Here is a 69,951-nt window from a genome sequence, read left to right on the forward strand (position 1 = left end):
ACGGGCAGGTGGGCAGGGTTCCTCTGCTGAGTGGTCAGTGTGCCTCTCCCCCTTACAGATGGTCACCCTCCTGTCCAACCTGGGTAGCCAGTGGAGCCTGTGGTTCGGCTCCTCCGTGCTGTCTGTGGTGGAGATGGCCGAGCTCATCTTTGACCTCCTGGCCATCACATTCCTCATGCTGCTCCGGAGGTTCCAAAGTCAATACTGGTCTCCAGGCCGAGGGGGCAGGGGTGCCCAGGAGGTGGCCTCCACTCCACCTTCCTCCCTCCCCTCCCGTTTCTGCCCCCACCCCGCGTCTCCACCCGCATCCCTGGCGGACCCTGCCACCTCCCTGGCCTTGTCAGCCCCTCCACCTGCCTATGCCACCCTGGGCCCCCGCCTGGCTCCATCGGGCTCCATGGAGGCCAGCTCGTCTGCCCACACTCCGGGGGAGCCCTGAGAGGGAAGGGCGGTGTCCCCTCCCCACGGCAGGCACTTCCCTCGGTGGGCGGGGACCAGCCTTGGCAGGATTAGAGAATGTTTGGGGCTGCCTCTCAGAGCTGCCCAGCTGCCTGTGCTGTGGGGCAGGGAAGCAGGCTGGATAGGGGGCTGAGGAAATTGTCTGGAGAACCATGGCCAGCATGGCCTCGGTTCCTGCCCTGTACCCGCTGGTCCTGCCTCAAGAACACTCCGGTTTCCCCACCCGAGTGCAGACAAGTCCTCTTTTCCCTTGGATCAGCCAAGCCAAACTTGGATCTTTGACAAAGAACTTTCCTTGGAAACAACTGACCACCAGAACAAAACACAAACAAGGGCACACAAAGCCATGCACGGTTTCCTCCTCAAAGATGACTGGATTCAGCCCCAGAATGGCCCTCCACGCTGCTTTCCAGGGACACAGACATTTGCTCCTCTTCTTGAACTTGGGTGGGGAACCCCACCCAAAAGCCCCCTTGGTTGGTTGCTAGGCAATTCCCTTTCCCTGACTCTCAGGGCAGGGGCTGGAACAGCTCAGTATAATAAAGACTTGGCCATTCCCAGTCGGAGTCCCAGGACTCTTCCAGCCTCACGACCCCATGCCCCCACGGAGCCACACCCCAGCGCCTCTGCCCTGCATCCCTGTCCTTTGGAACTCTGTGTCTCTGCTCAAGCTATTTCCTTAGCCTGGAAGCTTCTCCCACCATCTGCTGGAGAACTCCTATGCAACCTTTAAACTCCAGCTCAGATACCATTACTTCTGTGCAGGCTTCTGCCCCGTCTTGTCTTGCCCAGGCGTGACCACTTCCCTATCCTGTGGACTCCCATAGCACACCAGAACATCCATGGAACTGCAGATGTTGCATTTTACTTTCCTGTTTGTTTGTGTCTGCGTCCCCAGCTAGGCTGAGCTCGTTGTGGTCGGGATTGAGTCTTGTTCATTTATGGATCCTCAGGGTCTAGCCCAGTATCCTGCTTGGAGCAAGTAGGCAGGTACTTAATAAATGTTGCTGCATAAAGAATGTCTGGAGTGCTGGATGGGGGCACCATGAAAGGGTCAGGGAGTGGATGCAAGTCCTGGGTCACTGTCCAAGCACCTGGGAGGTCCCGGCTTGGGGGGAAGGGACAGTCTCCCGTACCCCTGGCTGCACTACGGAAATGACCATTCTTCGGGGGCCTTAGGAGAGACAAACTATCTTGTTAGTTCCTCCATGGGCATTGCTGAGCATCTGCTATGTGCCCATCACCATGTTCAGGTGGGAGGTGAAGACAGGTGCCCTTCCGTCAGGAGACCTGCTGTGCGGTTCCTGGGATGATGTGCCCCTGTCCGCGGCCTGAACCTCCTTTCCTTCCCAGCCTTGGTTACCACCACGTGTAACCCTCTGCATTCGCTGAGTACCACTCACCACGCAGCTGCAGCGTCTCCGCCCTCATCTGCCTTGTCTGCAGCATCCTCACCTGCCTGCCTCCCCAACAGCTGCCCGCTCGTGGTGGAGGAGTATGAGAAACAGGCCAGGCTCCTAGGAACCTCAAAGCCTGTACATTCTCACTCACGTCATCACAGAGAGAGCAGCATTGGGAATCTCTCCAGCTTTTATTTATTTTTATTATTATTATTTTTTTTTTGCGGTACGCGGGCCTCTCACTGTTGTGGCCTCTCCCATTGCGGAGCACAGGCTCCGGACGCGCAGGCCCAGCGGCCATGGCTCACGGGCCCAGCCGCTCCGCGGCACGCGGGATCTTCCCGGACCGGGGCACGAACCCGTGTCCCCTGCATCGGCAGGCGGACTCTCAACCACTGCGCCACCAGGGAAGCCCCAGCTTTTATTTTAACAAAGGACAATTGAGGGATGTCTGAATCGAACCCGGGTTTCCAGACCCCCCGGTTCCTTCCCCCATTCCAGCATCAGACCTGGAACTCAGAAGTCAGCCTTCCTCATCCTCTTTGGGACCACTTCCCCTGCTGCCTTGGTCTTACTCCCCTCAATTGTAATCTCCCCGTCCTGAGGAGCCACGTGAATCTTGGGAAAGCTGGGGGATGGTGGAGGGAGCGGGAAGGTAGGAAAGGTCGTGACGAGGAAGTGGTGTGACGACTCCTGACTTCCCTTTCGTAGACACAAGACGATGAGGGGAAAATGCTGGTGTCACAACAGTTTCCTCTCAGAGCCCTCAGGTTCAGCCTGCTCTTGTGCTCTCTGGCCACAGCCTATCGTCAGTCCTGCCCCAGCCCTCCCTGGCTCCGTCTCCCCTGGCTGCGTGGGCAGGACCTGCGGGGCAAAGCCGGAGCTATTGCGGATGACAGCAATCAGCCACGCTCCCCCTCCTTCCCCTTCTCCCCCAGCCTGCGCTGGAGTTTCTCCTGCCAAAGGCATGTCCACCTTGAGCTGTTTCCTCCTCTCCTCCATCCCTCATCTTTGTGTTACTCCTGGACACTAGGGTAGTTTGTTTGTTTTTTTTACCTTTAAAAATAGTTTATTTCCTTCTTCACCAACACACAAAGACACGCACCTTCTGACCATTATTCAAGGCATCACAAATTCCATAAAAACTTCTATTAATGTATTTGTCTTACATGATTCAAGATAAAGTGGATTTTAAAAGCAAACGGATGCCGGTTACGGGGGCCGGGAGGGGACTAGGGCAGGTACCAGTAATGCAGGGCATGCGTTTTTCTAGAGTGTTTATTGAAATCGCCAGTAACTTGCACACTTGCATCGTATGAGTAGTTATCCAAAATTAGCACATCCAGGAGAGGTGCTCCTAGTTTCTCTGTCCCAGGTTGATCAGACTGGTAGAGAAGAGAGTTGCAGTTGCCTCGCTTTCCTTACTGAGCTTATCAGGTGAAGTGACTTGCCCAAGTTCATGATTCTTACAGAACCAGCTTGGAAGCCAGGTCTTCTGTGACTCAGCCTGTTTTCCTGTGACACATGGAGCTGGGATGTCAGGGGCTGGAACCCACGTCACCCCGACTGAGAGAGAGCTCAGTGCCCTTTTGATGACTCTGCTACTGTGGGGCCCGTGTGTGTGTCTGTGTGTGTGTGACACGTGATGGAGAGATAGGGCTCTGTTATCTAAAGCTCTTTATACTCTTTATCCTTTGCTTCATGAGCCCTAACAGCCAATCCTAGTTTGCCCCTGTCCTATTTCTCCAGCTCTCCCATTGTCTCCCTCGCCATGATTTCTTCTTCCCCTGGAGGGATTATGCTCATATACCCTCACCTCCTCCAAGAGACTGGTTAGCTGTTCATATCCCTAGATCCATGCACCTCTCACCATCTTTTGTTTTGTTTTGTTTTGTTGCGGTACGCGGGCCTCTCACCGCTGCGCCCCCCCCCCCCCCCCACTGCGGAGCACAGGCTCCGGACGCGCAGGCTCAGCGGCCATGGCTCACGGGCCCAGCCACTCCGCGGCATGCGGGATCTTCCCGTACCGGGGCACGAACCCGTGTCCCCTGCATCGGCAGGCGGACTCTCAACCACTGCGCCACCAGGGAAGCCCCTCACCATCTTTTCTTTTAAACAGAATTTTATTGAACAGTTGAATACCACGTGTCTCAAGACTTTAAACCTGCTGAGTGAATAGGCATTTATCCTAAACAATGAAAGAAATTCTCCTTTTGTGCCGGGCTATGTGTAATGGCATTGACGGTTGGCACAGACTACTAAAAATTCCTTGTAACATTAAAAATAGGACATTGACACCTGAAACTAACACAACACTGTAAATCAACTATATTTCAATAAAAATTAAACAAAAAATAGGACACTGAAGTTATTATTGTGAATACAAATGATTACCGTTGCTACCACTGACTGAATGCTTAGTATACGGCAAAGCCTTGCTAAACACTTTACAGGCGTTTGCTCATCAACGCGTGCTTCCCAGTTCTTACATGAGGAGCCTGTGGCTCTTCTGGCGTCTTTACACTGGAAACTGGGCAATTGACTCTTGCACTTTATTTCAGTGACTCTGCTTCTATAAGAGCTCTGCTTCGGGTCCATGCGTACTGTACCTGGAGCCTCCCTGTGTGTTGGTGGAGGCGACCTCCTTCCTCTGTGAGTCCAGCTTCAACCCTCTGGTTCCTCTGAAGCTGGAGGATGGGGTGGAGTGAAGTCAGCCAGAAGTGGGGGCGTCCAAGCTCCGTTCACATCCACAGCTCTGTTCCTGGGATCACAGAGGGGCACCAGGAAAGGGCCAGGGAGGATGGATAGCAGCGTGGGGAGTCAGCTGGTGGATCAAGCGGCAAAGGGGTGAGTAGCTCTGATTCCAAGTCACAAAGCCCTAGGACCTCACTCCTGTCTGGTCTCCCTGCATTTCCAGCAACGTCAGCGGCTGGAGGACCCGGGGCCTGGACTGGGTCTAGGGAAGGTCATTGTGGCCAGAGAATATTTGGGTGAATGTTGTACCCTTGTTGTGGGATTCATTTGGGAGATGTCCTGCACAGATAAGCATGGCATAAAATACCCAAAGAGGGACTTCCCTGATGGTCCAGTGGTTAAGAATCCGCCTTCCAATGCAGGGGACGTGGGTTCCATCCCTGGTTGGGGAACTAGGCCCACCTGCTGCAACTACTGAACCCCCACGTCTCAACTAGAGAGCCCGCATGCTGCAACTACAGAGCCCACATGCTCTGGAGCCTGTGCGCCACAACTAGAGAGAAGCCCATGCGCTCCAACGAAAGATCCCGCGTGCTGCAACTAAGACCCGACGCAGCCAAAAATAAATAAATATTAAAAAAAAAATACCAAAGAATCGGGGTGGGCGGTCTGACTCAGAAGGACTGATGGAAAGCGGTAATTATGTGTCGTAGCAAAATGGGCCCTTAGTCTGAAGTCAGGAGTCTGGGGGCTGGGCTGGCTCTGCAGGGCACATGACCTGCGTGTCTCTGGCCCTCAGTTTTCTCGATTATAAAACAACGGGGCTGCGGTAGATTATCTCCGAGCGCAATTCGGATTGATGTATCGTAATATTTGGGAAAGGGGCACTGGGAACGTATTAGTAATACCTGATGGAGAGAGCTGTAATTCCACAGCGTTGTCACGGATGTGATCTCATTAGGACTCATGACATCATCTTCCCCACGAAGGTAGGCCAGGCACTGTCGCTCTCATTTCAAAACCGAGGTCTTTTGAGAGGTCCCACCACCGTTTGGAGGCAGAGCCAGGATCCGCTGTAGGGAGCATCGCCCAGCAAAGACTGGATGAGAACTGGGGCGGAGGGGGTGGGGCAGGGAGGTGCGGGGCGGCAGGGCCCCAAGTCAGGGTTAGGCTTTACTCTGAGGTTTGGGCTGGAGGCGTAAATTCCTAAGAAAGTGAGAGATTACGGTGTCAGTGGAGAACTCCGGGGAAAGGGGAAGGGGTTCTAAGGAACACTGAGGACGTGTCTGGCATCAGACGCTTACCTGCCGGTGTCAATAAATCCTGCCGGCAACGTCACGAGACAGCGGCTCTCCATTTTGCAAACTGGAACACAGCACCCGAGTTTGTCCAACACCACCCACGTAAAAAGTAGAGAATCCTGAGCTGGAACCCAGCGAATCTGACTCCAAAGCCCCGAGTCCTTCTACTGTGGTTCATTTGGGAAAGGCCGGGCGATGGGGGGAGGGGGCAGGGGGCCGGCGCTCCTGGGTGTCTGGGTGGGAGTGGTCAGACCCGCGCACGTGGCAGGGCAGCTGGATCCGGGCGCCCGCGCTCGCACTGGGTACAAAAGGTTAAGGCACCTTGGCCCCCTCCTCCCCCCTCCTCCCCCCTCCTCCCGCCTCCTCCCGCCTCCTCCCGCCCCCACCCGCCCCCACCCGCCTCCACCCCGGCTCTTCCTGTCCTGAAGTTGCAACACCTCCCTCTCCCTTCCCCTCCCACCTCCTCTCTGCTTGACTTCTCTCGGAGTTCTCCGAACTCAGGCTGCAGTGCCGGCCTTCCGGGTTTGAGGTCCCCGGGACCCGGCTGTGATCCGCGCCCCAGTCTCAACCCTCCACTCCCCTGCCCGACGCCCGGGCTCCACCCCGGACCCTGCTCATCCTGGGACTGTGTCGCTGCCACTGTCGCCTGTGTCCATCACTGCCTGAGCCCGGATGGGGGAGTGAAAGGCCACAGCTGGCCGGACATGGGCCTCCCCACCGTGCCTGGCCTGCTGCTGCCACTGGTGAGACGGGGGACGGAGGGCGGAGTGGGCCGATGGGCCAGCGGCGCCTGGGGCGGGAGAGAGCCGAGGGCCGGGCCCCAGCCTCAGGCCTGCGCGGCCTGACCTCAAACACTGCCCCATTCATTCGCTGCCCTGAGTCGGGAGCAAGGGAGAAGTTTGAAAGGCAGGGAGGGAAAGGGGTTCCCAGGCTGCCAGGAAGACGGGGGCAGGTGCCCACGGCGGGGGCGGGGGAGTTTGTTAGGAAACCCAAAGGAGTGGGAGACAGAAGGTCTGTCCTCTCAGAGTCCGGATGGTTCTGCATTGTGTCCGGCAGGTCAGCGGTCTTGGGCCGTGGACAGGCGAGGCTGCCGGTGAGCCCGGCTGAGCACACCCTGCTGGAGGGCAGGGACTGGACGCCAGCGAAGTGGGGAAACTGAGTCTGGGAGAGGCCCTGGCTTGGGGCGGGTAGGCTTGGGATGCTGTGTGTTGGAGGCATTTGGGAGGGGGATCGGTAGCCGGATAGGCCTCCCCAGGCCCAGGCCTCCCACCCGGGGGGCACTCTTCACCCTGGATCTGTGGCCACTGTCTGTGGGCCTGACCCTCCTGCCCCGCCTCAGAGCCCTGGACCTGCCCCCCAAGCCCTTCCCACGGACCCAGACAACAGAGCACTTGCTTTCTTCTTCCACAGCTCAGTTTGGGGAAGTTGGTAGACAGTTGTTTTCGTCACTGGAAAATGTCCCTTTCTCTTGCTTCAGCCCTGTTTCAATGTATCCCTGACCCCTCCACGTCCTGCAGTCGTCCTGCGCAGAAACCCAGCCCCTCGCCTCCACCTAGCTGGGGGCACTGCGTTGGTCACTTTCTTCAGGGTTCCTGCTCTTCCCTGGCCCAACCGCCACTCCCCACCTCTCCTCCCCCCACCACTCCTCCCCCACCTCTCTTCCCCCCACCTCTTCTTCCCCCAGGGTCTTGTACTGTGTCGCCAAATCATCCCTTTCTTTTCTGTCCCATCTCCTCAGACTTCTCGAGTCTCCTTTCTGAACCTTTCTCTCCAGTTCCTCCCGCTCCCTCTGCTTTAGTCCACGTTTCTAGACCCTAGTTCCCTGGCAGCACCCCGCCACCTCCTGTGGCCCCTGGCCCACCTTTCCCTCCTGTGCAGGCTGTCCTCCCCAGGGGCTCTCCCTGCTCCCCATCCAGCTGCCCTGCCTTCTCTTGTCTCCTGGCAGTAAATCCCCCCGTCCTGTCCTGACTCCCTCAGGGACTAGCTGCCTGGACTTGAGCAGGTTGACATAACCCTTCATGCCTTGCTTCTTTCTCTCTAAGGTGGACAGAATCGTCACTACCTCATAATGTCGTTGAAGATGAAATAGATAAATATATATTAAGTATTCCATTCATTTCTGCCTGCTCGGCACTAGATACTCTTTTAGGTGCTGGACTTACAACAGTGAACAAAAGTCTCCGCCTTCATGGAGTCTCTATTCTAGTACAGGAACAGGGTATAGCAAACAGAAAGCACTCAATAAACGTTAGCTTTCCTATTGTTAATAGTATCAGTAGTGGTTGTAATTACTCAGTGGCTTCTGCGTTTGGAAAACAGAGGTACGGGGGAGCCTGAACAGATGAAGGAATGTGCCTGGGGCTGCAGCTGATCCAGCCCGGGTTGGGGTGTGACAGCTAAGGGACCAAGCTCAGCCTGGAGCTGGAGGGGAAACAGGAGGTGTGCGGTGCTGGGTGAGGCTGTCCACGGGCTTTCCAACTGCCCGCCACTCAATGGGCAATGCAGGGAACTGTGATTGTGTGGCGGCGGGGGGGTGGGGGGGGGTGGGGGTGGGGCGGGCGTGGAGGTGGGGGAAAAATGCGGGAGAGACTGTAACAGAGCACATAAGATCTTGCTGCTCTCAACGAGCGGACAGTCTTGGAGCCAAGACAGCTTACAGCAAAAACTGATTTTAGAGCACTCCGGGGAGAAATGCCCACAAAAGCATTGCGATGTGGTGCCCTGGAACACCCATGGGAGGCAGAACCGGGAGGGTTGTGAGCGCCGTCCTGCTGCCTTTTCTGCTCAGTGGACCTCAGCTCCAGCGCCCGCGCTCCCTGCAGAGACGCAGAGTCCACAGTCGCCCGTCTCTGACCCAACTGAGAGCTCAAGCCGTGTATTCACCTGGGCATCCCTGCGGGACCTGCGCCTCTACCGTGCTCCGTAACTGTTTGTTGAATGAATAAAGGATGGAATGAGGGACGAAATGCCTCATAGAAGAGTGGTTTTGGAGCTGAGCTTTAAAGCCACTCACTGGCAGTAGGCTGGAAAGAAAGGGGACTGGTTTGAGGTAGAGCGGAGGAATGGAGAGATGGGATTTTGTGTTGGGGGCTGGTGGTGGCAGGAAGCTGAGCACCTTGGCTGCCGGGGAAGGACCCTGTTGAGGAACAAGAAGAAGTGAGAAAGAGAAAATTGGAGGAAGTGGGGGAAGGGATGGAGAGAGAGTCCTGACTGTGGTCCCAGGTAGAGGAATTCATTCATTCATTCATAAATGGTTCTCTCAGGGCCGCTGCACCTGGGCATGTGTCCAGTATAGCAGTGAGGTACCTCTGCAAGTTCTCATTCAGGGAAAGAGTGACCCATGGAAATGATGTTTGAGGTCCGGCCCCAGAAAGGAAGATTCCCACACCTGTGGGTGCAAGTTGAAGCTTAAGTGCAGATAGGAAAGCGTGTAGGATGGATTGGAGCAGGAAAAAGGCGGGAAGACGGTTGCAGTGATCCGGGTGTGAGGCAACCCCTGGACTTGGAAAGGATTGAGAGGTGACATGGGACGTCTGGCAAGATGGACTACAGACCGGATGGTAGCACAGGAGGGATGGGGGCTTTGAGGAGAGAAGGGTGGCAAAGAGAACTTGATGGTGTGACATTTGTCCAGGTCAGGAGGTCGATGGATTTCCTTTGGGGCATGTTGAGGGTCTGGAGAATAGCCAAGTGAAGTGGGCATCTAACAGGCTAGAGCAGAGGTTCTCAGACTCATATCTGCCTTTGTGTCGTTCGTAAGTGACACAAAACCTTCACTCACCAGGGATGCTCAAAAGGAGAGGAAGGCTTGTCAGCATCTCCTGTGAGGGTGTTTGCGGTTGTGCGTGTGTGTGGGAAGGAGAGGGGAACCCTCCCCTGGAGATAAATATATGCCTACAGGGAGGCACTGACTCCCATCTTCCCACTTTGGTTTTCACTGGCCTTGACTGGAGTGGAAGACAGATAGTCATGAAATCACCCAGTCAAACCATATTTATTGCCCTCTTCCATTTCTGGGTGCGGAGGACTGGACATTATCTCTGACCAAAACACTTTCTCATCTCTCATCGCATAGTTTATGGTCTGTTTGGGGAGACCGTATCTACTCACCCTAGGTAGTTATGGTAAGAGCCCAAAATAGGTATAATTTACTCATATTTTTAAAGTTCACAGAGTGGTTGTGTATCTCATGAGCTGGAGTGGGGGGAAACCTCATTAACGGGGGCTTTCGGGGAGGGAGGCCGGGCCTCAACTGGGCCTTGGAGGAGAAGCTGTCGTGAGCTCCCCAAAGATTTTGACATCAAATGAACACAAGACATTTTAAGTTAATGAACAGATGAATGCAGGACGGGACAGTGAGGTTGCTGGGTGGGAGCTAGACCACAGGGTCGCTCTGCTGTCCACCCCTCTGCCCCCAAGCTACAGCCTCAGCACAGGAAGTCACACTTAAAAGCCTCCCTAGGCGGAAGTTATGGGGGAGCTGGAGGGGTGCTGGGCCACCCCTTCAACTGTCTCTCCACAGGCACCCCGGCTTCCTGCGCTTCCCCTGCTCCAGGCCACAGGCACTCAGGCTGCCTGGGGTCTGGGCGCTCAGAGTTCACCCCCTATCTCCGCTGTTTTTCTGCAAGATGCAGCGGCCAAGCACTGGAGCCAGCCAGTGCCAAGGAATGGTGCCTGCTGGCTCCTGGGGTCGGAGTGGGCTGGCCCCGGGGGCTGCTGGGGACTGGGGGGGACCCGGGGAAATGGTGCTGCTTGTCTTACATCCCGTCTTGCTCGCTCCCTCCCGGAACTGGGTGCTCAGGGCTCTGGAGTTTTGCCTGTGCTGTGGGAGGGGCGTGTGGAGCCTCAGAACCACCGCATTTCCTAAGGATTGTTTGAGGACCCCAGGGAGGTGCCCAAGCCCAACCCAGCTGGCCAGAACCAGTCAGGCTGTGGGAAGGCAGTGAACCCGGGTGGGAGGGCAGCCTTGGTTTGCTCCCTTCTGGAACTGGGAAGTGTCGGGGGCGGGGTGGGGCTCACGTGAGAAGCCAGGGAAAGGACAAACCCGCAGAGAGACTGGCTGAACCCGGAGGAGGAGCCTGGACGGGGCTGGGTCTGAAGGAAGGATGCTGAGGGGTGGGAAGGAGCTGAGTGGCCCTCAGGGAGGGGCGGGTAGTGACCTGATGGGAGGAAGCAGGGGGTCGGCCGAGACTTCCCTTTGGGATGGAATGGGATAGGGAGCCGTTTCCCGAAAAAGTGGGCCAAGGGGGACTGAGGCCCATTGCCTGGCTCCTGGGAGGAGAAGGGGAGGAAAGGGGCCTCTGAGTGGGGATTGGAGGGAGAGACTGGCCCACAGGATCGGGTCCCAATTGCAGGCTGGTCCCTTCAGCCTTTTTGCTGACTCATGACCCTTGAGGAGCTGGGGAAGCTGCTGGTTCCCTCTCCCTCCCCTAGATTCCCTCCCTCCCTCTGGCCTGAGTCACCGGGCAGAGCTTCTGGGAAGAGATTTCCCTTTCCCGGATCTGACTTAACCCCCAAAGTGCTGGAGATCGCGGTGGGAGGCACGTGGACTGAGAAGGTGCCTCTCCCTCCTCCCTGGGAAGGACCCCCACCCCACCCCAACCCGCCGCCGTTCTTTTTCCTGATGCTGTCTCTGCCGGTTGGCTCTGCTCCCAGCCTCCAGGATGGAATTCCAAGTGCCAGTGACCTTAGGTGCTGTGAGCCCTTCTTCGGGGAAAGGAACCACACTCTCAGGACTGGGAAGTCCTTCCCATAAACACTCCAAACTTTTCCTGTTGCTCTGGAAGCCTCAGCCCTGTTCTCAGGGGAGGTGGCACAGCGCTGGAGTGGCCAGGGAAGGGTGCTGCCTCTGGGTGGGGAGGGCGCCCTACACCCCTGGGGGGTGGCAGCTGGGTTTCTGAATGTGGCTTCCCCTGTGTGGGGCTGGGGCGGGGGCTTGGGCTTCAGGGCCGCTGCAGCGACACCTAGCGGGGGACTTGGGTGTGACCTGCCTACAGCCTTGGGCTCCCAGGCCCTCCTGTCCTGGGCTGGGGTTTCTGGGATCTGATTAGCCTTTTGCTCCCAAAGTTTAACATCCTTGGAGGACATCCTCTTATCTTCATATAAGGCGGGCTTTATAGCAGAGAAAACAAAATCAAGGGCCAGGGAAAGCCAGGAAGAGGCTGGTAGGAGGTGAAACAGCAAAGTCTGGGTTGGAGCTCAACACAGCCTCCTGGCTGTGCCGTCCCAGCTCTAAAGCCAGGGCTGGGCGAGTGATTCCGGGACGGGGGGCCCGGCCTGGGGCCGGAAAACAGGCTCCCCGGACACCCCGATGTGCAGAGGGCAGAGGGACTCCCTGGCACGCCCTCAGCTCCTGGCTCGGTGGTCTTTGAGCCAGACCCCCAGCCTCCAGCCGGCTACGATTACATGTAACCTCCATGCCTGTGCCCACTCCCGCCCCACCTATACCTCATCACCTTTCTACCCCCATCCCTGACCCTGAACTTGCCCTTTTTCTCCACTCCCCATTTGCCCTGGCCAACCTGGGGTATTGGTGCAGGTTTACTGGGGGAAGGGGATGCAGCACGGAGTCCGAGGGCAGGCTCCTGAGTGAGGTTTTGGTACAGATTTACAAAGAAACTCTTCCTGTGGCTTCTGCCCGCTGTCCAGGAATGGCCCCCACGGGGACATCACTCACCTCCACTCCAATCTGATGTTACAAAAAACCTTTTTAATGGCATAACATAGTTCAGGAAAGTGCACAGATCCTAACTGTTCCCCTCCGTGAATGTGCACAAAGTGGATGCACTGTGAACGCAGCACCCAGATGGAGAAATGCCACCCCAATCTTTGGGGCTACTCGTCGGAAGGAAGGGCCTGTTCCCAACCCAGAAAACTCCTTGAACATCTGCCCTGTGTCCAGCAGTAACAGCTGCTTTAGGGAGATAAGGATACAATACAGCCCGTGCCTGGAGTTTACCAACCTTGAGTTGGAAGGACAGAAACGCACGCACAGGACAACCAGAGAACAACTAGATGGCACTGTACCGGCAGCCTAGGCTTAGAGGAGAACGTGGCGTGTGAGCGGGAGTGGCCTGGGGAGAATGTTCCGCTGAGAAGAGACTTGAGCTGGGAAGGCTTTAGACTCGCTCCCTCTGAGACCCCACCCCTCCCTCTCCTGATGGGGTCTTCTCCATCTGACTCTTCCCCAGGTGCTCCGGGCTCTGTTGGTGGATGTGTACCCCGCGGGGATTCATGGGCTGGTCCCTCACCCCGGGGACCGGGAGAAGAGAGAGAGTTCATGTCCCCAAGGGAAATATAGCCACCCTCAAAATAATTCCATTTGCTGCACGAAGTGCCACAAAGGTAGGAGGAGGGGGTAACCGTGGGGCTCCTCAGGGGGCCCTGCTTCTCCCTTTGCTCTTTCCTGATGTTCCGGGACGTGGGGGCCCTGACTTGGCTGCCTCTCCAGGGCTGGGAGTTTCTCCCTCCTTTCCTCTCCCGGGGACTTCGGGGAGGTACCCGGGCCGTCCTGGGGCTGGGGCTCCTGGCTGCAGCCTAACCCCGACCCCCCAATCACAGGTACCTATCTGTACAATGATTGTCCGGGCCCGGGGCTGGACACGGACTGCAGGGTGTGTGCCCGCGGCACCTTTACCGCTTCGGAGAACCACCTCAGACAATGTCTGAGCTGCTCCAAGTGCCGGAAAGGTAAGTCTCAGCAGGGGGGCGGGGCTCTAAGCCGACTGGGTCAGGTGGGTGTGCGCGTCTTGTCTCCAGGGGAAGGTACGAAGCTGTGCTGCTGCGGGCGGGCAGGGATGCATGTGCGCAAGTGAACGAACGCATGGGTGTGAGCGTGCGTTACCCAGAGAGACACACCCGCTGGGGACAGCGGGAGCTCATACCCCACCTACTCCCCGCACCAGAAATGTTCCAGGTGGAGATTGCTCCTTGCGCAGTGGACCAGGATACCGTGTGTGGCTGCAGGAAGAACCAGTATCGGAAGTATTGGAGTGAAACTCTGTTCCAGTGTCTGAACTGCAGCCTCTGCCCCAACGGCACGGTGCACCACTCCTGTGAGCATGGCCCTCCCGACCCAGCTGGTCACCCCGTCTCCGGAGGGCGGTCTCCAGCTTGCTGTACCCCTGCCCCCGCTGGTTCTCCCTCCGGCCCTCAGGGTGCTGGGCCATCCTCCTTCAGCTGTGCCGCATCTCTCCCTACAGGCAAGGAGAGACAGGACACCGTCTGCCACTGCCATGTGGGGTTCTTTCTAAGAGAAGCTGAGTGCGTCTCCTGTGCTCAGTGAGTACTTCTGCTGGCTGCTGGGCACCAGATCGGCATGGGAGAGGGAGACTGTGGGAGGTGCTCTGGCTCCTCCAGGCTGTTTGGATGGGAGACACTTCATGTCAAGATACCAGACAGTCCTCCCTGCCCCCAACTTGTTCCTAAAATCTCATGAAGTCTCTGTGGATAGAGGCGCATACCGCAAGGACTTGAAGTTCTTTTTAGACATTCAGATGTTTTTTGGAAGACGTTCAGATTCTTGGGCAACAGACCCTACTATGGATTCTAGGAATACACTTTTACATCTCTGAAATCATACTACATCTTACAACAGCTGACGGTGTATCATGGTTCAGTTGGCACCTGTGCATGTGTGTGTGTGTGTGTGTGTGTGTGTGTGTAGGATGTAAATCGTAATGTCTCTGATTATTGATCTTAGGTTTAATGCAGTATGCACTTTCCTCCCCAGTCCCTTTGACCACACCTCCTCACTCTTTCTGGCTCTGCAGAGGCTGTTCTTGCACACTTGCTTGCAAAGAGGAAGCTGAGGGTTCTAAAGTTGAATTGCCCTGGGTTTAACATCTCAGGCTGTGTGAGCTTGGGCAAGTGACTTAACATCTCTGAGCCTTAGTTGTTTTTACCTTTAAAGTAAGGATAATGACACCAGGTTGGCAAAGCTGTAAGAACCACAAAAAATAGCCACAAAGTGTCTGACAAGAAACTGTGTTCTTTTTCCCACGAGTCTCTTCCCCTTAAAAGCACTTCTACACCCCTTCCATGTGGTTCTCACCAGGAGCTTGTGAGGTGGGCAAAATAACCTCTCCCTGCTTTCAGATTCCTGCTGAGAACTCACCTCGTCAAGTTCCTTCTAGGACCCCTGATGTAGTTCTCATTAGTCCATGCTGCCCAGTGCCAGCTCCAAAACGGGAAGGTGCGCTTGTTCTAGAGTGTTCTCTGGCTGCCCCCAGCAAGATGTGTTTTTTAGTTGTTCACATGCGTGCTAGACCCCTCTCTCGAAGTTAGGTGCTGTCATCAGCAGTGTCATCTAGAGAAAAAGCTCTTTAACCTTTTTTTCACTGGATTCTCATCAGTAAAACAGTGATAAAATAACAATTCAATGACAGTCAGCATTTATTGAGGGCTTACTATATGTCAGGCATAATTATCTCACTTAATCCTCAATCTCGACAGTGGGTAGGACCCCTGTTTTACTGATGAGGAAACTGAGGCTCACAGGTGAAGTGATTTGCCTGGAGTCACACTGCTAGCCAATGAATGGGGCTGGAATTCATACCTGACTCTGACTGCTTTTAACTCTTTTTCTACATAGCGTCTTCTTTTTCTTTTTCTTTTTCTTTTTTGCGGTACGCGGGCCTCTCACTGTTGTGGCCTCTCCCGTTGTGGAGCACAGGCTCCGGACGCGCAGGCTCAGCGGCCATGGCTCACGGGCCCAGCTGCTCCGCGGCATGTGGGATCCTCCCAGAGCTGGGCACGAACCTCTGTCCCCTGCATCGGCAGGCGGACTCTCAACCACTGCGCCACCAGGGAAGCCCTCTACATAGCTTCTTCAAGATCAAATCCAGCTCTAAAATGAAATGATTTGGGGATTAACTAATGTTTCTTTCCTCCGCATCAATTCCCAAGATAGGATTAATTTCCATTATATCAAGAGATAGCTAAAATATTTGTAAAGCCAAGACTTTCCAACAATCTGTGTGGTTTTTTTCTTTTTCTTTTTTTCCTGTATTCCTCTTACGGTGGGCCCCTACTCACCAGCACTCTCTCTTCTTTTAGCTGTAAGAACACGGAGTGCGAGAAGTTATGTCCAGCTCTACCTGTGACTAGTAACAACGCTCAGGACCCAGGTGAGGAGAATTATCCTGGTGCCCATGCCCATGGACCCTTTCCTAGTCATGCCCCTCCCCATCCGTCCTGCCCTGCTACCTCCAGAGCCCCTCTCCTCTGACCACAATCCGCTCTGTTTCCAGGCACTACAGTACTGTTACCCCTGGTGATCATATTTGGTCTTTGCCTGGCATCCTTCCTCCTCATTGTTTTAGCATGCCGATACCAGCGGTGGAAGCCCAAGCTCTACTCCATCAGTGAGTGGGGCCTTTGGGAAGGGAAAGGGTGCTGGTAGGAATGCAGGAGGAGGCTTCAGAGGAGGCGGGAGGGAGGGGTGCACAGGCATGGAGGGAGATGAGTGTCCCCTTAGTTTGCTGGCGAGGACCCCACTGGCACGAGGTGGTCTTGGACGGCTGGTGAGAGCTCATACTGCATCAGTAGCTCTCTCGTCCCTGGGGCCACATAGGCCCTGAAGCATGTCACCACAAGTACCCACCGCCAGCCCCATGATGGGCGCCAGGGTTGAGAGAGGAAGTGAAATCTGTGACGCTTTGTCTCTCTTTTCTCAGTTTGTGGGCAGTCGGCTCCTGTAAAGGAGGTAAGGTGAAACCGGGGAACTACCCGCAGTCTTCCCTGACTGTCCGTTGCCATCTTGTAACACCCAAATCACCCGGAATCACCCTTCGTCCTGGGGCTCCCCTGATTCCCTCTAGCCCCAACTCCCGTCCGGAACCCAGAAGGAGGGCTGGGGCTGTATTTCCTCTTCCCCGCTAATGCTGTGCCTTCTCTCTCTCTCAGGGGGAGCCAGAGCCCCTGGCCCCGGCCCCAAGCTTCAGTCCCATCCCGAGCTTCAGTCCTGCCTCCAGTCCCCCCTTCACCCCCTGTGACCCGCCGTGGTCCAACTTCAGAGTCACATCACTCCCCAGAGAGATGGCCCCGCCCCACCAAGGGGCTGGCCCCATCCTCCCTGCGCCTCCAGCCTCCACCCCCGTCCCCACCCCTGTGCAGAAGTGGGAGGCCAGCGCCCACGGCGCCCCCAGCGCCCCCGCTCCGCTCGCAGATGGTGAGTTCCTCATTCATCCTCGCAGGGAACCCCGGCCGGGGAGGCGGGTGGGCGTGGGCCGGGCGGGGAGGGCCGCCGCTCCGGGCTCACCGCGCCGCCTCCCGGCAGCTGACCCCGCGACACTGTACGCTGTGGTGGACGGCGTGCCCCCGTTGCGCTGGAAGGAGTTCGTGCGGCGGCTGGGGCTGAGTGATCACGAAATCGAGCGGCTGGAGCTGCAGAACTTGCGCTGCCTGCGCGAGGCGCAGTACAGCATGCTGGCGGCCTGGCGGCGGCGCACCCCGCGGCGCGAGGCCACGCTGGAGCTGCTGGGCCGCGTGCTCCGCGACATGGACCTGCTCGGCTGCCTGGAGGACATCGAGGAAGCGCTGGGCGGCTCCGCCCCGCTCGCGCCCGAGCCCCGCCTTCCCCGATGAGGCCACGCCCCGGCCCCTGCGGGCAGCCCTGAGACGGCTGCTTCCTGCCCCAGGCAGCCTGGAAGGACCTGCGAGATGCCCTCTGGATCCCCGTTTTTCTGGAGGGGAAGGGTCTTGGCGGAGCAGGCATGATCCGGCAGCCACTTGACCTGGTGCTACTCCCTCAGTGTATATCTCAGCTGCCTGAGCATTGCCAGCGGGTGAGCTGTGTGTAGTGTGTGTGTCAGAGTGTGTGTGTCTGTGTGATGTGGAGTGTGTGTTACTCGTGAGAGAGGCTGAGTGTGCCAGGAGCCCAGGCGGTGGCTGCGGGGATGAGGGGCGCCTCTTTGCCCATTTTGGACTCGGAGAACCCAGCAAGGCTGCTTGGGGGCCCCTGGTTGGTCCCTGAGCCCGTTTCACAGTAGATAAGCAATCTTTGTTTCCATTATGTACACTAATAGAACCTTTGTCCCCCTGCCTGGACAAGCACAGAGTAAGCCGAAGTGTCCCAAGGCAGGGGAGGCACAGAACAAAGGGCCCTCCCGCTGGAGCTGTGGACTTTTGTAAATACACTAAAAGCCCGGAATTAAAGCTCTGCTCCTGGAGGGAGTGGCCTTTCTGCGTGGTGCGTGTGGGAGGGGGGCCAGAGCCGTGATCCTGGCGGAGTAGGGGGCGGGGGGATACCTCACCCTCGTGCAGCCAGTAACAGAGGAGTCACCTGTGCTCAGCCTGTGACTCCTCACCCGCCAGGTTCTCTTTGCCCCGCCCTCATCTAGTGCTGGTTGGACGGCCATCTTTATGCACAACTTTATGTGGGACTCGTGTGTCTGTGGCACATCGGTGTACAGCTCTTGATCCCCAAAGTCCTCAGAGCAGGAAGGGCAGGGTGCCTGGGGAAGTGTCCTTGAGGTAGAATCCAGGGGTGGAGGTGGTGACCAGCACTCTTAGGGAGGTATTCCCTCACGCCTCTCTGCAAAGGCAAGAGGCAGGTGTCAGGTAGGCAGACATGGGGTGAAGAGTGAGGCTAAAGGCCCCTCCCCGCCATGACCCCCCTCTGGTCCTGCCCTCCTGTGTTGTCCCGCCACCCCCACCCCTGCCCCGGCATCCCCTCTGGCTCCATACTGGCCTTCCCCTCCGCTCCATCCCACGCCAGCTTCCCTTCTGCACTTACGATGTGGACAGGGGCGTGTCCAGGTGTATGACGTGAAGCCCCCGCATCCTCTGCAGTTGGACCCGAGTCAGCTTCCGAGGTCTGCTGTCCCCAGGCTCGGGGACTCTCTCAATCCTTTGGCTGGCCAGTTCCTCCCGGATCTCTTGGAGCATGTCCTCGGCCCGGAGCGGGTGAGGGGAGGGGCTGTAGCCGGGTCCCAGGAAGGGCCCCTCTTCCTCATCCCATGAGGATTCCCAGGGGCTTTCCCCAGAAGAGTCAGTGTGGGTCAGGGAGGGGGAGAGCTGCCCCCGAAGTCGGGCCCTATGTAAGGTTTCCACTACCACATTCTCTCCAACCGAGGTCCCGCCTTCTTCCTCAGACCAGGTCGGTGGGTCTCCCCTGGGAAGGCTGCCTCCTTTCTGGACACTTGCCTCTGGCAGTTCAGGGGTGCTTCGGCGTTGGGGAGCTTGGGGGTCAGGAGGGTGGAGATGCAAAGGAACATCTCGGAGGTCCAGGGTGGAGAAGGTGCGGCGAGGGTCCTGCCGAAGGACCTTGGAGCGTAGACGGCTTGGCAGAAAGTGGGACGCCTTGGGGGAGCCTGGGATCAGAGTGCCATAGCCAGAGTCCGAGGTATCATCTGGTACCAAGGGAGCACCTTCATCTGTGTCTTCTGTCACCACCAGCTGGGGGATGACGGTCGAGGACTCAGGAGTCCTACAGTTACTAGCAAATGGTCAGAGTCAGATGCTGAGGGGTCAAGTTCCAAGTCCAGGGAGTCTACCTTGATCCCTCCATCCAGAAATGGGCCCTCCTCCAGACTTATTTTGGTATCACTCTTACACCGCACTGATTGTTTTTCTCATCTCACTGGCTAGACTATAAGCTCCTTTAAGGCATTTTAGCCCCTGCACTCAGTCCAGAAACTTGTTATCAAGTATTTGCTGAGTGCTTCCCGAGCTCCCCTGAGGTTATCCCCCAGTGATGGAGTCTTTTTTTCTCTATAACCCTGCTGCTCAACAGCTGTGTTATTTTGGGTGAAACTCTCACGCTCTCTGGGGATTTGAACTAGCCGGGTCCCTGCAGTTCTGACATTCCGCAAACCCATACTGGCCTTCACTCTCCATCCCCGGCCTGGGGAACCTGATTCTCTCAGGGAATTTGTGCCTCTCGTGCCTGTTTCCTTCACCCTGTGCCAGCCGTAGGCTGGCTAACCCCATAGGCTGTCTCATGTGGCCTTTCGCACGGCTGGTGTCAACCTGTAGCCTGGGTTCCTCAGTCTGGTCCCAGTCCCCCCAAAAGCTGTAATACCATTTCCCAACCTTGTGGGCTCCTCTGCCCTCCCTCCCTGCCTGCAGCCCCCCTCCTCTGGGAGGCCTTGTACGCCCTGTAGGTCTTACCTTCCCTCTGTGCTGCTCTCAGAGCCTTCCACCGAAGGCATGGAGGGCCTGGGGCCTGGGGACTCCCCGTCCCGGTCCTGATAGAGGGCCAGGAGCTCCCTCTTCTGTTGGATGTACTCCTCTGCCTTCAGCTTTTGCAGGGTGACCTGGGGTGGGGATACTTTCGTTAAGAGCTCTCATTTATAGAGCACCTGCTGTACGCCAGGCACCATGCTAAGTGCTTTACATACATTATCTTGCTCTCTCTTCACCACCGCCGCCCTATGAGGCAGATGTTTTTGCTCCTACTTTACTCCTGAGAAACAGAGACTCTGAGGTTAAGTAACTGCCACGGTCATGCCGCGGGAAAGTAGGACGGAGCCAGTGTTTGAACTCTTGAGCTGGTCCTAGGATGTGTGGGGTAAACATAAGGCCCCTTTTCCTACTTGTACGTTCTTCCTGCCTCTCACATCCCCTTGGCAAGCCAAGGTCTGGTCTGTTTCTTCCTTCAGGAAGTCCTCCCTGATTGGTGGTGATGGTGGCATAATTGCTCTGAATGATGCTGGGCCCTCAGGTTACTCTTTCTCCTACCACCAGGGTGGGCAGGGGCAGGCTTTGTCCTGGGTTGAGGACTTTGTTGTCCTTCAGAGTTGACAACAAGACCACCCCAAGAGGAATGGAGAGAGGATACATTATATTTTGTCTTCCTCAGCATTTTCATACAGGCGCCACCGGAATAAAATAGTAATATCTGAGAAGTGGTTTATGAAGCACCTCTACATGCAGGCGGTCATTTGACACACACCATCACCCTGCAGTGTATTAGCCAATTTTACAGATGGGAAAACAAGACTTAGAAAGATGAGTGGACTTGATCCAGGGCGCACAGGTAGAGAGAAGCAGAATTGGGGCTGGGTCTTTCTCTGTGAGTCCTAGTTCAGTAACTGCACTATTTTTCAAGGGCAGCCTTAGAAAGGGTCAGGAATTACCAAAGGACAACTTTCTCTTGGGGGAGGGGAGGGATGGCAAGGGAACCCTTGGAGAGGCCAAAGGCGGAGGCTTGGCAAAAAGAGGTGGTGGAGGCTACTGGGGGCGGTGCTGATACCAGCACCGGCTGGAATGGCCTTATCATTGTGCACATATTGAAGTACTTTCATGCTGGTGAGCAAAGGGCTACTGCCCAAGCCTCCCACCTTCCTTCACCAGGACTACCCTGCCCTCCAAGATCCAGCAAAGGAGGGATAACATCTGGCACAGCAGGGGGCCTCTAGGATCATCACCACCACCACCCACCCACCCTATCCCCGCCTCCCCAAGCTCTACTCTGATTGGTTGATGCCCGTTCCATTCTGGTTATTAAAGTAATTTGAATATGCCCCTCCCCTCACCCCCTTCAGGTATATGAACAGCAATTCTTAGGCAACTCTGGACCTTCCCAAAGCCTCTCCAGAAACACAACGGGGTGGGGGGTAGCTGGGTCTGTACAAGAGACATGTTGGAGAAAAGGATGAACAGGGACAGGAAAATGACCTCAGCCTTGTATTTCCAATTTTCCTGCCCTGGCTTCCCAGCCACGGTCTCATGCAAGGATTCTCAGCAGTCTCACAAGACTTGCACTGTCGGCCAGAGCCAGGGATGATGGTGTCTGGGGGCAGGAGACCAGCACACCAGGCCAGGTCCTGTGACCTTTTCCGCATCTCCCAGCCGTGCAGAGTAACGAGGGTGGGAGGAGCCGCTCTTGGGGTCAGGGTGAGGCTGGGGCAGCCTGCTGAGATGCCCTTTGGCCCCATATGACTCAAGTTCAAGTTTATCTTTGGGATGTCCAGGATAGAGATGGTGTGTGGAGGAAAAGAACTGGGAGGAAGGCAGCTGGGGGGTGGTCTGGAAGGAACGTCTGTCCCATACAAGCATCTCCACTAAACTCTCCCGTGGGCCCACCTGGGAAGAAGCAGGGAGGCAAGGGGTGGGGTGGGGATGGAGGACCCGACACCTCAGGTGCCAGGGACCGGGCTGTTTGAAGGGCCCCCGGCCACCCCAAAGGCTCTCTAGCAACCCTGGGAGGATTTTCACAGCTTGGGTAGGAGGAGAGACGTGTTGGGGGCAGGGTGGGAAAGGAAGAGGAAACTGGTACCTGGGCCTGAATGTGACAGCCCCACAAAGCCGGGAAAAGGGAGGGCTCCCCCGACGCCAGGGTTCTTCTTCATTGCCCTGGTGGGGAACTGAAGCCTTGGGAAGAAATGCCTCCTCTCCCTGCTGCCCCTGGAGCGGCTCCCAAATTCACCCGCTGCCCTCCCCAAGTCTCCCATCACGGACGAAAACCATCTCTTGAAGGTGCCCTCGGCCGGGCACCCCTGGCCTTTAGAAGATGTTGGCACTTCTAAAGTTGACAACAAACATGTATGGGACCCCCATGAAGTGCCGGGCGCGTGTCAAGTAGCTTACAAACATAACTCTCCCGTCTGTCCTGCAAGGTGGGTCCCATCATCCCTGCAGTTCCCAGGTGGGGCCGGAGCTGAGAGAATTGACGCAGATAATGAGTGAGAGCTGGGCTGCGGGCCCTCCGAGCCCACCTCTTTCCTCCGTTCACGTCTTGGCCTCGTCTCTGATAGCTCCTTGTTCCCAGCACTGGTTCATTTTCCTCTTCCCAGCCCCTAAATATGGGCATTTCCCAAGATTCAGTGTCTCTCCTCTTGAGAAGCTCATTTTCTCTAAAAGCTGAAGCCACACAGACAGACCCGCTAGGAATAAATCTACATATGTACGATTCTGTAAGGCGGAGAAAAAACACCCTGACCCCTAGGATCAGTAGGTATTCTACGGTCCTCTTCAGTTTACAAGGACTGGTGGTAACTGCGAAAAGGATTTTCCCTAAGACTTTGGTGTGAGGCAGTAGGAGGACAAACTCATTTCAAAGTTTCAGGGTTCTTGGTTTTGCAAGGGGACGTGGGGAGCTTGTGCGCTGCTCGGTTAGGTATTGGAAATGCCTTCTCTACCTCAGTTAGCGTGGAGTAAAACTCCTGGGGGCTAAATTAGTTTGTGTAATAAAATACCAGCAATCTTTAGTGGTTCCCCTGGGGGTTCTAAGGAGAAGGTGGGGGGGGTCTCTTCTTGGGCTGGGGGGCGGTGGTGTAGAGAGGAGGCCCCACTGCAAAGAGAGAGGGGACTCTGATCCGGCCTGGAGCAGGGGTCAGGGCAGATGACCCACACCCTGTCCCCTACCTCTGGCTTCCTGGACGCTGTCACCATCGTGTTTAGGTATCCAAGGAAATGACAGCCCCGAAGGGCTGGAGGACACAAGATCTTGAGGTTCAAGATCTTTCATCCTTTTTTCTTTTATTTTTTTAATGGCATAAACCTCCTATTTATTTTTTACTCTCATAATTCCGAATCTTTAAGTACAGTGTTTAAACAGAGACTAAGCTCTGGTTTTCCTTTTCTCGAATAAGCTCTCCACATCTTGATACGATGCCATAGGTAAGACTGTGGGAAGAATGCTTAAAATTGTTTAAAGGACAAGACTGTTTTTACGCATCCTCCAAAGTTTCAAAGCCCTAATTACCCGATGTGCAAACGGCAAATCATTATAATCTGCTCATTAAAGCAAGTCCTATGAGTAGCACTACTTTGATTTAAACTCTTTAAAAATAGTGCGGTTGCATTCTTTAGAAATCGTCTACACTATGATTTCTTGTTCAAAATGCCTCTTCTTTTTATAAAAAATTGAGGTGTAATTGACATATTAGTTTCACGTGTACAACATAATGATTCCACATTTGTGTACATATGAAGTGATCCACACGACGTCTAGTGAACATTCGTCACCGTTGTTACAGTTTTTTCCTTGCGAAAAGAACTTTTAGGATCTGCTCTCTTAGCAATTTTCATAGTTCACCCTCATTTCTCGCCTGAACTCTAGTCTGTGTTTCCACAAACCCCTGAAAGGTCTCCACTTGGCTGTCTCCCATTACCTCATTTCCAAAGTGCTTCTGATTAAAAGTAAACCTTGCTACCCATGCCCCACGCCACCCAGGAAGCAACAACTAGACAAACAGGTTTCCCTTTCTAATGATCCCAGTTGTCATTGCCAAAGCAGCCTTTCACACAGGAACCTCGGAAGCAAGTCATCCTTTGTCCTTGTGGTCCTGAGTTACCAAGGCACCAAGTTGCCTACTTAATCTGAATGGTTTCTTTGAATCTTCCCTATGAGACAAGGACTGTTATTATTTATATCCATTTTGCAGGTGAAGAAACGGAAGACTAGGGAGGCCACATAACTCACCAAGGGTCACCCAGCTAGTAAGGGGCAGAGCTGGGGTCTGAACCATGGGCTCGGTAGAGGCTTCTATCGGTCTCCCTAAGGCTCACCTGTCTCTTCTTTCTTCTTCAGCTCCTTTCTTCTTCTTTTCTTCTTTTTTTGCACCATGTCCCTAAGGCCGTGGCACTCAACCTCTATGTTTCATCCGCAAACTAGTACGGGAAATCTCCTGCCACCAATCTCTCCTGCCCCCAGCCCACCTGTCACATTGCCACCTGACAGTTCAAGACAAAACACACGGATTTCACCATGGCCTTCCCTTGCTCAAAGAATCTATGGTGGCTCTGGTGTCAACTTGGCAACCCAATTCAATTCAGTCTCGTCCAGCCCACCCTCTTCTACAGGCGCTGGGGTCCCCTAGAACTTGGCGTCTCATCACTGGCTCCACACAAAACCCTTCCCTCCAGACTCAGACAGACATGCTGGTTGTCCCCCAAATAAATCCAGCCCAATTTCTCCCTTGAGTCTTCTGCTCAGGGTCTTCCCCATCCTTAAAGTCCAACTCAAATCTTCCCTCTTCTTTGGCAATCCTGCTCCTGTAGTGGGTTGAATAGTGGCCCCAGAAAGATGGGTCTAGGTCCTGACCCCCAGAATCTGTGAATGTGAGTGGCCTTGTTTCGAAAAAGGGTCTTTGCAGATGTGCATAGACCCTCAGTGCAGGATCTCAAGAAGAGGTCATCCTGGATTTTGGGTTAATGACCAGTGTCTTTCCAAGAGACAGTAAAGGGAGATTGGGACACAGAGACACATGGAGAGGAAGACCACGTGAAGATAGAGGCAGAGAGTGGAGTGATGCTGCCATAGGCTAAGGAACACCTGGAGCCCCCAGGAGCCAGAAGAGGCCGGGAAGGATGCTCCCCTAGAGCTATGGAGAGGAAGCATTGCCCGGCTGACATGTTGATTTTCAACTTCCCGCCTCCAGAACTGCGAGAGAATGTTTCTGTTGCTTTAAGGCACCAAGCTGTAACCAATATGGCTCCATCCGGGTCTCCCTCCTTTTGAACTCCTTCGGCTTTTGTTGCATAAATCTGTCCCCACTGCATCACTCCACTCCACTAGTTAACATTTTTACTGCCTCTGTGTCACTTGCAGGACAAAGTTCAAGTTCCCCGGCACGGCATCCAGGGATGGGCATGACCTGGTGGCACCTCCCTCCTGGCCTCTCTGCCGTTGTGCCGCCCTTGTGCTTGGTGCCCTGGTAACGCCAACCACTCAGCTGATGGTGAACTCAACACACACAACTGCTTCCGATTTCCGACCCTCGCACACTCTGCTCTCCATCTGGAATGCCTTTCCTGCCCACCTTGTTCCCCTGACGTGCTCCTAGATATCCGCCCGCGGTGCTCAGAAAGTAGCTCCTCTGCGAAGCCTCCTCTGTCCTCTGAAGCACCTGTCCTCTGCACTGTCCCTCTCCCAACCAACCCACCAGGCAGAGCGAACCACTCGCTTCCCTGTCCTAACTCCGTTCCGTCCGCACGTTTCTGTTATTTGCGTACTTGTTTGTCTAGCTAGGCTGCAGCGTGTATTCTGTGAGGGAAGAAATGGCATTGTATTCTTTTCTGATTCCCCAGCACCCAGCCTGTGCGCACCCAGCAGGTGCCCCGTTCATGTCTGCCGAACGGAAGCTCAAGTTCAGCAGTTAATTGTTTCACAGCCCCGGAACCTTCAGGGGAGGCTATCTCGGCTCTCCCAGGGACTGGTACCCTAGCTGGCCAAAGGCTTTCTTCTGTGCTCTTTTTTTTTATACTTTTTTTTTTTTTGGCCACACCATGCAGCTTGCAGGATCTTAGTTCCCTGACCAGGGATTGAACCTGCACCCTCGGCAGTGAAAGCGTGGAGTCCTAGCCACTGGACCGTCAGGGAAGTCCCTCTTCCATCCTCTTAAGGTTGGTCAAGGCTGTGTCTCCATCTCGAGGGTGCACCGGAGGGGCAGGAGGTCCAGTCTGAAGCTGTGTGCACCCCACCCTCTCTCTCCCCTTCCTCCACTCTTGTGCACCGGATCTGAGCTCCGGGGCCCCGCCATCCCCCTGCTCCCACACCTGGCTTCACATACCTGGGCCTGCTGGGTCCTCTCCAGCCACAGGGCACGGTCTGTAGCGCTGGGACAGTGCACAGTGAGGGCGCTGGAGACACACTGGAATTCGGTGAGGTGGATAAGCAGGAAGCTGCCTGGGTGGAGGAGAAGGTCTGCTTCCAGGGCTGGACTTTATCTGATCCCCTTCCCAACCTCTCCTTCTCCAGCTGATGGGAAGGGAGAAGGAAAAGTTTCCCCCAGGAAAGACATACTCGCATCTCGGAGCGGTCGGCACACAAGCTTCTCCAGCATGAGGGGCGGGCGGATAACCTTGGCTTTGTCTGCCCTGCGAAGGGGCTTGGTCACCAAGAGGACATCAGAGAAGAGGAACAGGTACACATCCAGCTGGGGGCAAGCGAAGAGAGAGACGAGGGTCAGCTGGAGCAGGGAGCAGGCGGGACAGGGGTCAGGGCTCACGCATGGGTGTGTGGGCGGGTGCAGAGCTGTGGGATAAGACAGCTGGGAGCCGTGCTGCTTTGGGCCCATCTCTCACTTTACAGGTAGGAAAGTGGCTGACTCAGGGCCATGCCAGCAAGCAGAGCAAAGCCAGAACCACGTCCTCTTCCCAACACACACAGAAACACACACAAAGACACACACAGACACACATAGACACAGACACACACACAGACACACACAGAGACACACACAGACACACACAGACACAGACACACACATACAAAGGCACAGACACACATACACACACACATACACACATAGATACGCACATAGACACACACAGACACACACACAGATACACATACAGACACCCACAGACACACATAAATACACACAGAGACACATAGACACACAGAGACACATATAGACACACACATAGATACACACATAGACACACACACAGGGACACACACACATAGACACATACAGACACACATAGATACAGACACACACACAGACACACACATAGACACATACAGACACACACATAGACATACGGACACCCACAGACACACATAGATACACACAGAGACACATAGATACAGACACACACACAGACACACACATAGATACACACATAGACACATACAGACACACACATAGATATACACACAGATACACACAGACACACATAGACACATACATACACACATAGACACATACAGACACACACATAGACATACGGACACCCACAGACACACATAGATACACACAGAAACAGACAGACACACACAGATACACCCACAGACACACATAGATACACATAGACACAGACACACACAGACACACATAGATACACACATAGACACATACAGACACACATAGATACAGACACACACACAGACACACACATAGATACACACATAGACACATACAGACACACACATAGATATACACACAGATACACACACACACAGACACATACAGACACACACATAGATATACACACAGACACACATAGACACAGACACATACATACACACACAGACACATACAGACACACACATAGACATACGGACACCCACAGACACACACAGAGACACATAGACACACACAGACACACACACACATACACACACACACACACACACCCCTCTTCTCCCATTCCCAGCCTTCTGACGCATCCCGTGTCCCACCGTCTCTCCCTTCTTTCTCTTAGCTCTCTCCCATCTTCTTCGCTCCTCCCACAGCCCCCTCACCTTCCCTTCTCGTCCCTCCTTTATGCGTGCAGGCCCCTCAAGCAGCAGCTGCCTGGTGTGCTCAGAAGCAACCCCCAGCATGGGGGCCATCAGGTCCAGCGTGGAGAACGGACGCAGGTTCTGAGGGGTGCAGAGAGCACAGGAGCGGGGCACTGGGCATCCTGCCTCTTGGAGGACAGGAAGCATCCCAGTGCCTTCGTTTCACTCCTTTGCACCTGGCCCCTGGGACCCTCACCCTCGGGAAGGAAGGATGGGCACACACAGCCCACGGCACCTCTGCCTCTCCCGCTGCAGGCCTCGGCTTCATCCGTTTTCCTGGGGGCCTTGCTTTTTTGGACGCCCCCTTCCCTCCGCCTCTCTCACCTTCTCCACCTCCTCGCTGGATGGCTCCAGGACCTCGTAGGGCCCGATGCGCTGGGCTGCAGCCGCCAAGCTCTCCTGCTCTTCACCCTGGCGCACCTGCTTGTTGATGTGTCGGAGGAATGACTCCACCGCCGCGATCTAGGTGAGGGTGGGGTGTGGAGGGAGGACAGCTCAGCTCCTCGTCTGTACATCCCACCCAGACAACGACACCAGTGCCACGCCGGCACACACACGTAAGGAAAGAGACCTCAAGAGTCCCTGGAGATGCGTCCCCACTCACCAGCCCCCAACTCCCAAGGGTCCAGCCCCAGTGGCCCCTACCATGGCGGTCAGGGCCTCCCGGGCGCGGGCCTCGGGACTCCTCTCGAGCACAGCCTGGAGCAGCAGTGGGTACTTGGTGATGCGCTGGTGGGGCTTGATGAGGAGGTCCCCCAGCGTCTGCCTCCCCGAGCGCTTGTGCTTCTCACACCACTGCCAGGGAAGGTGGGCAGGGGTCAGGGGGCTGCAAGCCACCCTCCTGCCCCGCCCCGGGGATACCCTCAGCCTTGGAGCAAGGTCCGCCGCATCCCCCTTCCCCAGCAGCCCCTCTCCCACCTGCACGAAGGTGTGGAAGAGAGGGTTGTTGTCCTGCTGCTTCCAGGCGTAGGCCATGGTCTGCTTCACTCGCAGGCAGTACAGGACGTAGGGCTGGAAGCGCTGGCTGAACTGGAGGGACAGGTGTGGGGCGGGGAGCGGGCAGGGGAAGGAGCCTGGCCTAGATCCTTAGTCCAGCTCCCGCCAATCCCAACCCCCCCCCACTTCCAGCCCCCCTCTCTGGATTCCAAGGAGGAGTTGAGGTTCCGAGGGGCCGACCCGCTGCTGCCCTCTGAGCTCCATCCTCAGCCCCCGCCACGCCCCACCGCTCTGGACCTCACCCGCCATCAATAATTTAGCTGGACCGTTTTCAGGGCACTGCGGATCCCATTTCAGCCCGGCCACGGGGTGGTGACCTGAGGCTTGCCCAGAGCCCTGCTCCTGGGGAAGAGGGCCACAAAGGGCCCCCAGGAGACTGTCCCCCTGCCTCTCTACCCCAATCCAACTCTGCAAGGCCACGTTTCCCTGGCCAGTGAACTGGGAGGAAGTCAGATCCTGGGCCTCTTGCTTTCTCTTATCACCCTTCACGCTCTGGGTACCCTGTGGCCTTTCACATCCCCTCCCCCTAGGCCCCTGAGGGGCAAGTCGCTTAGGCCCCTGCTGCTTGTTGTCGATGGGTCTCTGTCCCGGACATAAGATTTCATGGTCGGTGAGAGCTTAGGTGTAGCCCTTCCCTGAGATAGCTGCCCTCCCTCTGGGGGCTCCAGAAGCCCAAAGAACCTTCGGGACAGAGGTCACACTGGTGGAATGAAGGTAAGAGGTGAGGTGGTATTTAGGGGTAGGGGTCGTGCCCTTGGACCCCCTCGATCACAGCAGGGTGCCAGTGGTATGAGCATTCCAGCGGACAGGACCCCTTGGGGCTCTCCCAGTCGTGCCCCATCCAGATGGGGCCCTTCTCCCCGCCTCACCGACAGGAAGCCGTTTTGCAGGCTGACAGGGTCCAGAGGCTGGCCCGAGGCTCGCGTCTCCTCCAGGGTGGGCCCCAGCACCTCTTCCCAAAAGCTCTGGTGGGCTCGGATCAGGCTAGGGACATTTCCAAACAGGGTCTCAGCTGACACCTGGAGGAGGGAGCGGAACATGCCTCGGCAGGTGACCTGCGGGCAGCACGGGCGGTGGGCAGGCAGGGACGGCTAAGCCCGAGTGGCAGGGGCTGGGTGGGACCTGCAGCCTGCTTGGGGTCTAGAGCAAGGAGGGGAGTGGGGAGGGCAGGGTAAATGGGGGTTGCAATTCCGCTCTGTGACCCCGCCCCCACTCCCTGGGTCCCACACCCCGAGTGCCCACTCACTTCTGTCAGCAGCCCCACTCGTTGCAAGTTCAGCAAACCGGCGGCTAGGAGCTGGATGCAGGGAGGGCTTTCAGCGTCTGACCTCCTCCTCTCAGACCCCGGCCTAGCCAGCCCTTCACAGCATCCCCACCCCCACCTTCATACCGCGAGCCTCTCTCCCAAGACACCGGGCGGGTCTCAGGTCAGGGGGATCTTGATGTCCTGCCCCTTCTCCCCAACAGCCGTGCCCCTTCCGGTCTGGAGAACCGGGTGGGGGGAGTGATTCGAGGGACACGGTAAAGGTCCAAGGATGGGGCCCGGGGGCGGGGCTGCCGGGGATGTGGCGGGGGTAGGGCGGCTCACATCCGTCATGATCTTGAGCTTCCGCACGTAGATGAGCTCGGTGGTCAGTAGCTCCCACAGCGCTTCCTGCTGGTGGCAGAGCTCCCGGCTCATCTCCTGGGTGGGGATAGGGCTGGTTCAGCTGGGGAATGATGGCAAGACCAGCAGCTGCCATCTGCTGAATGCTACCAGATCTACTGCACAGAAACCTTTAACCCTCCACCAATCCTCCAGTGTGTAGGGGGTGTTATCCCCAGGTCACAGAGGAGGCGACCGAGATGCAGAGAGGTTTGCTGTCTTGACGGAGGTCTCGCTAGTATGTGGCAGGGCCGGGATCTGAAGCTACAGCAAGATGCCTCCAAGTGCTGTCCCTGCAGACCCCACTTCCCAAGGCCTTTCCCTCCTCCGGGGCAGAGGTGAGGGGTGTGTGTGTGTGTGTGTGTGTGTGTGTGTGTGTGTGTGTGTGTGTCTAGGACCCCCACGGGGTCAGACACTGTGTCCCGGGCCCACCTTGTGTCCAGGCACCAGCTCCTTCCAGGACTTCTCAATGGCCAGGCTGCTGTCACCGTCCTCTCCGATCTCCCAGTGCCGCCGGTCCTCTGGGGGCAGGCGGGGCATCCCAAACATGCTGAACGTGTGCAGCCTCACCTCCAGCTTGTGGGCTCTGGTGACTTCCTGGGGGCACCGAGAGGGGATTAGTCCTGGCCGCTTCCTGGCCCGGGAACGGCTGCGTGTGTGTGTGTGTGTGTGTGTGTGTGTGTGTGTGTGTGTGTGTGCTGGCAAGTTGCCCTGAGCTTGCGTGAGGACATGCAGGCCCGAGGGACAAGGATCAATCCTGGCTGGGATTACAGGGTACAGGGTGCTGCCGGAACACACATGGAGAGGCAGAAAGGTCTGCAGAAAGGTCCCTGGACAGAGGGGTCTGACCTGGGCTCCCTGACCAGAAAGATAGCTTCCAGGGCTCTCCTGAGACAGAACCCTTCAGAGGGACCTTCAGGTGGAGACCAGAACGGGACTTAGGGAACCAGTGGTCTCAGGAACATTTTGACACTTGCCCATCAAACGGACATCTTTATGAGGCAGCCTGGCTTAGAGATGCTCCCCTGAGAGGTCTCTAGACAGAGCCGCACCCTGCTTCTTGGAGGGGCTCCCATGTTCTCAGCTCTGATGGTCTTTGGAGGACGTCGCAGCTCAGGCTGTGAGCTTGGGGATGGGAGGAGAGGGACCCCTTACCTTGAGTTTGGGGAAGTGAGGTGTCCCAACCCCAAAGGGGCCTCCATGCCTCTTCTCAGGCTCTGGTTCTCGCAGCCTCAGGGGAGACAGGCCTCGGGCCGGGCCAGAACCCTTGGTAAAGCGGACATAGCCTTGGAGGTGTCGGCCACTGGGATCCTGGAGGAGGAGTGGGGGAGTTCTGGGGGTGTCCTCTCCCCACAGAAGTCCCAGACAATCAGTGGGGCCTGGCTTGGCTCCGGACAGCATCCCCTACACCAGCAAGTTGGGCCGGCTCACCTCTCCCCTCAAACCAGTTTGGTGAGAGCCACTGTGGCCCTGAGTCACAGCAGCCACTTCCAGGGAGGCCACTGAGCCAGGCAGGGGCCCGCCGGGCCCAGGTCCCCAGGGGGCCTCGTGCAGAACAGCAGCTCTGGCACGCACATGCCCAGGCTCTGCGTGTGTCCCAGTGTCCCCCTCCAGTCCCACTCCCGTGTGTGCTCCCTGCACCACGGCCGTGCCTGCACGGCGCCCGGTGCACACGCATTCTGGGGCCCTCACAGCCTCCTGCGCACGTGGGGATGGGGGCACTCACACGTGCGGCCTCCTCCCCGGGGCATGTCCCATCCAGCTGGGAGTGGCTGCCCTTCCGTGTGCGAAGCTGAGGCCTGGCCCAGAAGTCTCCTCCTGGGCAGGCCTGGTCACATTCCTTGATCTGCCCATGGCCTGATTTACCCCACAGACATCCTAGTCTCCCTTCCCACCCTCAGCTGCCTCCCAGGGCCAAACCCTCCTCCAGTCAGGCAGGGGGTACCCTCGGCCGGAAGCAGAACTGACCTCAAGGTGGAGGGAGAGCCTAGAGACTGAGAGAAAGACTGCTGCACCTCCACGCCCATTTCTTTGGTTAGCACTGGAGGCCGACAGGAGGGTGGAGCTGGGGTGGAGGTGGGCAAGCCCTCACACCCCTCCCCACCTGTAGAGCAGGAACACCTTGAACCTTTGTTCTTCTTCCAGGCCTGACTCAGAGGCAGGCAGGTTTCAAGGAGCCCACCAGCTCCTCCCAAGTAGAGGTGGGAGTCTGGGAGGTGCCAAACCCTGGGTTTGGTGACCTTCCCCACCAGCTCTGTGCCTGTGACCAGTCTAACAGCACTGAGGGCCTGGCCCCTCCTGGCTCTCTGCCTCACCTGCCCCATCTGTCTGGGATGGGTGTGGAGTCCCGGGAACCTGGCCCAGCACGGCCATCCTCACAACCCACGAAAGAAGGCAGGGGTGCGGGCTAAGAATAGAGCAGTCCAAGGCCTGGCAAGGGGACAGAGACTTGAAAGCCTGGGTGTCCTCCCCCCTGCCCCACCCCGGTCACCTTTGGGACACAGCCTGGACTCACCAGCACGGGGCCTCCTCGGGGATAGAGGCTACCAGGAGTACTCAGGGTGGAGGTCCGAAGCCGGCCCCCATAGGTCTCAATGCGGGAGGCCACCAGTCCTTGGAGGCGACCCTCATTGGGAGGATCAAAGGCGTGCATCCCTTCTCTCCTGGGTCACCTCCCAAGGGTCATAACTCCAATGTTCAGGAGAAAGAGACCCGCTGAGGCTGCAGAGAGAAAATAAGGAATGGAAGGGCCAACCTTGATCAGTGGGTGACACCAGGCTCGAGACAGAGGAGGGAGGGGGAGGGGAAGAGAGGGAAGGGGAGAGGGAAGGCCAAGGCTACTTGCTGGGAGAGCACAGCTGCCTCATCTACGACTTGGTGGGGGTCGGGCACACCCCGACACGCTGGGTAGGAAGCCCCTTGGAACCGTGCCCCTTCCCTCACATTTGCGCATTTTGGGTACCAGCTCCTACCCTGGCCTCAAAGGATGCTGAGGTCCTAAGAGTAGCTGGGAGCAAGGGTCCCTCGGTTCCTGGATGCCCCCAGGCATTCAGGATGCCCCTTGCACCTAGCTACACCCTCCCCTCCTCCAAACACGGGAGTGGGGGATGAGTGTCTGGGGTGGCGAGCTGGAGGGGGCCCGTTGGATGCAGCCCCGCCTGCCACCTGTTTTTGCACAGCCCACAAGCTAAGAATGTTTTTTACATGTTAAATAGTTGGAAAAAGTCAAAAGAAGAATAATATTTCACAACATACGAAGATTATATGAAATTCAAATTTCCATGTCCATAAATAAAGTGTTATGGGAACACAGCCACATCACCTCCTTGGCCAGTTGTCTGTGACTACGTTCCTGCTAGCTGTGACAGAGACCACAGCGGCTTCAGAGTCTGAAATATTTACTATCTGGTCTTTTACTGAAAAGCTTGCCCCACCCCTTACCTGGACCCTCCAGGCCACAGACAGCTATCCGGCCGCTGGCCTTACAGACGAGCCGAGGGGGAGCAGGCTCTGTTAGGTCTTCCCCAGCCAATGGGAACTCCTCCGTGGGGCTGGGAGCCTCGCGCGCGGGGCGCCATCCCCTCCCCCTAAACCTGATAGAGGACCCGCTCACTGGGGCGGCAGGGCCTGGAGAGGAGAGACCTCCTAAGCAGGTGCTGGTCTCCCTCCAGGTGGCCCCAGAATCCCGCGCAGCCCGCCCCTTACTTTTCCTCTGATTTATGAGCAGGGGACAACGTTCCTTGTCTCCCGGGCCCCCTCCCAATAATCCTCCCTCCTAGGGCTCTGAGTCCCTCTTCCTCCCCGGGGTCCTTTCCGAGCTTTGACCCGGCTTCCCCTTCTCTCGGCCCCGCGCCCCCAGCCCCGGCGCCCCGCCCCAGCCCTCCCGCCACTCACCTGTGTCCGCAGGTGTCCCGGCGCCCGCTGCCCGCGCTGCCAGCCCCCCGGTCGCCGATTGCTCCCCCGGCGATGCCCACCTCGCGGCCCGGCCGGGTCTGGGACCGAGCGGCCCGCGGGACCAGTGCAGCGAAGCGCGGGGCCGGGCCGGGAGGGGCGGGGCCACGGGCTGGCTCCTCCCCCTCCCGCGGGCACCGGACCCGCGGCGCAGTGGGCGCCCATGGGGCCCTGGGGACCGAGCGGCTCTGCCCGGGCTGCGGCCACCACCTTCCCCCGCCGAGGAGGGCTCGCTCCTCAGGGACCCCTCCCCGCTTCCCCTCGCCCCTGAAGTCGCCACCCACCCTGGCTTGCCCGCCGCCCTCGCGCGCTGCAAACCCCCCGCGCCCCCCTCCCCCCGGCCGGGCGGCGGTGATGACTGAGTGACCCGCAGCAGGTGCCCACCTCGCTTTGCGCGTGCTGTGAGTGACTGACTAGCCCTCCACTGCCCTGGTCTCGGCCCCGTCTTCCTCCTTTAACCAGGCAGGGGAGCAGGACCCGCAGCAGAAGGGGTGTCGGGGTTCACGGACCCCGGGGGCTCTGCCCCCACCTCTGGCTGTGGAGTCCAAAGTGTGACCCTTATCTCTGCTTGCCGGCTCCAGCCATCTGGTAGAAGGTTGGACTTCACCTTTGCTCTAGGGATGACGTCTGGTGCCAGACTGAGGCTGACCCAACACTTCTCCCATTAACCAAGTCTGGGGCTTGGGAGGACAGGGGTATCAGATGGGGGCACCCACGCTCTTCACTGGCAAACAACCACATTGAAGGCTTCAGGAGGGCGTCCCAGCACCTACAGCCGGCAGCAAAATAAAGGGCGCATTTTCACATTCCCAGATCAGGACACATCATCTGACAGAAACGCTCGACATGGAATCAGAAGTGTCCACGGATGTGTGGTAATTGTCTTCTCACAATCATGAAGCTGAAGACCCAGTGTGGGGGGAGAGGTGGGGGGAGCAGGCCTGAATGCCTCCAGCCCGCCACCCTGTCCTGGGTCTTCCTTCTGTAAAATGGCTACGCGGGGACTTCCCTGGTGGCGCAGTGGTTAAGCATCCGCCTGCCAATGCAGGGGACACGGGTTCGAGCCCTGGTCCGGGAAGATCCCACATGCCGCGGAACAAGTAAGCCTGTGCGCCACAACTACCGAGGCTGCGCTCTAGAGCCCACGAGCCACAACTACTGAGGCCCGCGCACCTAGAGCCCGTGCTCCGCAACAAGAGAAGCCACCGCAGTGAGAAGCCCGCACACCACAACAAAGAGTAGCCCCCGCTCGCCGCAACTAGAGAAAGCCCGCGCGCAGCAACGAAGACCCAACACAGCCAAAAATAAATTTAAAATAAATAAATAAATTTATTTTAAAAAATGGCTATGCGGTGAAGTGTACAGACATCCTCTCATTGTATCACTGGGGAAAGGGTGTCCAATCTCTCTCCTCTCTTTGCTGGCATATTAAACCCACAAATGATCTGAAGTGTTCCAATCCTCGACTCTGATGACTCTGTTGGATCTGGAAGAGGAATCTTTATCCTTTGATACTTTCTAATTTCGTCTGCCCTCCACTATTCTCTTGTTCTGAGCTTGCTGTTATGCGATTGCTCTGTTAGTTCAGAAGGGCTGTTGGCACCTCCAGCTCTCCGCATCCTACCGCCTGCTTCCTGCCTCCCAGTTGATCCGGATCCGTTTTAGGGAGAGAAGTTGTGTGGGGCAGGAATTGCGGTGGACAGAAGCCCTTTTCCCCATTCCTCGTGTGTGTGTGTGTGTGTGTGTGTGTGTGTGTGTGTGCGTGTGGGTGTCTGAGAGAGAGAGAGGGATTCAGGGATGACAAGAGTAGCCATGAGGGAAAGAGAGCCAGTAAACAGGAGGTGCTGATTACTGGCAGTATTAAATGACACCCCACACACTGCTGGTGCCAAGGGTGTCCTCCCAAGTGGAAGGAGTAAGAGAGGAATGGAAACTGAGAGAACACCAGAGGCAAGCCCGGACTTACAGGCGCTGAGAGAGCTGGCTACACTGGGCCAGTGGACACAGGAACGTTAACTCTTTCACTTGTCTCGAGGCTGAGATCCAACCTCCACCCGCCACTGCCCCAGGGCCGGTCTCCAGCCTCTCTGGGAGGAGACATTATCTGGGAAAGAAGCTGGAGGAGTGGCCGCAGGAACGTGTGGGGTGGGAGGCCGGACTCCTGTGTTCTATCTGTTCCATTCTGGCCTCGTCAGATGGTTCGTCTCACAGCCTGCCTGGTCCCTTCTGCGCTGTGGAGAGGAGACCCCTGCCTGCGACAGGCTCAGAGGGGAACACAGCTCAGGGAGCTGAATGAAGCCGGAAGAGCTGTCAGGTTGGCGGGTTGGCCTCTACTGGGGGGCACCTGGGTACGTGTCTTTCTCCCCACCCCGCCTTCCCTCACATTCCGCCCCCCCCCACACACACACTTTTTTTGGCCGTGCCACACAGCTTGTGGGATCTTAGTTCCCTGATCAGGAATTGAACCCGCGCCCTCGGCAGTGAAAGCGCGGAGTCCTAACCACAGGACCACCAGGGAGTTCCCCCTAGCCTGAGTCCTATCCCTCCTCGGTGCCTCCGTTTCTGCCCCAGTGCAGATGGTCCCCATCAAGTCCCCAGCTGGACCCCACAGCTAGTGAGGTGTCTGTCTGTCCAAGAGCAGAGCTCTGAGGATCAAAAGCCTCTGTCCAGTACAGCATGAGGGTGACTTCTGGAGCTGGCGTAGTGGGCCCTTAGTCCCTTCTCCCCTTCCTCATGGGCAGAAAGGTCAGGGAGGCTCCCTTGATCCCTGAACTCTGCCAGCCCACACCTCTCAGGGCAGGGCGGGGGCCAGCTGGGTTAATGAGGAGCTAGCAGGCACTGGCAGTGAGGGAGCTGATGGGAGGTGTGTCTTCCTCCCTCCAGAGCTGGGGGCGGGAGAAGCTGAGGGCTCAGAGCTGGGAGGCACCAGGTCATGTGAAGCAGATAAAACCAGGAGGCCAGGCCATGGGGCACAGCTGACAGCTCCTCAGACCAGAACTGATGCCCTCCGTCCCTGCCCCACTTACTGGCAGTGTTCTCTGTGCAAGGCACTAGGAGTATATAGAATATGCATTCCTAGTATGAAGACTAGTATAAGAATAGTATAATTCCTAGTATAGAGATAGCCCCTGACTTCCAGGAAATTACAAACTAATGGGGAGACAGACTAATGCGGGACAGAACATTGATCTATAAGTTACATATAAGGAATGAGCCAGGAGCTGGGGGAGTACTTTGGGGGGGACTAATAACTACATAAGGGAGCCAGGGAAGGCTTCACAGAGGAGGTGAACTTTGTGCCGGGACTCTAAGGTTGAGTAGGAGTTTGTTGACCAGAGTAGGAGGGAAGGGCATTTCTGGAGGAGGGAACGGCATGAGCAACGACACAGAGAAGTGTTTAGAAAGAAAGAGGGAAAGGGTAGGCTTCCCAAAGCCTCCTGAGAGCCTCCGCTGTCCTGGGGACATCCCACCGCAGTTGCCGATTTCTGGGTGGTGGCTTCGGAGGACAAACCTCTTGCTGGCATGCAAGGCCCTCCAAGGCATGGCCCCAGTCATACTTCCTGCTTTCACTTTCTGCTCCCCTGCTCCGTCCCTGGATGTGTCCCCATCCTCTGACTCTGCCTGGGCTTCCCTGGCTCCACGCCTTTGCTCAAGCACTCCCCCCAGCTGGCATAACTAACGTTCCTGACCCCTTGTCCCCCCATCTCCATTTCTGCCTCCTTCAAGGTCCTGCTTCCTTCAGGACATTTTCCTGAGGATCCTCCAACCAGAGTGATGGCTTTCCTCCCCACTTTCAATGCCTTGGCCATTGTGTTTCTTTGAAAGGCACCACTCATATTCTGCCTAATTCTGCTGCTGTTGGCTTATGTGCACACGCCCTTCACTAGACTCCTTGAGGGCAGGGAGCCCCTAGCACAGGAGCCTGTGCAGGCCTGGCATTGGTGTCTGTGGAGTTGAACGGCCTGGATTTGCTAAAGGACCCAGATAGAACGGACTTGCAGGTAGATGTGCCTACGCTGTCATCTCTCTGCCCCTGCCCAAAAGGACGGTCTTTGTTTTTTAAATACCTGGAATTCTTCCCTAACTTCAGTTGTGCATTGCTGGTTCATTACTGCCCCTTCAGCATCTCTTCAGTGGCGCTCCTTCTAAAGGCTTCTGGCCCCTTAAGACAACCATGCCACATAAGTTGTACCTTGTGCACCAGTTCTGATGGATTAGTAGTGGGTGTCCTAGAATATTATGTCCAGAAGGATTCTCTGGATGATGACGGCTCTGGAGAGAGAAAACCCGGGCTTAGCAGTGCCTGCCTTGGTGGGAACAAAGGGCTCCCTCTGCCTCAGGGAGTTTATCAGATGCTTTTCTCACATTAAGCCAAGACCGGGGCACCGAGAGAGTGTGGCCTTTGCCTCTGGTGGAAGGTGATGGGGAAAGTGCATAGGAGCGGAGCTGGGGGCCCCAAAGGCCCTGCTTGGGATCTCCTGAGGCAGACCTTGGAGTCAGGTGTGTGAATGTTCGGGTCTGTGCTCTGGCCAGGCCCCCTCCTGCTCCTGACACAATGGGTCCCCGGAGGGGCTGTGGCATCGTAGCAAGACCGGGAGGGCCTCCATGGTTCAGGATGCCCGGCACTTCCTCAGGAAGGCCACGGCGATGGCACCGAGTCCCTACCTGTGGGACCCCACTCCTTTCTCCTCCCAGGGAGCTCAGGCCTTCAAGAATGAGGAGAAGGTAGCAAAAGTGAAAAATCTCTGGAGGCGTTTTAGTTCGTGGCCTTGACTTGCCTCCTTGTCCTTGGGAGCCGTGTTCTCCCCTAGTGGCAATTCCTGGAACTGCAGGTAGATTTGACTTGGTCTGTGGGCCAGGAGTGGCCTTTCCCAGCTGGATGGCAGCCATGTGGTCTCACAACCTGACACTCCTCCCTGTGCAGAAAGGCTGCCTAATGTCCTTGGCAGACGGTCCTCACTGCTGCCTGACAACCGCCAGCGAGGCTGCTGCCCAGTCCGTGCCTTTGTTTGAGTGGCTCTGATCAGTGACATCCCCTTCCTCCAGACAGTCATTTGGTTTCCTCCCTCAGGTCTGTGCTGACACCGGGTGTCCACCTGCTCAGCCCCTGAGTGACTCAAAAGCACACGGAGGGCTTCCCTGGTGGCGCAGTGGTGGAGAGTCCGCCTGCCGATGCAGGGGACACAGGTTCGTGCCCCGGTCCGGGAAGATCCCGCATGCCGCGGAACGGCTGGGCCCTTGAGCCATGGCCGCTGAGCCTGCGCGTCCGGAGCCTGTGCTCCGTGACGGGAGAGGCCAGAGCGGTGAGAGGCCCACGTACCGAAAACACAACAACAACAAAAAAACACAAAAAGCACACGGAATGAAGAGTCTTAAGGCTTTGGGTCAGTCCTTGTACATGTTTCCAAAGCTCGAACAGCTCTCCCTGCCCCCTGCCCCCAAACCATGGTCAGCTTCTATGAGCTCTCTGGCCGCTGTCGCTGAGTCCAGGCTCACAGCCAGCCCTTGCCGTGACATGTGTATTCTGAGGCTCATTTGCCCAGAGAGACCGTGTGGGCGCATCTCGCTATGACACTTCTGGCCCAGCCCAGGAAGATGGGCAGATATTTTACTCCTAGAGCAGACGCTGCCACAACAGTCCCAAATTGCTTTTTCTAATTTAATTTGACAACCCTGAATTTCAGGAAGTTCCTTCTCATCACTGACCCACATACCACCTGCTCAAGCTTATAGTAATTTCCTCATGCTCTGGGGAATACCCTTCTCTGAATCACAGGCCCCTCTGTGGATAACTGGACCACAATTCGGGTCATTTTAGCAGCATTCAGAAGCCTTGGATCCTCTCCCCATCCTTCAGAGGCCCAGGTTCTCAGTTTGGGGTTACGTGGGCAGCCCCTAGGTTTCAGGAGCCGTCCTACGTGCCCGGCGCTGTGCTCGGTGTAGAACAGTCAACCTTCTCCTCAGCACAACCCAGTGGAGCAGGGCTGCTGGTATTATCCCCGCTTGCTAGATGCAAGAATGAGTCTCAGGGGTAAAGTAACTTGGCTAAGGACACAAAACCAGCATGTGGAACAGCTGGGATCCAATCCCTACATCCAACAGGGCTTCAGAGCGGGCATTTGGTCCAACCATGAGCCTCCACCAGAAGACCTCTGTGAGCATTTGGGCGCATGCATCCTCTGACCTCGCCCCTATTTTATGCGCGTCTCCACTCTAATTTTGCATTGATCCTTTCCATCCGCCTAGGTGACCTTCAGTCATGGCCTCATGTGTTCCTTCCTGTCTTTGTTCAAAGGCAGGGCCCTTCAGAAGGGCTTCTGGGGCAGGTGAACTTGACTTCCCCAAGTCTCCACCCTTGTATGTAAAATGAGGATAATACTACTACACTTTAGGACTGTTATAATAATAACAGCTAACTTTTTAACAAAGCAATTACTAGGTGCAGGAATAACTTAGCACTTGACATGTGTAATTTCATTTAATCCTCACAAAAGCCCTACAAGTTAGATATTAGCCTCATTATAACAGATGAGGGAACAGGCTCGGAGAGGTTACATGACATGCTCGTGAGGACAAAGTTAGCAAGGGGAAAAGCCAGGATTTGAACTCACATTTGTCTGACCCCAAAGCCTGCACTTCTCACCGCTCTCCCGTAGACGATAAGTGGGTTACTGTGGGTAAGCCTGCCGTGGGGGAAGAAAACCAGAAGAAACCAGCTGCCTTGGTTCCATCCTAAAGGTCAGCTTAGCATTCAAAGAAACTGCCTTGAGCAGTGCTGTTGGCCCTTGCTCAGGGCTGCATCCTGCAGCACAAGGACCTGCGGCTCACCACCAGCAAGAGTTCCTTAAAAGAGCATTTTCATGGGACGTTCCTGGCAGTCCAGTGGTTAAGACTCTGAGCTTCCCCTCTCCTTGCTTCCACTGCAGGGGGCACAGGTTCGATCCCTGGTTGGGGAACTAAGATCCCTCATGCTACACGGTGAAAAAGCATCTTCACACATCACCCCGTCCCCAAAATATCACTGCGCACAGCATCTGTGCAGCCTCTCCACTCTTCTGTCTCCTCCCAAGCCCTCTTCCTGATTGCCCGTCCCAAAGCCCCATCCCCTTGCCTTTATAAAGTCACCTGCCCTGGTCCTCTCTTTGGCAGATTTTTCTGGGAAGCCACCGCGCTTAAAATCAGGTAGTAGGGCTTCCCTGGTGGTTCAGTGGTTAAGAATGCGCCTGCCAATGCAGGGGACATGGGTTCAAGCCCTGCTCCGGGAAGATCCCACATGCCACGGAGCAACTAAGTCCGTGCGCCACAACTACTGAGCCCGCGTGCCACAGCTACTGAAGCCCACGTGCCTAGAGCGCGTGCTCCGCAACAAGAGAAGCCACTGCAATGAGAAGCCCGCGCACCGCAACGAAGAGTAGCCCCCGCTCGCCGCAACTAGAGAAAGCCGGCAAGAAGCAACAAAGACCCAACGCAGCCAAAAATAAATAAATAGATTAAAAAAAAATCGGTTAGTAAACTCACGTGAGAATGGAACATGCTTGTACTTGGCATCTGGACTCAGTGCATATCCAAGGCCGACAGAAAATCCTCATGGTTGAGGGGACAACCGAGAGGTGATTTAGAGAACTACCTTCCTCAGGGGCCCCCTCCCCCGTCCCATCTCCATTTTCCTTCCCCTCCATCAGTACCTCGCGGAGGGAGGAAGAAGGGGAGCTATTTGTCCCTCCTGACTCACCATAGGACCCATTTCTGCACGTTCTGCACCACCCAGATCAATTCCCGCCCGACCCTCGGGCCTCTCCAGCCTCCGCGCCCTTTCCTACCTTTGACTCCTGTTGCTTTCATCACCCCTGCCACTCGTCCTGCCTTTGTTGTTACCAAACTTTCCGCGGTGGGTGTCACGTCTCCTTAACTAGGCTGTGTGCTCCTTGAAGGTAGGACCTTGTCCCTTCCACGGAGCCCATGAAGGTGCTGTCTGCACCAGCTGATGGAACTTGAAATAGATACTAACTAAAGATTGGACAGGGACGTGGCTGTGGGATGAGGGTTAAGAGTGTGGCCTCTCTGGGTTTCCCTGGTGGTGCAGTGGTTGAGAGGCCGCCTGCCGATGCAGGGGACGCGGGTTCGCGCCCCGGTCCGGGAAGATCCCACATGCCGCGGAGCGGCTGGGCCCGTGAGCCATGGCCACTGAGCCTGCGCGTCCGGAGCCTGTGCTCCGCAGCGGGAGAGACCACAACAGTGAGAGGCCCGCGTACCACACACACACACACACACAAAAAAAAAGAATCACATGACAGTTTCCTGAAATGTTCCTTGAGACTGTTCCCTTCTAGAGAACCAACTGGTGGCTGCCCAGGGAGGTTGGGGGTAGGAGATGGAGTGGAAGTTAGGGGTTAGCAGATGCAAACGATCGTACATAGGATGGCTAAACAACAATGTCCTGCTGTAGAGCACAGGGAACTCTATTCAATAGCCTGTGATAAACCATCATGGAAAAGAGTATGAACAAGAATGCATATATATGTATAACTGAGTCACTTTGCTGTGCAGTAGAAAATAACACAACATTGTAACCCATCTATACTTCAATAAAATACATTTTTGAAAATACCGTTGTCTTCAAACTCTGTGCTTGTTACCACTACCAAAAGAATTTTGGAAAACTGTATACATCCTTGCATATTTTTTAGACCTAAAATTTTTCTTTAGAGTTTTAAATGTAATTTTAAAAATTTTAATCAATATTAACTTTAAAAGTAAAACTATTCACTTTTAAATTTTATATAAAGAATAAAGTTTGTAAAAAACTTGCAAAATAATATAATGACTTCTTGTATGCCTTTTCCTAGATGCATTAATTATTAATGTGTTAAACTTAAAAAGAAATGTTTTGGGGGGATTGTACTTCCCCAGGGAGGTGGCCAGAGCTGTTCCTTAAACTTGTTCAGAGAGGCGGCAATAGTACAGTTGTCTAGCTCAAGTGTGGAGTCAGGCAGCCTTGATTTGAACGCTAGTTCTGACACTTAATTAGCTCTGTGGCCTGGGCAAGTTATTTAATCTCTCTGTATCCCAAAATCTATCTCATATGGTTGTATGAGGACCAAGTGAGTTAATATTATAAAGCACTTACAGTGTTACCTGACATAGTGTATGTTCAGTTTATGTTTATGGTACAAATAAAATGCACCAATAAACAAATAATTATTTATTGTTAGAATAATTAGGCTTCAGAGCGTATTAACAAGAAGAAGAGAAGACACTATAATACTAGTAAGTTGTAGGCTTACAAAAGATGTACTTCATGATTGTTGTTAAATGCATTATTTACAGGAGAATCACATAACATTGTTGTTAAAGTTAATCTAATAAGAACATGGTAGGAATAAACAAATGAGCAGAGAAATGATTGATGATTGACAGCAGGCAGGAGACGTATCCAAATTTAAAACAAAAAAGAATGATTTTCCATTATCCAAGAATTTGGGGGCAAAAGTTAATGAAACCTTTTTTCTACAGGTCATTAAATGTTTGCAAAAATATAAAACACTAAAGTGCCTCTGATACATGTTCCTTTTATTTAAAGACATCGTGTTCAGCTGTTGAAAGTAAATGTGAAACTTTTCACTTCCTCCTCCTGGAAGTCATGCAAATATGCAAAGGAGAAAACAGACCCAGACAGGACGGCTGAGGGTGTCAGCTGAGCTCTGGCACGGCTGAGAATAGCCAGGGCACGGGTGCGCCTCACAGCGGATCGGCATCGAATGCCCAGACGCTCTTTCAGAATCATGAATATTTTTAAGACAGACGGATAAGGCATGGTGCTTGGCCATGTGTCTGTCACCTGCGTGACATAAAGTATGATCACCTTCAGAACTTCACCTGCTTTGCGCTCAAGGGATTCGCCCTCAGGAATCAGGCATTCTTAGACAATTGGGGGTGTATGGAAATGAGTACCATCATCGGGCTTCCTTGGTGGTCCAGTGGTTAAGACTCCACCCTTCTGCTCCTCGGGGCGTGGGTTCCAACCCTGGTCCAGGAAGTTCTGCATGCCTTGAGGTGCAGCCCCTCTGTGACATATCTGAATCCAGAACACCCCAACATGGGCCAAAGTATCTTTTTATTTTAGTTTTTTATTTTTATTTTTTAGCACTGCTTTATGTACTCATTTTCTATTAAATTCTTTAAAAAGGTTTTTTTTATTGAAGTATAGTTGATTTACAATGTTGTATTGGTTTCAGGTGTACAGCAAAGTGAATCAGTTATACATATACATATACATATATCCACTCTTTTTTAGATTCTTTTCCCATACAGGCCATTACAGAGTATTGAGTTCCCTGTGCCATACAGTAGGTCCTTATTGGTTATCTATTTTATATATAGTAGTGTATATATGTCAGTCCCAATCTCCCAATTTATCCTTCCCCTCCCTTCCCCCTGGTAACCGTAAGTTTGTTTTCTACATCTGTGACTCTATTTCTGTTTTGTAAATAAGTTCATTTTTACCCTTTTTTTAGGTTCCTCCTATAAGAGATATCATATGATAGTGGTCTTTCTCTGTCTGACTTGCTTCACTCAGTATGACAATCTCTAGGTCCATCCACAAAATATCTTCGTTTTATTAATTTCACATTGTGCCCATAACAAAAATACATACATGACAGAGAAGACATGAAGATGTGTCACAGGCTTGCGGTGATTCCATTAAAAGAGGATTCATCAAAACTGACATTTTGGTGTCTTTTGTTTGGGGCCACAAAGCTTTTGCATTCCAAGCACTGATAATAATTAACAATAATTCATAACAAAATCCAGGAGCGGGGAGAGGCTGAGGCACACCTGAAGCGTCTCACGTGGCATGGATTAAACACCTTCCCTCTCCATTAGACAAAATTATTTTCAGCAATAATCATAAAAAGAAATGATGACATTTCATGTTTGTCCTGACCCAACAAAAAAAGTCTAACCTGTAATTTGCCCTCCTTTTCACTGTTTAAAAATTTTAAACGCACATAAAAAGTCCAAGTAGGGCTTCCCTGGTGGCGCAGTGGTTGAGAGTCCGCCTGCCGATGCAGGGGACACAGGTTCGTGCCCCGGTCCGGGAAGATCCCACATGCCGCGGAGCGGCTGGGCCCGTGAGCCATGGCCGCTGAGCCTGTGCGTCCGGAGCCTGTGCTCCACAGCGGGAGAGGCCACAACAGTGAGAGGCCCGCGTACCACAAAAAAAAAAAAAAAAAAGTCCAAGTAGACAGAGGTAAATAACTCAATTCATTTCTTTTGTCTTTATAGTCAAGGTGCTGTCATGGTTTCCTTTGATTCTACTGTTTGAACCCAGATACGTGTTGCAGAGATGGAGGTGCTGACCTGGCGTGAAGGGAGCTCAGATGATTCCGAAGGAGGGAATCCTCATAAACTCACTCTGGAAAGGGGTCCATGGGGCTGAGTTGGTGGGTGTCCGGGGCCCACTGTATAACTGGCGTTTTCAGGATTAAATTCTGTGTTGAATATAATGGTTTTTAAAGGTTAAATTACACAAATAGGCCAATTTGAAGTTTACATATCTATTATTGAAAGCCAGTGGAAACCACAACATTTGTGTAGATTCAGAACTTAGACCAACAAAATATTTTTTCAGGGAGGAATATGTTATCAATCAGGTTGTTTATTTTATTTTTATTAAACATTTTCCCCCAATATTTATTTATTTATTTGTTTATTTTTATTTGGTTGTGCCAGGTCTTAGTTGTGGCAGGCAGGCTCCTTAGTTGCGACTTGCTGGCTCCTTAGTTGTGGCTCGCAGGCTCCTTAGTTGTGGCATGCAAACTCTTAGTTGCGGCATGCATGTGGGATGTAGTTCCCTGACCGGGGATTGAACCCGGGCCCCCCTGCACTGAGAGCATAGAGCCTTAACCACTGTGGCACCAGGGAAGTCCCTACTGAGGTTGTTTAGAATCACCCCGAGGTGATAATATAGAGCAGCCCATTTGGCGGGTGGTTAATGTTTTAAAATTCTCTATGGACGATGCAGCCTATTGCCCGCCCACAGTGGTGGTTGCAGGGTCGGGGGAAGTCCCACTACCCTCCTCTTGCACACGGTTGATAAGAGGCCCACCTTTCCTTTATAAGGTGGCAGAACAGTCAACAGCCAGGTGGGACATAGACCCAGCGGATACCTTGAGTGCAGGCAGGAAGAAGGTGATAGAGAGTTTGAGTTGGTGGCAATCGATTCTCTTCCAATGGTGTGTTGAGTACTCCTTGGACCGAGGCAGAGGGACTTGCCCTCAGGCTGGCAGAGGGGGAAGGAGCCTGGGCTCTGGAGGACTCCATGGAGAGCGCCCTGATTTCACTGATGTGAGAAATAAGATTCCACTTTTCATGGGGTTTCTGACACTTCCAGCAGTCAGGGAAGGTCCCGAGATTTCAGGGGCCTGAGATCTAAAGGATGAATAGGTGTTTTCTGAGTAAAAAGAAGAGGGAAGAAAATTTCATGGAGCTGGAAGCTCAGATAGGAAAGTCAAGAGCCAAGAGCCAGGGCTTCCCTGGTGGTGCCGTGGTTGGGAATCCGCCTGCCAATGCAGGGGACACGGGTTCGAGGCCTGGCCGGGAAGATCCCACATGCCACGGAGGAACTAAGCCCATGTGCCACAACTACTGAAGCCCGCACACCACAACTACTGAAGCCCATGTGCCCTAGAGCCCGTGCTCCGTAACGAGAGAAGCCACTGCAATGAGAAGCCCGCGCACTGCAACGACGAAGAGTAGCCCCCGCGCGCCGCAACTAGAGGAAGCCTGCGCACAGCAACGAATACCCAACGCAGCCAAAAATAAAATAAAATTAAAAAAGAGCCAAGAGCCAGCATGGTGAGTTTGAGGAATGGAAATACGCTCAGGTTCAAGAGGACCCTGGGGGTCGTGAGCAGGAACTCCAGAAGAATGGCTAATGACTCATCTGGGTTTGTTGGCCTGGGCCAGTGCCATGGTCTGGGACCTCTGTGTTCTAGGAGGTTTTCAGAGGCCAATCCAGAAATCCAGGGCCCTGCCCTCCCAGGGTTGCCCTGGGCAACCTCTGTTAGTAAAGAATCCTGTTTACTACCCTGTGACTCATACTCACCTGTGGTTTCTATAGTTGCCACCAACAATGAAGCATAAATCCATTCCTGGAGGGTGGGGTCCGCAGGGTGAGGCCGTCCTCTTCCTTCTCTGGCTCAGAACCTGGCAGAGTTTCCCAGACTATAGCAGAGGGGGAAGAGAGAGTTTGTCTACTGAATCTCAGGTGTGGGTTTCCTTGGGAGGGGAAGGAGCTGAGTGGGGTAGAGGGACAGATCTCTGCAGTCGGGCCTGGGGGTACACACAGTGCAACCCCCAAGCTGATCAGAAGCTCCCTCTCTCTAGATAATTATGGGGAGAGTCCAAGAGATGGAGAGAGAGAGAGAGAGAGAGAGAGAGAGAGCGAGCCTCTGGCACAGAAAAGTTACATCAAGACTCAGGGGACCCAGGCACTTTCTTCACCAGAGACAAATGGGGTTTGGTCCCCAGGGTGGTGGTGGGATGATGGGCCAGATTCAGAAATGCAAAGCTGGGGTCGGTGGGTGGGGCATGGGTACGTACACAAAGGAACCAGAAGCAAGGAAGCCACAGGGACAGACAGTCTTTTTAAAAGACCATCTCAGGGAGATGCAAGAGGGAGGAGATTTGGGTATATGTGTATATGTATAGCCGATTCACTTTGTTATAAAGCAGAAACTAACACACCATTGTAAAGCAATTATACTCCAATAAGGACGTTAAAAATAAATAAATAAATAAAAGACCATCTCATATGTATAACTGATTCACTTTGCTGTACACCTGAAACTAACACAACATTGTAAATCAACTAGACTCCAATTAAAAAAAAAAAAAAAACCCATCTCATCCCATACGTTTGCACAAAGTCTTACAGGTTACAAAGCACCTGTGCGCCTACTTTCTCATTTGCTTTTTACAGAAGCCATGTGAGGAAAAGCCAGAGCAGGGAATACAATCTATCCTACAACGGGGAGACTAAGGCTTATCGAAGTTGACTAACACAGTCAAGGTCAAAAGCAAGACGAGAATCTAGACCTCCTGGCTCACAGTCCAGTGCCCTTTCCACTAAACCAATGTTTTTCAAACTTTGGCATCTACAGACTGCTTTAGTGGGTGTCTGTTACACACAAAGTACTAGAATTTTTGATACATTTAAAAAATTATCACAAGTGTTAGAATAGCATAATGAAACATTTATTTTAAAAAGTAGTAAATCAGGGACTTCCCTGGTGGCGAAGTGGTTAAGAATCCGCCTGCCAATGCAGGGGACACGGGTTCGAGCCCTGGTCTGGGAAGATCCCACATGCTGCGGAGCAACTAAGCCCATGTGCCACAACTACTGAGCTTGCGCTCTAGAGCCCACGAGCCACAACTACTGAGCCTGCGTGTCACAACTACTGAGCCCGTGTGCCTAGAGCCCATGCTCCACAACAAGAGAAGCCACCACAATGAGAAGCCTGTGCACCGCAACGAAGAGTAGCCTCTGCTCGCCACAACTAGAGAAAGCCCGTGCGCAGCAACGAAGACCCAACGCAGCCAAAAATAAATAAATAAACTTATTTAAAAAAAAGAAGTAATAAATCAACGAGAAAGATATACGTGTAACCTTCACTAGGGTATTTATATTGAGCTGGATATCAGATAGTTTGAGTCATGGCTCAGGTTTGAGTCACAGCCAGACAGTTTTTTTTCTTTTTTTTTTCCTGTTTCCACTGAATTAGGACAAGTTAAGGAACGTCACTGAGTGCTTCATGAGACAGTCCTGGATAACAGATGAAACTTATACTCAGCCGTGCAGAGCATTCTCAGGGAAGGTGGTTTGCTGAATGGTCAGAATCCAAATGTCCAATTTGGAAGACTGACCATTTTCACCTGGGAGGTCGGTCAGCTGGATTCCTTATCCAGTCTTTGGCTTGGTTCAGCTTTGGAAAGTATTTCTTGTTCTGATGTAGAATTACAAGCTTTATGTGTGTGTGTGTGTGTGTGTGTGTGTGTGTGTGTGTGTGTGTGTGTGTGTTAAAATATCCACAACACAAAGCTTTTTTTATCTAAGTGGTTTTAAAATATGCCCAATTATATGTTTTTTATTTCGTTTTCAAAGAAATCAAATGTTGGGACATCGTAAAACTTTGATGATGCAACTGTGCCAGAGTTCTAGCTTTAAGAAATCCTGATATTTTATGTCCAGCATTACAACTGTGAAATTCTGGTTTGGGGTGATAGATTCTGATATATCACTAAGATATACTACTTGAGCAAACCATGTGCGTTTGGAAGAATGCTCTTTATTGGCACTATCAGTCACGAAGTGTCATCCCACGTTTCAAAATCTCACGTAATGAAAAGGAAAAAGTAAAACTATCCTAATTTCCAGACGACATGGTCTAATATATTAAAAGAAACCCTAAAGAATTTATAAAAACAAACAAAAAACCCCACCACAATAACAACAAAAAACAAATAAAAACTCCAACCCTGATTAGAGCTAATAAATAAGTTCAGTAAAGTTGAAGGATATAAGATATAAAAAATCAGCTTCATTTCTATGTACTAGCAGTGAACAATCTGAAAGTGAAATTAAGAAGACAATTCCATTTATAATACCATCAAAAAGAATAAAATACTTAGGAATAAATTGAACCAGAGAAGTGCAAGACTTGTATACTATGAAACACTTCTGAAAGAAATTAAAGAAGGTTTAAATAAATCTAAAGACATCCGCGTTCACTGTCTGGAAAATTTAAGATCTGCCATCTGTTAAGATGGCAATGTTTGCTGAACTGACCTACAGATTCACTGAAATCCCTATTAATACTGCTTTTTTTTTTTCCAGAAATGGACAAGCAAATCCTAAATTTCATATAGAATTGCAAGGGACCAAGAATAACCAGTACAATCTTTAAAAGACAGGAGTAAAGTTGAAGGACTCATTTACCAATTTCAAAACTTACTACAAAGCTATAGTAATCAAGACAGTGTGGTATTAGTATAAGGATAGCCATAGATCAATGGGATAGAATTGAGAGTCCAGAAATAAACCCATATGTTTATGGTCAATCAATTTTTGAGAAGGGTGCCAAGACCATTAAATGGGGAAAGAATAGCTTTTTCAACAAAGGATGCTGGGACAACTCAATATCCACATGCAAAAGAATGAATCTGAACCCTTACTTCATACCATGTACAAAACTTAACTCAAAATAGATCAAAGACCTAAATGTAAGAGCTAAAACTATAGAAATTTAGAAGTAAACATATGTGAAAGTCTGTGTGACCTTGGATTAGGCAGTAGATTTTTAGAAATGATAACAAAAGCACAAGCAATCAGGAGAAGAAACCAGATAAACTGGACTTCATCAAAGATAAAACTTTTGTGGGCTTCCCTGGTGGCGCAGTGGTTGAGAGAGTCCGCCTGCCGATGCAGGGGACGCAGGTTCATGCCCCGGTCCGGGAAGATCCCACATGCCACGGAGTGGCTGTGCCCGTGAGCCATGGCCGCTGAGCCTGCGCGTCCGGAGCCTGTGCTCCACAACGGGAGAGGCCACAGCAGTGAGAGGCCCATGTACCTCCCCCCCGCCACACACACACAAAAAAAAAACTTTTGTGAATCAGAGAATTCCCTGGCGGTCCAGTGGTTAGGACTCTACACTTTCAGTGCTGAGGGAGCATGTTCAACCCCTGGTCAGGGAACTGCAAGCCATGTGGTATAGCCAATAAATAAATAAATAAAACTAAGCCAAGAATAAGAAATAAAATAAAATAAAACTTTTGTGGGTCAAAGAACACTAACAAGAAAGTGAAAATACAACCCACAGAATGGGAGAAAACATTTGCAAATCATATATCTGATAAGGGGGCTAGTGTCCAGAGTATATAAAGGATTCTTACAACTCAACAAGAAAAAGACAACCCAGTTAAAAAACGGGCAAATGGTTTGAATAGATATTTCTCCAAAGAAGATATACGAATGGTCAAAAATCACATGAAAAGATGTTTTTAACATCTTTAGTTACTAGGGGAATGTAAATCAGAACCACAAGGAGGTGCTACTTCACATCCCCGGGGTAGTTACAACAACAACAACGACAACGACAAGTGTGGGCGGGCGTGTAGAAAAAGTGGAATCTTCATACATTGCTGCTGGGAATGTAAAACGTTTCGGCTGCTGCGGAAAGCAGTTTCGCAGTTTCGCAAAAGGTAAAACATAAAATTACCAGAGGACTCAGCAATTTCATTCCTGGGAGAACTGAAAACATACGTTCACACGCAAGCTCGTACATGAATGTTCATGGGAGCATTATTCAAAATAGCCAAAAAACAGAAACAACCCAATGTCCATCAACTGATGAATAGGTAAACAAAGTGGGGTCTATCCATACAGTGGAATATTACTCAGCCGTGAAGAGGAGTGAAGTACTATTACGTGCTATGACATGGATGAACCTTGAAAGCATGGTGCCAAGTGAAACAAGCCAGTCACAAAAGGCCACAGAGTGTATGATGCCATTTATATGAAATGTCTAGAACAGGTAAAGCCACAGAGACAGAAAGTAGATTAGCAGTTGCCAGTGGTTGGGGGAGGCTGGGAATCCGGATTAATGGCTAATAGGTATGGGGTTTCTTTCTGGGGTGATAAGAATGTTCTGGAAGTAGATAGTGGTGCTGGTTGCAGGACATAGTGAATATACTAAAAGTCACTGAAGTGTACACTTTTAAATGGTGAATTATTATTTTTTTTAATAAATTTATTTACTTTGGGCTGCACTGGGTCATCGATTCTGCACGTGGGCTTTTTCTAGTTGCGGCGAGTGGGGGCTACTCTTCGTTGAGGTGCACGGGCTTCTCATTGCAGTGGCTTCTCCTGTTGTGGAGCACGGGCTCTAGTCTTGCGGGCTTCAGTAGTTGCGGCACGCGGGCTCAGTAGTTGTGCCTCGCGGGCTCTAGAGCACAGGCTCAGTAGTTGTGGCACATGGGCTTAGTTGCTCCGCGGCACGTGGGATCTTCCTGGGCCAGGGCTCAAACCCATGTCCCCTGCGTTGGCAGGCGGATTCTTAACCACTGGGTCACCAGGGAACCCCTAAAATGGTGAATTTTATGTTATGTGAATTATATCTCAATAAAATGCTAAAACAAAACAAGACTCATGCGAACTACTTTGCCCTCCAGCATCCGTGTACTTCCTAGGGGTTGCGGGTAGGAAACAGGTTCTTGTACTTGCTGCCTATTTCTGTGACCACGTTGAAAAGAATGTGTCCTTAGTGACTGCTGTTTGACTCATGGTGAAAATGTTTTCTATTTCCTTCAACACTGAATTGGGTTCAGGACACGTATTGAGGGCTATCAGTGGTTCTCCATGAATTAAACAGCGTTGGAACTGGAATTCATATGATGATAATAATAATAACTCACCTTCACTGAGTGCTTTCTATTCAGTATATGCCAGACATTGCCCTAAACGCTTTATATGTAGTTCTTCACTAATTTTTACCACAACTGTATGAAACAGGCATTGCTATTACTGTTATCAACATCATTCCCAATTTTCAGAGGGAAAAACTGAGGCTCAGAGTTAGACAACCTCCTTTATTAGAATTTAGACCTCCTGCCTTCTTGCTGCCAAAGCCAGTGCTTCATCTGTCCTGATTCCAGTGTGTCTTTTTCATTTACCAAATAATCTCTAATAAGACAAAGTATTTTTCTCTTGCAGTGGAGAATTTTAGAGATGAACGGAACAGAAACTCATTGACTACTTTGCCATCATATCTGTTCCCCCTTCTGAAAGCTATTGCACCGTCTGGATATGAGGATTTTCACCAGCCACAAAGAGAACTGAATGCTGACATCTGTACCCGATGGTGATTGATCTTGAACCTAGTTTGCCACTGTTCTCTGACATCCAGCAGTGGCGATAAAACTGCTTTCTAAGCATCTATGTCACTAACTTCACAACTGGTTTGTCTGTCTTCTCTGTTGTGTGTCTTGTACTCGTGTTTGCTGTGAAGAGTGAGGGCAACTTGGAGTGATGTGCTATATTCCTGGGGCCTTTCTCTCTATCACAAACTTAAATTTTTATTCTGGGAAATGCTATATTGAAGTTATTCTGGAAAAAATCAGTAGGCTCTAACTCTGAGCGATACACAAGCTTTAATGACTTTGAACCTCGATTTGACATTTTAGAGCTGATAATGCACTGGGGACAGGGGTGAATAGTCAATAAAATCCAGTTTCCAGATAATGTTTGTGGTAGTTCCTATTTGCAGTTTCTTTTTTCTTACTGTACAAAATAATCACTCACATTTTCCTTCATCCCAGCACCTTTAGACATATTATATCCCCACTGAAACCCAGTTCACAGTTTATGAATGGCATTGTTCCGAGTTGTCAGGTCCCTATTACTACCTTAATTGCTACATTTACAAGTCAAGGAAGCACTTTTGAGCAATTCATCAGTTTTTCTAATTTGGGGGTATAACATAGCACAACAATATGAACATATAAAGCACATTCTAAAAGGTAAACAAAAACATGCATACGACAGGAAAATGATTCACCAGAGTCCCGTGTCCCCATTAATTAAATCTTTAGGAATCTGAAATCTTTGGGATTGTAGTAATTATTAATTTAATGAGACGCTGTGACAGCTGTAATCAATGCCACATTTCGAATTTGTGAGAAGTGGAGAACTAAGGTGCTTATTACTTTTTTCCCTGAAACTACCAGTCTACCTGAGGGCCCAGTGATACAACTTTTCTTGGAAACATTTCAAGTCTCCAAGAGTTGTTGTTTTTTTACAAAAATTAATTATTAATTAATTAATTAATTTTTGGCTGCGTTGGGTCTTCGTTGCTGCCCGCAGGCTTTCTCTAGTTGCAGCAAGCCGGGGCTACTCTTCGTGGCGGTGCTCGGGCTTCTCACTGCGGTGGCTTCTTTTGTTGCGGAGCACAGGCTCTAGGCACGTGGGCTTCAGTAGTTGTGGCGCGCGGGCTCAGTAGTTGTGCCTCGTGGGCTCTAGAGCGCAGGCTCAGTAGTCGTGGCGCACGGGCTTAGTTGCTTTGCCGCATGTGGGATCTTCCCGGACCAGGGCTCGAACCCGTGTCCCCTGCACTGGTAGGCGTTTCTTAACCATTGCGCCACCAGGAAAGTCCTCCAAGAGTTTTTGTTTGGTTTTCTTTTTGGCTGCGCCACACCAGATGCGGGATCTTGGTTCCTGGATCAGGGATCGAGCACGCGCTCCCTGCAGTGGAAGCACGGAGTCTTAACCACTGGACTGCCAGGGAAGTCCCTCAGTGCTCCAAGAGACTTTAAATTCCTAAGAGATGGGCTGCGGGAGAAGAAGTGTGGACAGAGGCCATCCGAGGTGCCGAGGGTAGGCTCGGAGCAGGGACTCGGAATCCTGCATTTCTCCCCCGGCCTGGGAATCCTAGGCAACAATTCTATCCCACCGCCAGGCGGCGCTGTAGAACTAGGGATGGCAGCCCTGGCCCTGCGGGGCTGCTTTAGTTATTCCCCAGGCATTCCTGACCGCTAACACTTCGCTTTGTTTTCCCCCCTTATATTCAGGTTCTTAACCTGGTGACTGTGGTCAGGCTTCTGATGGTCAGTGAACACCTAGAATTTATGTGTAAAATATGTGTTCAGCTTCATTTTTCTATCTAGAGGGAGGTTTTATAGTTTTGATCAGACTCAAAGTAATAGTATCCCCTTGAGAGAGCAGAATGCAATGATGTTAGGTACTAATACGCTGACATCTATCGGTGGCGAGCACTTGTTATATATAATTTAACACAATAATCCTCAAAATAACCTTGCAAGATATCCCCGTTTTACAGAAAACGAAACCCCAAAACCCCTGAAGTTCACACAGCTAATAAGTGATGAGGCTGGGATTTAACTCCAAGAACGCCTGCTTCTCACTGTGCTGTTGCTACGCCGAGAAAAAAAGCCAGAGACTCACTCATTCATCAGCAAAGATGTAGGAGGGACTGAGTGTGCGTCCAGCACCCTGTACTGGGTGCTGGGGTAGAGGGGGATCCGGACAGCTCTGCTTCCTGCCTTCTTGGGGCTTAGTGCCTGGAGGTGATGGCAGCGATGGTGGCCATGTCAGCAGGAAACAGGCAGTAAACAAATAAGCCTGTAATTGCAAACTGAGAAAAGTGCTCTGAAGGAAGTAAAGGGGACAGCGACATAGAAAAATGGGGAAATCCACAGATAGTTTGGCCAGGGAAAACCTGAGCATGTTAGCTCAAAGTAAAGGGTGGGGATTGCCATGGGAAAAGGTGGAGCCTTCCGGGGGGGACGAGCCTGGTGTGGGTACGCAGAGGCAGCTGGTGCGGCTGAACAGGGCGACCCAGAGCACAGGTGAGGGTGACAGAGGAGTAGAAGTCATCGGGGCTTTCTACGCCAAGTAAGGAATTCAGATCCTATTCTCATAATAGGAAGCCATTCTAGGGTTTAAAGCAGGAGAGAAATGCCAGCTAATTTATGTTTTTCTTATTTTTAATTGTAAAAGAACCCCAGCACAATGCCAAATTTACCATCTTAACCATTTTTTTAGGTTTACAGTTCGGTAGTGTTAAGTACATTCACCTTTTGTGCAATCAATTTCCAGAACTCTTTTCATTCTGTAAAACTAAAATTCTGTACCCATCAAACAACGTCCCATGTCCATCTCCCCGGCCCCGCATTCCCTGGCAACCACCGTTCCACTTCTTGCTGTCTCTGTGGGTTTGGCCACAGTAGGGACCTCATGTAAGTGGAATCATACACTATATGTGTGTGACTGACTTACTTCACTTAACATAATGTTCTCAAGGTTCCTCTATGTTCTAGCATGAATCAAGAGGCCCAGGATCGGAGGCCGTGGTGACGGATGGTTCTCCCACGTGGCTGCTGCCTGGCAGAGCGAGAGCAGAGTCACGGGGACAGCAGGTGTTGAGCCAGGAGCCGAGTCCTCAGGGAAGGAGGGGAAGTGGCCAAGAGGCCAGAGGACAACAGCAAGAAGGGGCACCAGGAGGAAGGGGAACGGGAGCTAAAGCTGATCGCCCAGATTCTTCAAGGATGTTTATACAGGGGTGGCAGGGGTGGTGGTGGGACGACACTTCTAGAAGCAGCCATGAGGAGCCAGGAGGATGCAAACCTCGCTTACTGCCCCTCAGGTATGTAGGGAATGTGAGAATAAGATCAAGGCTGGGTTTAGGGAAGACTTTTCTTACCTGGACAGGGTATGAAGCATGAAGACGGGCAGCGAAAGGAGCCCTAGGAGGCGTCTTTTCTTCTGGGAGAGGTTTGGGAGAAAAACTGACCCCTCCACTACTCTTCATTTCCTGTCTCCCCATTTTTTTTTGGCGGACTCTTAATCACTGGACCGCCAGGGAAGTCCCTCTCTCCATCTCCTTGAGGACTGTTGGGGCTGCCTGGCCTCTTTGGCGAGAGCTTTCATTTATCTATGGAGCTCCATGAAATGTAGACACTCACTCTTCTAGGCACTGGAGAGACAGCGGTGAATAAAATAGAGGAAAAGAAATCCCAGCCCCACAGAGCTGGCTTCCCAGCAGGGGGATTTGTTTAGGTGGGTTCTCATGCAAAAGCATCCAGCAGGGTAACTTACTCACCGGTGCTGGAATCTGGATGTGGGCTGAGTTCGACCGTGAGTCACATGGGTTGCCTGCAGGAAGAGAGAGGGGAGATGACATTGAGAAAATGGAAAGAGCCCCAGGGCTTGGGACTGAGGCCTGGGTCCCAGCAACCTTGAACGAGTCATTTGCTTTTCCTGGGACTTTACCTGTTAGCTGATCTGTAAAGGGGCAGGATAATTCCTCATTCCCCAGTTGTTGTGAAGTTAAAGTGTTGCCTAAACAATTAAGTGGTCTACAAATTGTCATTAAAGGGACTTCCCTGGTGGCGAAGTGGTTAAGAATCCGCCTGCCAGTGCAGGGGACACGGGTTCGAGCCCTGGTCCGGGAAGATCCCACATGCGGCAGAGTAACTAAGCCTGTGCGCCACAACTACTGAGCCTGCACTCTAGAGCCCACAAGCCACAACTGTTAAGCCGCTCTAGAGCCCGTGAACCACAACCACTGAGCCCACGTGCCACAACTACTGAAGCCCAAGCACCTAGAGCCTGTGCTCCGCAACGAGAGAAGCCAGCGCAATGAGAAGCCCGCGCAACGCAACGAAGAGTAGCCCTCGCTCGCAGCAACTAGAGAAAGCCCGCGCGCAGCAACGAAGACCCAACGCAGCCAAAAATAAATATTTAAAAAAAAATTGTCATTACACCATGACTTAGGCCTTCATTTTCTTATCTGAGTATGGGTGCATAATGGCAACTGCCTCCCCCAGGGTGGCTGTACGGATTAAACGCATAAACTAAGCACAGAAGGCTTCCACAGCTCCTCAGCTCAGAAGGTGGAGTCGCCTAGGGGCGAGGGGGCGGGGCCACGGGGCGGGGGGCGGGGAGGGGGCGGGGCGCAGAGCGCCGGGAGGGGCAGCGGGGAGTCAGGGCGGCCGCCAGGGGGCGCCACAGGGCGGCGGGGGCGGTGGGGGTAAGAGGGAGCGGGTCCCGGGGGAGGCGGGTGGCTCACGGCGGCGGGAAGGAAGATGAGTCAGCTGCCCTCTGGCTTCCCGCGCCCGCCGCGACCCGGCCGCCGCCCGCAGCTGACCCTCGGGAGGGCCCCCGAGGGCGCCACCCTGCCGCCGGCCGGGCCCGGGCTTCCCCAAAGCACCAGGGGGTGCGCTGGGCCCAGCGCTCGGCGTTTTCACCTTTGGGGCCGGGGCTTCGGGAGGAGACTTCGTGCGCGTCTGGGCCCGGGCGCGCCCAGGCTGATCCAAGGGCGGCGGGTGCCAGTTCGGGAGACGGCGGAGGCGCTGCCCGGGGGCCCGAGCTGGGCGGTGGCACTTCCTGCGGGCGGGGGGGATGGGGAGGGGCGTGGTTGCCTGGAGAACTGCTCCCAACAAGGCGGCCGGGCCCTCTGGGATGCTCCTGGTGCCGGGTGGGCTGCGGGCGGCGCGCAGAAACTCGCCCTCACGCCAAAGCCACACGCGGAAAGCCGGCCTTGTACCTTGGCGTGCCGTCTGTTTTCGCCTCTTCCCAGACTAAGTCAGAAGGAAGAGGAACCCTAGTCCCGGCTGCAGGTTGACAGGTGCCCGGTGTCCAGAGAGGGTCTGGCTCAGCACCTCCGGGGTCAAAGATGCCCGAGGCCTTGCGGAGCCTGGGCCCTGGCTTCGCGTGGGAGATCCGGCCCAGGCAGGAAGGTGATTTGTCCAAAGGCCTCAGAGGAGGCCGAGCTCCTGGGTCTGGACCTCCTGCTCACCAGGCCACGGGAAGTGCTTAAAATAGTTCCTGGCGCATAGTCAGTCGTAATGTATAATAAATAATATATGTATATATGTGTCTCATAGCTCATCTTTATGGGGCGCTTACTGCATGCCCGGTATTGTTGCAAGTGTTCTTCATGGATGAATTGTTTGATTCTCACCACCGCACTAAGACATAGATACTATTCGTATCACCCTATGGCAGCTGAGGAAACATGCTCAGAGAAGTTAGGTAACCTGCCCAACATCACACAGCTAGGAAGTATAGTGTGGGAGTTAAACCCAGACCCCCTGACCTCAGAGGCCGTATGCATGAGGCTGACTTCAAATATTGTTGAGGTCCAGGTGTTGACACAGAAATTAACCAGTCGATCTAAGAAAGAAATGGGAAATTTTATTCACGCCAAACTGAGGGTTATAACCTGGGAACAGCCTCTCCGAAAGCTCTGAGAACTCTTTGGCCTGTTAGAGGTCAAAGCACAGTTACGTAAGTTTTGAGCGAGGGCTGTATATTAAATGACGTATTATTGACAGTTTACATAATCCAGATCCCCTCGTACAAAGCACAAAGCGTGGTCATGGGTCATCGTGGCCTCTTACAAGATTAAGAAGGAAGGTTATCTCTTAAGGAGTTGTGACCCTTTATGAGATTAAGAAAGAATGTGATCTCCAAAGGAGATCGGGTTAATGCAGATGCAACACACACACACACACACACACACACACACACACACACACACACGAGGAGGGAGGAAGCCCAGATGGGCAAAGAAAAATTTTATATTTATGTTTCTTGTCTTACCATAAAATTTGAATTTTATTTCATCACAGGGGTATGCTGCAGATGGCTTGCTTCTCAGGGTGTCTGAAGAGCATAGTGTTAAACCGAGAGCTAGCTCCGTGCTGGGGGAGGGGGTCCGGTGAGCCCTGCCCCTCCTTCTGGGGCCCCAGTTCCGCAGTTTCCCATGTGCCACAGTGCGGAAGAGAAGCACTGGGCATCCCTCTTGTCCAGTCATTGGCTATATCCCTACTGTAACCGAAAGTGGGGTCTGGCTGCTCGCTGCTCAAAAGCCAATAAAGAGGCCAGGCTGCTGGAAAGGAGAGTTTGCTTTACTTTGGATGCCAGCAACCCCGGGGGGTGGGGGGGAGGGTGGACACCTGTCCAAAGACTGAATTCCCCCCCCCCCCCGCCCCGCCCCATCAATCAGGAGGCAAGAGCTTTTGTAGACCGAGGGAGGGGGCTGCCTGCAGAAAGAGCACAATCAGCTCGGACACTCATCTTTTTTTTTTTTTTTTTTTTTTTTTTGCGGTACGCGGGCCTCTCACCGTTGTGGCCTCTCCCGTTGCGGAGCACAGGCTCCGGACGCGCAGGCTCAGCGGCCATGGCTCATGGGCCCAGCCGCTCCGCGGCATGTGGGATCTTCCCGGACCGGGGCACGAACCTGCGGACACTCATCTTGAAATTAGTCATGGGGTGGTCTGATCAGTATCATCTTGATTGTTTTAGGTACAGTTAGTCTTTAGTTCCAGGGTCGGTTTGTTCCCATTTCCTTGAGGCCATTTCTCAGAATTGTGGCAGCTTGTGTCATGGCTACAGCCTGGTCATCATGTAGTTCACTTCTTCCAGGTTTCAGTGGAAGAGGTTTCAGTGTCTATAAGACAGCTCACAGGATATGGCTCAGAATATTATCTATAGCCCTTCAGGAGGAACTAAAGGTCCTTGACTTTGCTTAATGACTAAATTATTATTATTATTTGGTCTCCTTCGACTGTTTTCCTTTGTTTCTGCATTTTCTCATTTCTCTGATTAAATTTATTCTTTGGCTAAAGTTTTTCCACAGACAAAAGGCAGGCAGAGGACATTGGGGCCAGGGTCCTGCTCCGTTTCACTATGGCCCCAGGACCTGGTCTCCAGCCCCCACCATTCCCCCTGCTCAGTCTGGTGGACCACACTCACTGCTTTGGGGAACGTTGCCTTTAGCAGAGCTTCCCAAATACCTGCCAACAGAGTGAGGCCTACTTGTGGTTCTTTAAGCTGGGGAGCACGTTAAACACACAGATCCCAGCCCACTGCAGAGCTGTGATTCTCAGCCTTGATCATACATTGGTACTCAGTGGACTTGATGCCTAGGTCTTCCCCCACCCTGCTGCGGAGATTCTGACTGAGTTGATCTGGGGGTCCCCCTGGGTGTTGGGGATGATCCTCGTGGGCAGCTGAGATTGAGCACCGCTGCTCCGATGGTTGAGTCCGTAAGGTTGAGGTGGCCCTAGGAATCTCTATTTTTAAGAACCTGCTTGTGTGATTTTCAGGTGCTGCCGTGTTTGCAAACCTCTGATGTGGAACTCACTTTCTTCTAATTGGCTTTTAAGAGTGTCCCAGATTCTTCTAATGGGACCATCTGCGTCACGTGTGGGAGCTGCTTCACAGCTTGTCCCGGAAACTTTGCATCAATTCTCCCATACAAGAAAGGGAGCAGGGGTCCCTGCTCAGCCTCTCCTGGCCCCTGTCTCAGTTTACAGGATTTCTCTCCTTGCCAGGCACCAGCATTCTTGCCCACCCAGTCATGTTCATTTCTCAAAGCTTCTGGGCAGTGTGGTCAGCTCCTCTGAGCTGGTGGTCACCTGGAGCTCGGGACCCTTGAACTCTTGAACACCAACAGCTGTGTTGGCAGCCCAAGGACCTTAGGGAACCCTCACTTCCATCCTCTTTCCCCAGGTGTTAGTAGACTGTGTTATCATGACAAGTGAGCTGGGTGGAGTGACTGCTTTCCCCCCCTCCTCTGGGACATGCTGTTAAACCTCTTTTTCAGTGTTGCCTTCTGCCCTGAAGTAGTTACGTCTGCCGTCTCCCAGCCTGATAGGCTTTTCTGTGTCTGTGGCTACTATGTGTTCTTCTGGATACTCGGTGCATATGTTGGGTGATAGGCTTGGAGTCTGGGAACCTGAGTTCTGGACTGTGTGCCCCAGGTCATATCACAGCCCCCGCCCCCCCCCCAGTCCTCTCCCCTTCACTCTGAGTTTTCTGGCATCTCTCTGCTCCTCCCACCCCAATCTCTGTCCCTGCCCAAGTGCTGCACCCTCCACCCAGAGCTGCCATCCATTGTTCTCCTTGGGAATGGATGCATCATGGGAAATCACTCTGTCTGGGCCCAAGGAGGAAGGAAAGAGGGATGGGAATGGAATGGGCGGGTGATGGAAAAAGTGACTGCCAGCCGTTCCCTGGACTTGGGCCTGGAAGGCAGCTCAGTGCGGTTGCCGTGGTGACAGTCAGACAAGCACACTGCTGTTTCCCTGTCCTACGAACTGAAGAGTACTTGTTGTGCCTTTTCCTGCCTGCTCTGATAGCCTCGGGCCCGCATCTGGGATGGGGTACAGACCCCCAGGTTTAACTCTCGTGCCTCAGTTTCCCAGCCTGACCAAAGGAAGAGAAAGAGAATGTGCTGGGTATTCCATTAGCCCCTGCAGACCTTCCAAGCTTCCCCACCTGCTCTGCACCTTAGCAGGCTGACGTTGGTGGACCCCTTCTCCTGGGCTCCCTTGTCTTCTGGCTTCGGGTCAGCACCCCAGGGGGCTTCATCATCCCGGCTGGTTTCTCTCAACCCCACCTGCCCCTCTGTAATTAACCCCTCCACCAAACTCTCCCTGATCACCCCTTTCTCTCTGTTTGCTGCTGGGGGCCTGACTACTGGAGAAGTCATCTTAACAAGGAGGAAGGAAGGAGGGCAGTCACTTAAGGACTCCTTTCTCTGCCATGAGGCTCTGGCAGGATGGCTATGTGGGTGGGGTGGCCTTGTAGGTGTAATCTGAGATGTACCCAGAAGGTGGCCCTGCCCAGAAATAGCCAGGCTGAAATCCTGAAGTTCAAGGGTCACTCTCTGGGTTAAAAAGTTTCTCTGTAAAGATCCCACATTCCCTGGGAAGGTGAGCACATTCCCTTCATTCATTTCTCGACATGTCTTAGTTTTAGCAGGTAAGAAGCTTGACCGTAAGCTTCAGAATGCAAGGACTGTGGCTGTCTTCCTTGTGTAGATATGGGTGGTATGGGGCCTGGTGAGTAGACTTAAAATAATATCTGCTGAATAAATTCATTGCCCTTTCAATACATGTTTCTTGAGCACCTACTGTGTTCCAGGTGTTCTAGGTTCTTGGGATACATTAATGAACAAAACCAGTAAAGATCCCCCTCAAACAGAGAGACAGACAGTACATTTTATATGCATACATATACATATACGTATGTGTGCGTGTGTCCAAAGCCTGCCACCCTCTCTGAAGAACCCCACTGAACCCCACAACCCCACCCAGACTTCCTCTGTCCCCACTGCTCTAAGCAGACCAATCTCTTTGTGTTTCCTTGGTATATCTGATCTCAGAGACAGTTGACAAGGAAAACAGAGGCTCCTAACAAATGAGACAATTGTGGATCCTAGGAGTTTTTAAAGTGGATATTTTATAATAAACTCCACATTGGTGAAATTTAATGCAGTGTAACTGACTGTATTTAAAACACTCAGGTACGGGGACTTCCCTGGTGGTCCAGTGGTTAAGAATTTGCACTTCCACTGTAGTGGGTGCAGGTTCGACCCCTGGTCGGGGAACTAAGATCCTGCATGCCAAGTGGCCACACAAACAAAAAACCAAACCCAAACAAAACAAACCCCCAAAAAAACAATCCAAGATGGAGATATAGGAGACTCCTGAACTCACCTTCTCCCACAAATACAGCAAATCTACAGTGACATGTGGAGAAATTCCACCAAAAAATCCAGAAATCAGCTGAGTGGCTTCTACACATTGGATGAATGAGAAAATATTCAAATCAAAATGCATAGGAAGGGCTGAGACACACTGGCCATAAACCCCAACCTACACAATGCTGTGCCGTCAGGAGGGAACTCAAATCCCAGTGTCCCCCTGAGGAGCCAAGGCTTTGGATGTAATATCTTGCACCCCAACTTTTAAGACTTCCACCTTTGGGGGATGGACCCCCAAAACACCTAGCTCTGAAAGTCAACGGGACTTGCATCCATGGGGCCCACAAGGCTATAGCAAACAAAGCAATAGTTCTTAATGAGCTACACCACCACCCCCACCCCCAAGGCTTAGTGCAGAGGGAGAAGACAGAAATGTCCATCTCCCAGTCTTTCCCTGAAGACTCCTATTTGCATATCTTAAAAACTGTTGCCTCAGCATCTGGCTTCCAATCAGTCTGCATCCAGATCTGCAGACTGAGATCTTCCACTTTGGGACACTGACAGTTCTTAGCACACCCTCAACTACTGGGAGCCATGGAGAGCAAAGAAATCAGCTTGGACAATCACAAAGTCTTGAAAGACAACCAAGAACTCAGGCTGAGCTGAATGATAAAGTTCATCTGCTACTTGAGACCAGCCTGTCAAGATTGGGAGAGATGGCTGTTCTGTCTGTTGCACAGAAAACAACATGGAAAGTCAAGGAAACTAAAGAAACAGAAGAATATGTTTCAAGCAAGAGAACAAGATAAAGAAGTGGACATAAGCAATTTACTTGATTAAGTGCTCAAAGTAATGGTCATAAAGATGCTCACTGAGGTCAGGAGAACAACGCATGGCCAAAGTGAGAATTTCAACAAAGAGATAGGAAAATATAAGAAAGTACCAAGCAGAAATCACAGAGCTGAAGAATTCAATTATTGAATTGAGAAATTCAATAGAGAGGATCAACAGCAGACTAGATCAAGTGGAAGAAAGGATCAGAGAACTTGAAGACATGACAGTGGATTCCATCCAATTAGAGGGCAAGAAGAAAAAAGGATAAAAAAGAGTAAAGATAGCTTAAGGGACTTATAGGACACCATAAAGTGGACTAATATTTGCATTATAGGAGTTCCATGAGGAGAAGAGAGAGAGGAAGGGGCAGAAAGTTTATTCAAAGAAATAATGGCTGAAAACTTCCCTCACCCAGGGAAAGAAACAGATATTCAGATCTAGTGAGCCTAGAAAGTTCCATCAGGATGAAACCAAAGAGATCCACACTGAGACAGAGTATAATTAAATTGTCAAAATTAAAGACAAGGAGAGAATTTTAAAATCAGCAAGAGGATCGCTCCTCATGCTTTTGGCTACGATCAAGTGTAAAATCAGCAAGAGGGAAAAAAAAATATTTGCTACATACAAGGGAATCCCCATAAGACTACCTGCAGATTTTTCAGCAGAAACTTTGTAGGCCAGAAGGGAATGGCATGATATGGACATATGCAAAATGCTGAAAGAAAAAAAAAACAAAAACCTGCTACTACCCAGCAAACTTGTGTTTCAGAACTGAAGGAGAGAAAGACTTTTCCAGACAGGCAAAAGCTGAGGCTGTTCATCACCATTAGACTGTCCTTAAAAGAAATGTTAAAGGGTGTTCTTCAACCTGAAATGAAAGGACACTAATTAGTAACAGAAAAACATATGAAAGTATAAATGTCACTGGTGTAGGTAAATATATAGTTAAATTCAAAATACTCTAATGTAATGGTGGTGGATAAATCACTTATAAATGTAGTATAAAGGTTAAAAGACGAAAGTATTATAAATAACTATAACTACATTAATTTGTTAATGGGTACACAAGGTAAAAAAATATAAATGGTGACATCAAAAACATAAAATGTATGTGTGGGGAAAGTAAGAATCTAGAGCTTTAGTATGTGTCCAAAGTTAAGTTGTTATCAGCTTAAAATAGGGTGTTATAAATATAAGCTGTTTTACATAAGCTTCATGGTAATCACAAAGCAAAAACCTATAGTAAATATACAAAAGATAAAAAGAAAGGACTCCAAAGATACTACTATAGGATATCATCAAATCACCAAAGAAAAGAGTGAAAGAAGAAGAAAGGAACAAAGGAATTACAAAATAGCCAGGAAACAATTAACAAAAGGACAATTAACAAGTCCATACCTATCAATGATTACTTTAAATGTAAATGGACTAAATTCTCCAATCAAAAGATATAGAGTGGCTGAATGCCATAAAAAACAAGACCAACTATATGCTGCCTACAAGAGACTGACTTCAGCCTTAAGGACTAATATAGACTGAAAGTGAAGGTATGGAAAAAGATATTCCAGGCAAATGGAAGCCAAAAGAAAGCAGGGATAGGGGCTTCCCTGGTGGCGCAGTGGTTGAGAGTCCGCCTGCCGATGCAGGGGACATGGGTTCGTGCCCCGGTCCGGGAAGATCCCACATGCCGCGGAGTGGCTGGGCCCGTGAGCCATGGCCACTGAGCCTGCGCGTCCAGAGCCTGTGCTCCGCAACGGGAGAGGCCACAACAGTGAGAGGCCCGCATACAGAAAAAAAAAAAAAAAAAAAAAAAAGCAGGGATAGTTATACCTATATCAGACAATATAGACTTTAAGCCGAAGACTGTTACAAGAGACAAAGGGGTCAATCCAACAAGAAGACATAACATTTGTAACTATTTATGTACCCAATATGGGAGCACCTAAATAAATAAAGCAAATATCAATTGACCTGAAGGGAGAAATAGGCAGCAATATAATAATAACAGGGAACTTCACTACCTCACTTTCAACAGTGGACAAATCATCCAGCAGGAAAATCCATAAGGAAACATTATACTTGAGCTACACATTAGACCAGATGGACCTAACAGACATTTACAAAACATTCCACTTAACAGTATCAGAATGCACATTCTTCTCAAATGCACATGGAAGAGTCTCCAGGATAGATCAGATGTTAGGCCACAATACAAGTCAATAAATTTAAGAAGATTGAAATCATATCATAGCATTGTTTCCAACCACAACGGTATGAAACTAGAAATCAATTATAAGAAAACTGGAAAATTCACCAATATGTAGATATCAAACATGCTGCAGAACAACCAATGGGTTGAAGAAGAAATTGAAAGAGAAAAAAAATCTTGAGAAAAATGAAAATGGAAATACAACATACCCAAACTCATGGGATGCAGCAAAAGCAGTTTTAAGTGGGAAGTGTATAGCGATAAATGCCTACATTAAGTAAAAAGAAAGATCTCCTATAAACAACCTAACTTTATACCCTAAGGAACTAAGAACAAGCTAAGCCCAAAGTTAGTAGAAGAAAGGAGATTACAATGATCAGAGCAGAAATAAATGAAATATAGACAATTAAACAGAGCAATGAAACTAAGAGCTGTTTTTTGGGAAAGATAAACAAAATAGACAAAACTTTAGTTAGACTCATCAAGAAAAAAAGAGAGAGGACTCAAAATTACAAACGAAAGAGGAGACATTACAACTGATACAAATGACCACACAAATACAAAGGATCATAAGAGACTGCTATGAACAATTATATGCCAACAAATCGGACAGCCTAAAAGAAATGGATACATTACTAAAAACATACAACCTATCAAGACTGAATGATGAAGAAACAGACAATCTGAACAGACCAATTAGTACTAGTAAGGAGATTAGATCAGTAACCAGATCCTCCCAAGATGGAAAAGTCCAGGACCAAGTGGCTTCACTGGTGAATTCTACAAAACACTTAAAGAAGCATTAATAAAAATACTTCTCAAATTCTTCTAAAAAATAGAAGAGGAGAAACACTTTCAAACTCATTTTATAAGGCCAGCATTAGGCTGATATTAAAACCACTATGCCACTATGGAAAATGGTATGAAGGTTCTTCAAAAAATTAAAAATAGAACTACCATATAATCCAGCAACCCCATTTCTAGGTATCTATCCAAAGGAAAGGAAAACAGGATATCAAAGAGATATCTGCACTCCCATGTTCATTGCACCATTATTCACAATAGCCAAGATATGGAAACAACCTAAGTGTCCACTGATGGATGAATGGATAAAGAAGATGTATATACAACGGAATGTTATTCAGCCACGAGAAAGATGGAAATCCCACTGTTTGTGAAAACAGGGATGGAACTTGAGGGCTTTATGCTAAGTGAAGTAAGCCAGACAGAGAAAGACAAATACTCCATGTCATTACTCATAGGTGGAATTTTAAAAAGAAAAAGAAAGTCAAACTCATAGAAACAGAATGTAGAAAAGAGGTTGCCAGGGCCTGGGTGGGGGGTGGGGAAATAGGGAGAGGTTGGTAAAAGGGTACAAACTTTCAGCTATAAGATGAATAGGGTCTGAGGATCTAATGTAAAACAAGGTGACTTTAGGTGATAACAATGTATTGTATAATTGAAATTGTTAAGACAGTAGAACTTAAGTGTCCTTACCGAAAAACAAAAAACCAAAAAAACCGAAAGATAAATATGTGAGGTGATGGATGTGTTAATTAACTAGATAGGGGGAATCCTTTCATAATGTATATGTATATCAAATAACCATGATGTACTCCTTAAATACCTTGCAATTTTATATGTCGATTATACCTCATTAAGACTGAAATAAAATAAATCAGGTAGTTTATGTGTGTGTGTGTGTGTGTGTGTGTGTGTGTGTGTGTGTGTGTGTCGGTGTTCTTAGTTGCAAAATATAAAACTCATTCATGTTTTGGTCAGAAAAGGAATTTATTTTAGGATATTTGATTCCCAGGGAACTTCCAGTAGGACCAGAGAACCCAGCTTGCAGGCTACACAGACCCTATCTCTAACTAGATCAGCGAAGGCTTGTGTCCATCTCTGGTCATGGGCAGTGCATCTCATATGGCCAACACTGGTCCCCCAGACACTGGAACCTCCTCTCCAGCAAGCCCCAGACCCCCACGCCTCTATCTCCTTCATCACCAGGAGATGCAGCCCCCCTGGTACCTGCTTCCTCACACTCTTTCTTCACTTCCCCAATTTTAAACCTCAGGTGGTTTCCTCTGGTGGGTGAAGCTTAGGTCACATGGCTGCTACCTGGCTACAAAGGAGACTGGGAAAGCAAGTTTTCTGGCTTCTACCAGGCTCTGTCAGTCTGTGTGCTTGGTTTTCGTCAACAGAAACTGACTCTGGTTAACTTAAGTGGAGGGAATTTATTGCAGGAAAGACAGGAGGAAAGTGCGGGGAGAGGGAAGGGGAAAGGGGGGCAGTCTTTTTTTTTTTTTTTTTTTTTGGGGGGGGCAGTCTTTTGAAGAGCATCTACCATGTGCTCTGTCATCCGCATTCTTTCTTTTAATTCTCACATCAACCTTGTGGATTAGGTATTGTCACTCTCACTTCACAGACGAAGCCACTGAGGCTCAGTGAGGTTAAGGGACTTGCCTAAGATCGTATAGCTAGTAAGTAGCAGATGTAGAGATAAAATCTAGAACTTTCTGATTTAAAATCCCACGCTGTTTCTGCGGTTTACTTTTCTCTATTTTTGTGTGCATGGATTTGCCCAAAATCTCCAAATACTTTCACCACTGCTGGATTCCTGGCAACAACAGCAAGTGGGGTGGCTGCCAGGGGCTGTGGCGACAGAGGCGGCAGGAAGCTGGGTCGTGCCTGTGTGGGCCCTTTGTAGTCAGGTATTTATAAACCTGGACCTTCTCCCTTGTAACAAATATCAGAGGTATTTCTTCTGGCTCTCAGACTCGGGAAGGGTACCTTCCCTCTGTTCATAGGATACTTCCAGGAGAGGCAGCTCCCCAGGGGTCAGGTGAGGCCAGGCCAGCCTTGGGGGTGAACTAAGGCTCTTGGACTGCAGGTATCCTAGGGATTTGGGATATACCATAGGATCCCCGGCCCACAGCCCCTTCTGAGAGATACTGTCCTGGATCCTGTGGCCCTGTCTCCTTTGGCCATGGATGGGTGGTCCAGCACCAGCACCCACCTAAGGGCAGCCCCACCACAGGCTGGCCAGGGGTCCTTGATAGGGCTTTGGTGTCAGGGCTGTGCCCACATCGGTGTGCTGGGGCTGGGCTGGGCCTTGTGGTAGAGCGGGGAGAAGCAGGAAGTTGCCCAGAAACAGCAGAAAAAGAGGCAGCCCGCCCGAGAGGTGGTCGGGCTCTAGAGTGCCCTGGGTCC

General features: G+C 52.2%; 3 protein-coding genes across 5 annotated transcripts in view; 2 read left to right on the forward strand and 1 right to left on the reverse strand.

Annotated features, from left to right (window-relative positions):
- Nucleotides 1–1,370, forward strand: part of SCNN1A (sodium channel epithelial 1 subunit alpha) — a 21,584-nt gene extending 20,214 nt beyond the window's left edge. For 2 of the 3 annotated variants that reach the window (XM_065886706.1, XM_065886707.1), the window contains one exon: nucleotides 59–439. In XM_065886706.1, the coding sequence (XP_065742778.1) occupies nucleotides 59–439 (381 nt within the window). Of the gene's footprint in view, nucleotides 1–58 lie in introns of all 3 variants that reach the window. The other variant, XM_065886705.1, reaches the window with a different exon arrangement.
- A 5,188-nt stretch (nucleotides 1,371–6,558) lies between these two features.
- Nucleotides 6,559–17,440, forward strand: TNFRSF1A (TNF receptor superfamily member 1A). The gene is made up of 10 exons (XM_065887616.1): nucleotides 6,559–6,597; nucleotides 13,045–13,198; nucleotides 13,415–13,543; nucleotides 13,759–13,908; nucleotides 14,056–14,134; nucleotides 15,911–15,981; nucleotides 16,105–16,218; nucleotides 16,531–16,559; nucleotides 16,760–17,024; nucleotides 17,133–17,440. Exons 1-10 carry the CDS (start codon nucleotides 6,559–6,561, stop codon nucleotides 17,438–17,440), a joined length of 1,338 nt encoding a protein of 445 aa, XP_065743688.1.
- A 939-nt stretch (nucleotides 17,441–18,379) lies between these two features.
- On the reverse strand, nucleotides 18,380–33,325 carry PLEKHG6 (pleckstrin homology and RhoGEF domain containing G6). Its single transcript, XM_065888229.1, has 15 exons — nucleotides 33,188–33,325; nucleotides 31,828–31,983; nucleotides 31,105–31,269; nucleotides 30,616–30,711; nucleotides 30,274–30,324; nucleotides 29,897–30,046; nucleotides 28,950–29,060; nucleotides 28,677–28,826; nucleotides 28,356–28,493; nucleotides 27,993–28,112; nucleotides 26,547–26,679; nucleotides 26,314–26,429; nucleotides 19,967–20,112; nucleotides 18,591–19,283; nucleotides 18,380–18,389 (listed from the first exon to the last, which is right to left on the reverse strand). Exons 1-15 carry the CDS (start codon nucleotides 33,323–33,325, stop codon nucleotides 18,380–18,382), a joined length of 2,373 nt encoding a protein of 790 aa, XP_065744301.1.
- Nucleotides 33,326–69,951: the final 36,626 nt, after the last annotated feature.

The sequence above is a fragment of the Phocoena phocoena genome, chromosome 11, assembly GCF_963924675.1.
Source record: "Phocoena phocoena chromosome 11, mPhoPho1.1, whole genome shotgun sequence".
Lineage (NCBI taxonomy): Eukaryota > Metazoa > Chordata > Mammalia > Artiodactyla > Phocoenidae > Phocoena > Phocoena phocoena.

Excerpts from the sequence above, each read along its gene's own strand:
- TNFRSF1A (XM_065887616.1), top strand. The coding sequence starts at position 6,559 with ATGGGCCTCCCCACCGTGCCTGGCCTGCTGCTGCCACTG. Across the intron at positions 14,135-15,910 it reads GAGTGCGTCTCCTGTGCTCA|CTGTAAGAACACGGAGTGCG; the intron begins GTGAGTACTTCT and ends CTCTTCTTTTAG. Across the intron at positions 16,219-16,530 it reads GCCCAAGCTCTACTCCATCA|TTTGTGGGCAGTCGGCTCCT; the intron begins GTGAGTGGGGCC and ends CTCTTTTCTCAG.
- PLEKHG6 (XM_065888229.1), bottom strand. The coding sequence starts at position 33,325 with ATGCACGCCTTTGATCCTCCCAATGAGGGTCGCCTCCAAGGACTGGTG. Across the intron at positions 30,325-30,615 it reads AGCTCAAGATCATGACGGAT|CTCCTAGCCGCCGGTTTGCT; the intron begins GTGAGCCGCCCT and ends CCCTGCATCCAG. Across the intron at positions 28,113-28,355 it reads CCAGCGAGGAGGTGGAGAAG|AACCTGCGTCCGTTCTCCAC; the intron begins GTGAGAGAGGCG and ends TGCACCCCTCAG.